The 69101-nt window shown below is 51.3% G+C and overlaps 3 protein-coding genes across 24 annotated transcripts; all 3 read left to right on the top strand.

Moving 5' to 3' along the window:
* The first annotated feature begins 10147 nt into the window (after positions 1–10147).
* Positions 10148–15419, top strand: REPIN1 (replication initiator 1). 12 transcript variants are annotated; one of them, XM_009204186.3, is made up of 4 exons: positions 10149–10314; positions 11044–11241; positions 12131–12275; positions 12622–15419. In XM_009204186.3, the coding sequence occupies exon 4, from the start codon at positions 12633–12635 to the stop codon at positions 14334–14336; it is 1704 nt and encodes a 567-aa protein (XP_009202450.1). In that variant the 5' UTR covers positions 10149–10314; positions 11044–11241; positions 12131–12275; positions 12622–12632; the 3' UTR covers positions 14337–15419. The 12 variants fall into 12 exon arrangements, with proteins under 12 accessions (XP_021792093.1, XP_009202451.1, XP_009202450.1 ...); XM_003896837.4 differs by having other exon boundaries at positions 12619–15419; XM_021936405.2 differs by having other exon boundaries at positions 10149–10387.
* Positions 15420–17086: 1667 nt separating this feature from the next.
* Positions 17087–39638, top strand: ZNF775 (zinc finger protein 775). Of its 8 annotated transcripts, none has more exons than XM_021936407.2 (4): positions 21072–21274; positions 29146–29225; positions 36887–37081; positions 37512–39638. In XM_021936407.2, the coding sequence occupies exon 4, from the start codon at positions 37526–37528 to the stop codon at positions 39092–39094; it is 1569 nt and encodes a 522-aa protein (XP_021792099.1). In that variant the 5' UTR covers positions 21072–21274; positions 29146–29225; positions 36887–37081; positions 37512–37525; the 3' UTR covers positions 39095–39638. The 8 variants fall into 8 exon arrangements, with proteins under 8 accessions (XP_021792098.1, XP_003896889.1, XP_021792099.1 ...); XM_017957330.3 differs by lacking the exon at positions 36887–37081 and adding an exon at positions 29743–29810; XM_003896840.4 differs by lacking the exons at positions 21072–21274; positions 36887–37081 and adding an exon at positions 20698–20802.
* Positions 39639–46097: 6459 nt separating this feature from the next.
* Positions 46098–53370, top strand: LOC101012338 (zinc finger and SCAN domain-containing protein 2-like). 4 transcript variants are annotated; one of them, XR_002521232.2, is made up of 3 exons: positions 46098–46910; positions 48526–49430; positions 51083–53370. XR_002521232.2 is itself a non-coding variant. In XM_021936410.2 (3 exons), exon 2 carries the CDS (start codon positions 48554–48556, stop codon positions 49163–49165), a length of 612 nt encoding a protein of 203 aa, XP_021792102.1. In that variant the 5' UTR covers positions 46098–46910; positions 48526–48553; the 3' UTR covers positions 49166–49208; positions 49584–49695. The 4 variants fall into 4 exon arrangements, 1 of the variants encoding a protein (XP_021792102.1); XM_021936410.2 differs by lacking the exon at positions 51083–53370 and adding an exon at positions 49584–49695 and having other exon boundaries at positions 48526–49208; XR_002521234.2 differs by having other exon boundaries at positions 46342–46448.
* The last annotated feature ends 15731 nt before the right edge of the window (positions 53371–69101 follow it).

The raw sequence follows: 69101 nt of genomic DNA, 5'->3' as shown, positions 1-69101 counted from the left end.
CCATTCCACCCTCCACTGTCCTCAACCTCAGATCTAAGACCTCCATTCCTTCATTTCCATTCCACCATTCCATGGTCGGGCCGGACTCAGTCTCATTTGTCCTGCTCAGATTCCATTCCAATAATTGGGATAGCCATTTGTGTTTCCTAGTACTTATTTATCCAAAGGAAAAATAAGCTCATATCTATGACAGAGGATAAGTTTGCAGATTTAGAGGCCAAAGTTAGGAGACTAACCTCTCCCTCCCATGGAGACTGGGAGATAGGGACACTGTCTTCCTTGATGTTTTGCATTCATACACACACACACACACACGTGTGTGTATATATTGAGACAGGGTCATATTCTGTTGTAGGCTGAGTGTAGTGACACAATTGTGGCTCTCTGTAACCTCAAACTCCTGGGCAAAGTGCTCCTCCACCTGAGTCTCCTGAGTAGCTGGGATTATGAGTGTGCACCACCATGCCCAGTTACTTTTCCATTATTTTTTGTAGAGAGCCCAGAGAAGTCTCACTGTATTGCTTAGACTGGTCTTGAACTCCTGGCTTTAAACAATCCTCCCCATCTCAGCCTCTCAAGTTCTGGGATTCCTGATGTAGCTCTCAGGTCCTTGAGAAAAACAGTTCTGAGTTGTAAAGCTGCCAAAAGTTTTCTTGCTTTCAAAAAATATTTATGTACATCTCTGCCCAGTGTGGTGGCTCACGCCTATAATCCCAGCACTGGGAGGTGAGGCAGGAGGATCACCCAGAAGCCAGGAGTTTGAGACCATCTAGGCAACATACTTGAGACCATGTCTCTATAAATTTTGTTTTTTAATTAGCCAGGTGTGGAGGTGCATGCTTGTAGTCCCAGCCACTTGGGAGGCTGAAGCAGGAGAACCACTTGAACCCAGGTCTGAGGCTGCAGTGAAGGCATCACTGTACTCCAGCATGGGTGACAGAGTAGACCTCTGCCTCTAAAACAATAAAAATATAAAATAAAATGAAGGATTTATACCAAGCTACATGGGCAGAAGAAGAAATTCACAACCACAAGCTTTCTAACATAAATGTGCTAAGAAAGAGGGTGTTGTGGGGAGCATCTCTGCCTTTTTCTGGGGAGAAGAAAACTTATTTTTTCTTTTTTGACTTGTGTTGCTTTTACAGTTCTCCTGGCTATCTGGTAATTACATGTGTCTTTGTGTTGGGCCCGGGGGTGCAGGGAAGACCGGCTGCAGCACAGGCCAACAAAGTGACAAGTGTAGAGATGCTGCACTGTGGGCTTGGGCAGGAGCTGAGGCCTCGAGCCCACGAATGCCAGGAAGCAGCTCTTCCAGCGGAGAAAGGCAAGGATCCTCCTGAGAGACTTTTGGAGGGAGTAGGGCCCTGCCAGCACCTTGACTTTTGGCCCAGTGAAACATTCTGGGCTTCTGACTTCCGATCCTGTAGAGAATAAATGCCAGTTCTTTCAGGCCGGGCTGGTGAGTGGTTGTTAGAGCAGTCTAGGGTCACCATCTAGGTGTGAAGCTATTTTAGAGCAATACGTAACTTGCACACAACCCACCACACACACACACACAACACACCACACACACAACCCACCACACACACCAACACCAAATACACACCACACACACACAAACACCACACAAAACCCACCACACACATACATAAACACATACAACCCACCACACACACACATGACACACACACACAGCCCACCACACACAAACACCACACACACAAAAATAAGTGACTCATCCGCAGTGAGCAGACTGGACAATGCCATTTGTCACACTTAGTTCATTCTAAATTCACTTGGTAATTGGGATAACCATTTGTGTTTTCTAATTGCCTTTATCCAAAGGAAAAATAAACTCATATCTATGACAGAGGATAAGTTTGCAATTTAGAGCCAAAGTTAGGAGACTAACCCTCTCCCTCCCATGGAGACTGGGAGATAGGGACACTGTCTTCCTTGATGTTTACATTTCATACACACACACACACACACACGTGTGTGTATATATTTTAGAGACAGGGTCATATTCTGTTGCTTAGGCTAGAGTGTAGTGACACAATTATGGCTCTCTGTAACCTCAAACTCCTGGGCTTAAGTGCTCCTCCCACCTGAGTCTCCTGAGTAGCTGGGATTATAGGTGTGCACCACCATGCCCAGTTACTTTTTTTTTCCATTATTTTTTGTAGAGACGAAGTCTCACTGTGTTGCCCAGACTGGTCTTGAACTCCTGGCTTTAAACAATCCTCCCATCTCAGCCTCTCAAAGTTCTGGGATTCCTGATGTAGCTCTCAGGTCCTTGAGAAAAACAGTTCTGAGTTGTAAAGCTGCCAAAAGTTTTTCTTAGCTTTCAAAAATATTTATGTACATCTCTGCCCAGTATGGTGGCTCACGCCTATAATCCCAGCACTTTGGGAGGTCAAGGCAGGAGGATCACCTGAAGCCAGGAGTTTGAGACCATCCTAGGCAACATAACGAGACCATGTCTCTATAAATTTTTGTTTTTTAATTAGCCAGGTGTGGAGGTGCATGCTTGTAGTCCCAGCCACTTGGGAGGCTGAAGCAGGAGAACCACTTGAACCCAGGAGTCTGAGGCTGCAGTGTGCATCACTGTACTCCAGCATGGGTGACAGAGTAAGACTCTGCCTCTAAAAAACAATAAAAATATAAAATAAAATGAAGGATTTACATATAGCTCACATGGGCAGAAGAAAATTCACAACCACAAGCTTTCTAACATAAATGTGCTAAGAAAAGAGGGTGTTGGTGAGGAGCATCTCTGCCTTTTTTCACCAGGGAGAAAGAAAACTTATTTTTCTTTTTGACTTGTGTTTGCTTTTACAGTTCTCCTGGCTATCTGGGTAATTACATGTGTCTTTGTGTTGGCGGGGGTGCAGGGGGAGATTCGGCTGCAGCACAGGCCAGCAAAGTGACAAGTGTAGGAAGATGCTGCACTGTGGGCTTGGGAGCCAGAATGAGGGGCCTCGAGCCCACGAATGCCAGGGAAGCAGCTCTTCCAGCCGGAAAAGGCAAGGAAGGATCCTCCCTGAGAGACTTTGGAGGGAGTAGGGCCCTGCCAGCACCTTGACTTTGGCCCAGTGAAACATTCTGGGCTTCTGACTTCCCGTCCTGTAAGAGAATAAATGCCAGTTCTTTCAGGCCGAGCTGGTGGTCGTTTGTTAGAGCAGTCCTAGGAATCTCATCTAGGTGTGAAGCTATTTTAGAGGGGTTTGTTGGGAAGCGTGTTTTGAGGCGAGGAGGTTTGAGCCAAAACCTGAATACAGTGAAGAATGGAAGGCCATGTGGACCTAGAGGAGGATTGTCTAGGCACATGCAGCAGCAATTCCAAAGGCCCTAAGGTGGAAATGAGTGGTGGCCGCTGGGGCAGTGTCTGGCAGGTGCATCGAGGTCTGCAGGAACCCTGCAGGCCATGGCAGCGGCTTGGATGTTAGTCCAAATGTTAGCAGGAGGCTTCGGAGTTCCCCAGCAAGGGAGTTGCCTGATCTGATTCATGTTTAAAGGGCCAAGCTGGTTAAGTGGAGACAGACTTTACGGGGCCAGAGCGGAGGCAGGAGGAGTGGCTGGCCACTACTGCAGAGTCCCGGTGAGGGAGACTATGGTGCAGGGGTGGGGGATAAGGGTGGGAAGCAGGCCTCACCATTATGGGGCATGCACATGTACCAGTTTCCTCTGCAGGAAATCTGAGCCATCTACCTGATACTCGTTTTACCAGCTGGATTCTTTTTCTTTTAGCAAGAGACGCTGGGAACTAGATATGCGGCAGGAAAGCATCTTGTGTGGTGGAATTTGGGGATTGACATTTGATCTCAGCCCAGGGCTTCTCTTACAGCGCGTGTCCCTGTCATGCATTATACATGTTTTCATGCACTTAAAGATATGTTTAGAACTGCAGAAGTAGAAGCACTTTGAACTTTTCCTGAATAATTGCCACATGACTTAGCAGGCCTCCTTCCACCTTAGATGGGAAACCTTGGAAAGTGCGGGGGCCTTCTTCAGTGTGTGCCACTGTAGGGGTTTTACCTCAACCCCCGTAGATTTGTGGTTGGAATGGACTCCTGTTACAAAAGACAGATTAACAAAAGAAAAACCAGTGGAAGTTTATTAACATGTATATTTCACATCTGCCTGGGAGACACGCAGGAATTGAGTAGTTCTCAAAGAGGTAGCTTTGAATTCCAGCTACTTGTATAGCATCTTCAACAAAGAAAAGCCAAGTTTTAAGGAAGTGATAGGACAAAGGAAAAGAACTTTGAGTGTCTAAGGGGGGACTTGTAGAAAAGTAAGTAACCGGCAGATAAATAGAGTTAGTAAAGCACCTTCATGTCGATTCCTCTGGCTCCAGCTCCAGGCCCATGAGAGTCTAAAGTTGTCTTCAGTGGTTAACTTGTTTTCCCTGGTAGAGAGAGGGAGCGGACACCTTTTATGCTTCTAAATCTATATCCTGCATTTAGGCAAGTGGAGGGCAGAGAGCTTTCTTCCATTTACTTTTTCACTGCCTTCAGCTCAACAACCTTTCATATTTCGGAGCCTCCCCAGCTGTTCTCTTGGTGCCCTCCAGCTGGGAAGGCTCAAAGGATGGGGAATGTGTACCTGTGACTGCTACCAGCGAATTGCCCCCCATCAGGGTCAGTGAGGGATGTGCTTTCTGCTGCCTCCCCAAACTGTAAACCCCTGGAAATTAGCTGCGTGACAGTCTTGCATATTTGCTATAGGGATGAGGCAGGAGGTAACGGTGATGATAGTTAAGGGCAGGTTCATTAAAGCGAAGTCTCCATCTCTCCTCACTTGATCCTCAGTCTCCTCCAGCTTTTCCACAGTCATCCATCCAGAAATTACTAACAAGTGCTTGGTTTTACTTTGTAGTAAGTACCAAACCAAGAGATAGTTCTGTAGTTAAATGAGCGTTAACAGTCTCCTCAACACCCTCTCACATTGTGGGAAAGCTGCATGGACCACCTCTGCCTGACTCATGATGAGGCCGGGCACCCGGCACAGTGGCAGATGGTGGGCACTGATTAAATATTTGTTGCATGTATGAGCAAGTCCTGTAGGGGGAACTGGAACTGTATGTCTGCAAGAAGTGGGTGCAGTTTTCCATCTTCCAGATACAGAGCTGCTTCTAAACAATACTTGGGTGTCTTCATAGAGGATTTCTGGAGACACTGTTCCTGTCACCCCCTGGCATGCCAGCCCACTTTGCATCTAATCCGATAATGGGAGCCAGGTGCTGTTGGAGGGGAAAATGGATCCTCCCAGGGGCCCTATCAATATTCGCTGTCCAGTGGGCCCTTCCTGTCCAGCCCTTTCTCTCGCTAGATTGTCAAAAGCTGAGACCGTCTCCACTGGGCTAGGCCACTGGGCCATTTGGCTGGTTGCTGGGCCATCCTCTAAGACATTTTGAAGGGTGAAGTCTCAGATACCAAGGCCTTAAGCTTCCAGCTGGCATAAAGGCTCAGGAATCCCTCCACAACTCCTTCGCCACTCATTTTCTTTCTGCAGAGCGAAAGCACAGTCATACTTAGTTTCCTCTGGCTATGCCTAAAGAGGAAGTTACAGCAGGTGGTTAACTCCTGACTGGGAGGAGAGACATTTCCTCTAGTGGAGGCTGGGCAGAGAGAAGAAGGTTAGGGCCTTGTTTAAATGAAGAACTTTTCTGTTATGAAAGACGGATTACAGACAAGAAGTGAGTCTATGAAGGAATTCTCCTTCGCAGGCTCTTGCAGGAAGGTAGCAATCAAGTTGAATTTTAGGAATAGAGAAGCATTAGATGTCCAAACTCACTCATTAACCCCGGGGGATCCGACACTTACTCTGTGCCCAGGCCAGCACACATGCAACTTTAGTGGTTAACACTGAGGACAGAGGGGCACTGCTTGAGTTCAAATCAGCCACTATCCAGCTGAGTAGCCTTCGGTAAGTTCCTGAACATTTCAGAGTCTCAGTTGTTACATTTGTAAAATAAGGACCAGAAGAGTATTGCATAGGGTTGTTGAGTGGATGAAATAAGACATGTATGTGAGGAGTTTATCACCATGCCTGACACAAAGTAAAGCCTCCCAAAATGTTAACTATTAAATTACTAAGTATTTAGGTAAAAACTGGAGCACCTTCTTATTGCACTGTTGGTAGAAAAATTCATTCTTCCATAACTACTAAACTTTGCCTATATTCTACAATATGCTATGATGATATTTTCAGAACCCCCAAACTATGTGATATGACAAAGATTTTTTTCATATTTGTGAATTTTATTTTGTAAAGTATAAAAGTCGGGCTGGGTGCAGTGGCTCACACCTGTAATTCCAGCACTTTGGGAGGCCGAGGTGGGCCGATTATCTGAGGTCAGGAGTTCAGGACTAGCCTGGCCAACATGGCGAAACCCCATCTCTACTAAAAATACAAAAATTAGCCAGGTCCGTGGTGGTGCGTGCCTGTAATCCCAGCTACTTGGGAGGCTGAGGCAGGAGAATCACTTGAACCTGGGAGGCGGAGGTTGCAGTGAGCTGATACTGCGCATTGCACTCTAGCCTGGGTGACAGAGCTAGACACTGTCTAAAAAAAAAAAAAGTTTAAAAGTTAAGTAGTTAATGTACAAATTAGTCAACTTAACTGGGATAGGTAAAATAAGACCTGAATGAATGGAGAGCCATGAATCTTAAAGACAATCAGGTTTTTAAAATATTGACAAGAAATTCTAAAGTTCATTTTGTTACAAAACTGAACTGAGGTCTACTTGCCCTGCGCATTAAGAGGAAACACCAACACTGAGGTTTTGCATCCGGAGAAAAGAGCACATTTATCCGCAGGGCACCAAGTGAGGAGAAGCGGGTCATACTTAAGATCCGACCTCTTCAATGACTTACAAGCAAGGTGTTTTTTTTTTCCCTAGTCGGAGTCTAGCTCTGCTGCCCAGACTTGAGTGCAGTGGCACTATCTTGGCTCACTGCAACCTCTGCCTCTTGGGTTCAAGTGATTCTCCTGCCTCAGCCTCCCGAGTAGCTGGGATTACAGGTTCCTGCCACCATGTCCAGCTAATTTTTGTATTTTTAGTAGAGGCGGGGTTTCAATGTGTTGGCCAGGCTGGTCTCAAACTCCTGACCTTGTGATCTGCCCACTTCAGCCTCCCAAAGTGCTGTGATTACAAGCATGAGCCACTGGGCACGGCCACAAGCAAGGGTTTTTAAAAGCAGGGGTAAATTTCAGGAAAGGAGAAGTTATGGGCAAAATTGTGAATCGATACATGGAGGTTATGCACTGGTTTGGCCTCAAAGGGCAGGATATCTTGAAGGAGGAGCCTTAAAGGTCATATGTGAATTCAAAGACTCTGATTTGGGATAAGTTAAGGAAGCCAAGCTTTGTCTAAAACCTTGGGGTCAGCAGAAAGGAATGTTTAGGTTTGGCCCAACTTCCATCAGGATCCTCAGGAAGAAATTTAGAACAAAGAACAGCAGAGTTCAGTCCTCAGCTCCCTCTTCTCTGAGGTCTACAGGCCAGAGCATCCATTTGGGAGAGGGGTCCAGGTTTCTGAAGAGCAACTCATGGACATATATTAAGATGTTTAGTTTCTATAGGGAACCAAGTATTTTGTGACTCTAACTTCCTTGTTTTAAGCTACAATTACCTTCTTGTTTACTAGGTTGCTAGCTGGGTGCCTGGAACTTCCCTTGAGGGAATTCAAGATTTTCCTTTATTTCCATGCTTGCCCCCTCCCCACTTCCTGCAGGCCTCTAAGAAGAGCGCCGGCTCCACCTCAGTTTCGAAGAATAAATGAAGTGATTCTAGCCAAGAAGTTATGAAGAATAAAAAAATCCAGAATCTGTGTGTAGGGGAAGTACTTGAACTACTAGCTACCAAAACTTATTTTCTGTGATACAGCTACAAACATTAAATGTAGTTTTAGGTTGGGGGTTGCCTCTCTAAACACAACTCTAAGTTTTGGCACATTAAAACAAAACTTGCTCGCTGGGCATGGTGGCTCACGCCTGTAATCCTAGCACTTTGGGAGGCCGAGGCGGGCAGATCCCGAGGTCAAGAGATCGAGACCATCCTGGCTAACACGGTGAAACCCCGTCTCTACTAAAAATAGAAAAAACTATTGGGGTATGGTGGCGCGTGCCTGTAGTCCCAGCTACTCAAGGGGCTGAGGCAGGAGAAGGGTGTGAACCTGGGAGGCAGAGGTTGCAGTGAGCCGAGATCGTGCCATTGAATTCCAGCCTGGGAGACAGAGCGAGACTCTGTCTCAAAAAATAAATAAATGAATAAATAAAAATAAAATAAAAATAAAACAAAACTTTCTCATGCTTGCTTCAGCAGCACATAGACTAAAACAAAACTTTCTCACATCAACAACTGAAAAGGTAGGCCGGATGCAGTGGTTCACATCTGTAATCACAACACTTTGGGAGGCTGGGGCTGGAGGATCACTTGAGTCCAGGAGTTTGAGACCAGCCTGGGCAACACAGTGAGACCCCATCTCTACAAAAGAAAAAATTAAAATAAAATAATTAGCTGGATGTGGTGATGTGACCGTGTAGTGCCGGTTACTCAGAGGCTGAGGTGGGAGGATTGCTTGAGCTCAGGAAGTCCAGGCTTCAGTGAGCCATGATCGTGCTACTGCACTTCAGCTTGGGTGACAGAGTGAGACCCTGTCTCAAAAAAGAAAAAAAAGTTAACAAGTTAAAGTACAAATGGAGGAAATACGTCTGCAACAAACATGACAAGTCTTTAATACCTGTACTTTATGAGTGCCCCCCAAACAATAAACCAACTTCCCAACTTTTAAAATGGGCAAATAGAAAAGTGGGCAAATGGACATAAACAAATTCACAAAAAAGAAAATAAAACTGACAAAAAATAACCATGTGAAAAAACAATCCAGCTAACTAGTACTCTAAGAAATGCAAGTACAAAAGATGAGAAATAACCAAACTAATTTTTTTTAAAAGTCTGTGATGTCAGGTATATGGAAAATGGGCATTTCTCAGGGAAAACTAATAAGCTTTCCTGTAAGATAATTTAGAAAACATTTAAAAATATACTCCTTTTATAAAGCCATAATCATGTTTAAAAGAATAATAAAATGGAAGAAAATTCACAAGATCGTGTTAAGTGAAGAAGGCAGAATACATCTTTGCAAGGCACTATCCCAATTATGCCAGACATGCCATGGACATACATAGAGAAAACACCGGAGACAACATACCAAAATATTAAATATACTTGACTCTAGGAGGTAAAACTGAGTGTTTTATGTTCCCCTATTTCCTATTTATGCAATAGATTTAAAAAGTGTTTCTACGACTAATTATACAATTCAAAAATTGCCTGTGTTGAAAAGCATGAAAGTACATGAAATTGTACTACCCTGGAAACCCCAGGAAGTGTTTAGTTTGGAAAGCCAGGGCCACCTGCTAGTGGGTGAGTCATGGGCACAGGCTCGCACCTGCCACCGCAGACGCCACACAGGCTGCTGCGCCTCTCCAAGCGAAATGCCCCACGTGTGCCAACGGCCACCTCGGCCGTCGTCCTGCGCCTGGCCCGCAGCCAGAGGAAGCCCAGCAACTTCTGCTCTTTCTTAATTTCTGGAAAACAGGGAAGAGAGGCCTTTTCAAAGTTCGCAGGATCGGGCCATTTTGTGCTCCACTTTGGAACAAATCGGAAGCTAGGGACTTCCAGATGCGCTACCGCCGTCCCGGGACCGCCGCTCCCGCAAGCGTCCGCACTGCGGCGGGAGTGCGCGGCCTGAGAAAGGCCCGGGGCAAGACGCTCCGGGGGCGGCCAGAGCCCTCTTTGAAGTCTCCCGACGGGTTCCGAGCCTCTCATAAGCCAGCCAAGACCGACCAGCCCCGGTGACCACAGGCCAGCCACGCGGTCGCCCGGGGACGCGCGTGCTCCGCAGGGACAAAGGGTCGGGAAACTTGAGCTCCGGCCAGTCCCGGAGAGACCCGGGCTGGTGGTCGCCATGGCAACGGAATCGGGCCCTCCGAGATCCGCCGCCCTGGTGCAGCAGCGGCGGGGGTGACCCGGCCCGCTCTAGGTGGGGGCCCGCGCCCGGGCCCCGGCCGTCCCTCCCCGCCCCCAGGCCGCGGCCGCGGGAGCCGGCGACTGACCCTCGGCAGCTCCTGTAGTCACGTGGCGCTGGGAACCCGGCGGGGGGAGGTTGGGGACGGGCCTGGCAGTTGTGAACTCGAACCTGCCGCTGTCGCCGCGGCGGGGCGGGGAGCTGGAGTGGGCCGCGGAGGCCGGCCTTCGGGCTCCATGGACCGGCGCTGCGCCCCTGCACAGCCCGCCGCAGAGGTACGACCCCGGCAGGGGCGCGGGGGGCACCGCGGGCCCGCGGGGGGCCGCTCCACCTGCGGGGCGCGTGACCGTGAGTGTGCGCGACCGTGTGTGAGTGCGCGGGGGGGACGCTGCTGGATCTGCGGGGGTGGGGGAGCGCACCTGCGCACAGGCTCCGCGAGCTGCGCCGTGCGTGGGACCCGAAATGGCTCACTCGCAAGAACGGGACCTGTGTGCCCGGGAGCGTGGACGGAGGACACGCATCAGTACAAAAGGGCGGTGTGGGAGTTCTGCCACCCGCGGGCAGCCACGATGCGGAAGGGGATTCTGACTGAGTCCTGGTCACAGCAGCTGGCCCTGCGCAGCCCCATGGGAAATAGGCCTGGAATTCCTGTCGGGAGGAGGTTGAGGGAAGGGGAGCCAGCAGGGATTCCAGAGTTCCTGCCATAGGCCGGCCTTTGGCCATCAGGGAAAGCCCAGACTCTGGCCACAGCATGGAGAATTCGTTCTGTGACCTTAGCAGGGAAGGAAGTGATCCCCAAAGACAGCAGTGTGCTTCCTTGTTGAAGGGGCACATTCATTTATTAATCCAATGTCCATTAAGGTCACTCTGCCAGGCAGGGTGTGGGGCTTATGGCTGGTGCTTGTGGCTCTGTGGGGGGAGGGGTTGTGGCTGGTGAGGACACAAAGCTGACTGCCCTAGAGGAGCTCAGAGCCTCACTCCTGTTTTCTCTCCCCTCCCCACAGGTAAGGCTGGCCTCTCTGCAGTCAGAGGTCTGAGCTCTGCCATGGGGGTAGGGGTGTCTTTATTGCTGCAGTTTTCTCTGACACCTGGGGGCTACCGGAGTGTGGGCCGAAGCAGGCGCTGCAGCCGCGGAAGTATTCCCAGGAACATTCCCAAGAGGAGCTGGAAAAAGCCTCATCCCCAGCTCTGCAGTCTCCAGGGTAGAGTCTGTCCTTTGCTGTGCTCCCAAACCACTCCACAACTGGGGTGCACAGGCGTCCCCGTCCCGGCGGAAGGAAATGGCCCTTTCTCATATCCTGGGGTCTTCGCTGTGCACAGTCTGACACTGGGAATGAGTGACCTTTGTGTTCCCTGAGAAGAGAGTGGGCTCTAGGGAATTTAGAAGGATGTGTCTGGAGCTTGTGAGCAGGCACAGAAGGGCCCTTAGGAACCTAACTGCTTCCTTCCTCCTTCTGCGGAGGAGGCTCCTGTGCAGGAGTCTGGGCTCCCCTCAGCTGTGGAAGAGCTGAACACGGGGCAGCCCCTGGCGAGGCTGGGGCAGGACCGGGCAGGGGACCGAGATTGCAATCTCATCTTCCCTCCCCTTCTCTTGCCCCAGTAATCTCCAGCACCCCGAGGGAGGGAGAGCCAGTGATCAGACCCTGAAGGCAGCAGGCTGTGGGTGTTCCTTGGATTCAGGGAGAGCATTCCTTCCTGCAATGTCCTAATTTGTGTGGGTGGAAGAGGGCAGGCGGGCAGAATGTGGGCACAGTCTGGGCAGGCAGTGGTCTGGCGTTAGACTGGTGGGAGTAGCACCCAGGGCTCCACTTCTGTTCCCCGAGAAGGGCTGTTCTCACTTGTCCTCCAGCCTCCTGCAGAGACTGCAGTTAGTAATGCTGAAAGTGCCTCCCCTGTGGGGCTAGGAATGAAAGGCTATAGAAACTTTTTTCTCTGAGATCTTTGCAAACCCAGGCATTTTAGAGGAAAGAGCACTGGCCTGGAAGTTTAAAGACCTGTTCCCTAGTCTTGGTTCTGCTGTTGGCTTACTGTGTCACCTTGGGCAGGTCTCCTTATCTTTGATGCCTCACAGTTGCTTCATCTGTCAAACAGGAAGCTCAGTGTCTGCTTGTCCAGCTTCACAGAGTTGCTGTGCAGCTCAGATGTGGCACAGAAAATAGCAGACACAGGGAGAGGGCAGCAGGAAAGCGCTTGGAAAAGCATAAGGCACTGTAGGGAGCAGTGGCCACGTTTTCTGGTGAGTCCTGTGGCAGGAATGTTTGTGCATTCAGCACTGGAGCATTTACTCCCTGTCTGACACTGGGGTAGCTGCCATGAGGGGGATTCTAGTATCAGAGTCCCTCCCTTCTGGAAGTTTCCAGGGCAATAAAGACATAAGACAAACATCCTTGAAATGTTATCTAAAAACCCAAGATTGAAATAATACGTATCACACAAGGAAACAGGAGAGTAGTCTAGCTCCGTGTCCAGGGCTCTAGGGGTTCATAGATGGCAGCTCCTGTCCGGGGCTGAGGTTGGGAGGGGAAAAACAGGGGCAGGGTAAGTTGGTCTCTGGAGTGACTGTGCTTTTCCACCCTCAGCAGAGGAAGAACCGATGCTGGAACGTCGTTGCAGGGGCCCCCTGGCCATGGGCCCGGCCCAGGCCCGACTCCTTTCTGGGCCCTCCCAGGAGTCACCCCAGACTCTGGAGAAGGAGCCCCGCAGGCTGAGGCAACAAGGCACGTCAGTGGCCCAGTCCGGTGCCCAAGCTCCAGGCAGGGCCCATCGCTGTGCCCACTGTCGAAGGCACTTCACTGGCTGGGTGGCTCTGTGGCTTCACGCCCGCCGCTGCCAGGCCCGGCTGCCCTTGCCCTGCCCTGAGTGTGGCCGTCGCTTTCGCCATGCCCCCTTCTTAGCACTGCACCGCCAGGTCCATGCTGCTGCCACCCCAGACCTGGGATTCGCCTGCCACCTCTGTGGGCAGAGCTTCCGAGGCTGGGTGGCCCTGGTTCTGCATCTGCGGGCCCATTCTGCTGCAAAGCGGCCCATCGCTTGTCCTAAATGCGAGAGACGCTTCTGGCGACGAAAGCAGCTTCGAGCTCATCTGCGGCGGTGCCACCCTCCCGCCCCGGAGGCCCGGCCCTTCATATGCGGCAACTGTGGCCGGAGCTTTGCCCAGTGGGACCAGCTAGTTGCCCACAAGCGGGTGCACGTAGCCGAGGCCCTGGAGGAGGCCGCAGCCAAGGCTCTGGGGCCCCGGCCCAGGGGCCGCCCCGCGGTGACCGCCCCCCGGCCCGGTGGGGATGCCGTCGACCGCCCCTTCCAGTGTGCCTGCTGTGGCAAGCGCTTCCGGCACAAGCCCAATTTGATCGCCCACCGCCGCGTGCACACGGGCGAGCGACCTCACCAGTGCCCCGAGTGCGGGAAGCGCTTCACCAATAAGCCCTACCTGACTTCCCACCGGCGCATCCACACTGGCGAGAAGCCCTACCCGTGCAAAGAGTGCGGCCGCCGCTTCCGGCACAAACCCAACCTGCTGTCTCACAGCAAGATTCACAAGCGATCCGAGGGGTCGGCCCAAGCCATCCCCGGCCCGGGGAGCCCCCAGCCGCCAGCCGGCCCCCAGGAGTCCGCGGCCGAGCCCACCCCGGCGGCACCGCTGAAACCGGCCCAGGAGCCGCCGCCGGGGACCCCGCCAGAGCCCCCGCAGGACCGGGCCGAAGCGCCCCCCTCCCTCTACTGCTGCGACGACTGCGGCAGGAGCTTCCGGCTGGAGCGCTTCCTGCGGGCCCACCAGCGGCAGCACACCGGGGAGCGGCCCTTCACCTGCGCCGAGTGCGGGAAGAACTTCGGCAAGAAGACGCACCTGGTGGCGCACTCGCGCGTGCACTCCGGAGAGCGGCCCTTCGCCTGCGAGGAGTGCGGCCGCCGCTTCTCCCAGGGTAGCCATCTGGCTGCGCACCGGCGCGACCACGCCCCCGACCGGCCCTTCGTATGTCCCGACTGCGGCAAGGCTTTCCGCCACAAGCCCTACCTGGCGGCGCACCGGCGCATCCACACCGGCGAGAAGCCCTACGTCTGCCCCGACTGCGGCAAAGCCTTCAGCCAGAAGTCCAACCTGGTGTCGCACCGGCGCATCCACACGGGCGAGCGGCCCTACGCCTGCCCCGACTGCGACCGCAGCTTCAGCCAGAAGTCCAACCTCATCACTCACCGCAAGAGCCACATCCGGGACGGCGCCTTCTGCTGTGCCATCTGTGGCCAGACCTTCGATGACGAGGAGAGACTCCTGGCCCACCAGAAGAAGCACGATGTCTGAGACGGTGGGCGGGGCGGTGTTGGCTGAGAGAGGGCTGGGGTCCTTTGTGGTGGGAGTCGCAGTGGCCTGGGGGTGCCTGTCTGGTGCTGGAGTAGGGGACAGTGGGAATCCCAGAGGGGACAAAAGACGCGGGGAGTGATCTGGGTGGGCCCTGTTAGCGAGAGAGGTCAACCCCGGTGGCTAGGGAACCCACTTCCAAGTGCAGGGACGCCGGCCTCCAGCTGGTGTGTGCTGAGGTTCCATCCTGACTGCCCTGTGCCCTGGAAAAGTAGCAATAGCATCTGCCCCTTAGAGCCCTCTGGCTAGAGGAGCCACCAGTGGAAAGGAAAACCTTCCATCCTCTGGTGTTAACGCCTTAATGTCCCTGTCTTTTACTGTAAGTTACTTCAGATCATTTTTGGAAGTAGGCGAGGTACAGTCCTGTAAATGAATGCTCTGGGCTAGATACAGCTTGGAGAACCTGCTGGCCTTGTTAGACAGCACTTGGGCCTTTGCCAGCAGCAAGAGGTGAAGCCGAGCCATTCTAACCTCTCCTTTCCCCTCCCACCTGCCCCCTGCATAGGCTCCCAGACTTGGAGAGACCCATCTGCTGTTAGCACTTCCATCCTCTTCCTTCCCAAAGAGCAGACCCCCAGGGCGCTTACTCCTTGGTCTGTCTCGCTTTATCTGTCGCCCCTCCCAGCACTGAGAGCCTCCCCTGGCTGTCAGCAGCACTGTGTCCAGGCTCTTGTCTGAACACCGCAGCCCCTCCTTTGCTCCTTCCAGAGCTCAGCATGTCATGGCAAGGACTGCCCCGTTGGTGATGGAGGGCCAGCTGAGGGGAAGTTACCGGTGAGTTTCCTTTTCACCATTTCTAGCATATGGACACCTGGCCTCTGCTTGAGCACTTAGGTGACAGGAACTTCCCCACCTCCTGAGGCCCTGGATGATTCTAATTGTTAGAAATCTTTCCTTATAATGAATGAATTCTGCTTTCCTATAATTTCTACCTATTGGGCCTTGTTCTGTTCTCTGGAACTAAACAGAACAACCATTTATCCCCCCTTTTCAAACTAGAGAATAAAGATTTGGTTTTAGAACTAGTGTCTGGGGAGTATTCCTTTTTCCTGGGGAGCTGCGACATGTCAGGAGGAGCAGCATGCTCTCCTCCCTAGAAGGCCAGGGTGGGTGGAGGAGTACTGTGGGTGGGGCTCTGGCCACAGGCCACATGCCCAGCTTGTTGAGCTCTGGCACCCGGCCTCAGTTCTTCCCTGAGCATACCCAGGCAGTTGGGCTAATTCTCTGGGTGGTGGGCCGAGGCTCCGGAGAACTGTGGTGGGTGGAATGCTCTCAGCTTGGTCCCAAGATTTATGTTCTTGGTCACTTGCCCTCCTAGGTGGGCCCAGTGACGCCGAATCTTTCTCACCACCTGGGCCTTTATGAAACTCCAGCGAGCGCTATGAGCTCTTTTGAGGGATGCTGGGTGTTAACAGACTTTGGTTATACCTGGACTCTGCCTCCAGTAGCCCTTCAGAGGCTGAACAGACGAAGGAGCCTCTGGAAGGGGAGGTGGTTCCCAGCAGCTAAGACAGCACTCGGCTTCCACACTCCACACACCCGGGGTTCAGCCTTCTTTGAGGTTGTTGTCAAACCCAACCTGGGTCCACTTGCCCAGTGTTTGCAAAGCCTAACACTGACAGATTTGCAGCCAGAGAAAGTAAGGCGTTTATTGTAGAGCACCAGGCGAGGAGAATGGACAGCTAAGGCTCAAACTCTCTGATGGCTTATAAGCAAGGGTTTTTAAGGCAGGAGTGGGGAGGTTTCAAAGTGAGTTAGAGGCTGAGGAATTTCTGGAACTTCCTTATCCATTTTCTGGTTCCAGTCTGTCTGAAGTCTATGTGCTGGGATTGTCACGTGGTGACATTGGTGGGGGTCCTGGCTCCTGAAAAACAACTCAAGGATATATGTCAAGATATTATCTTTAGGCTGGGCATGGTGGCTCATGCCTGTAATCCCAGCACTTTGGGAGGCTGAGGCGGGTGGATCACCTGAGGTCAGGAGTTCAAGACCAGCGTGGCCAATATGGTGAAACCCCGTCTCTACTAAAAGTACAAAATTAGCCGGGTGTGGTGACAGGCCCCTGTAGTCCCAGCTACTAGGGAGGCTGAGGCAGGAGAATTGCTTGAACCCGGGAGGCGGAGGTTGCCATGAGCCGAGATGGTGCCACTGCACTCTAGGCTGGGCAAGAGAGTAAGACCTTGTCTCAAAAAAAAAAAAAAAAAAAAAAAAAAAAACCACACACACACCAAAAAACAAACAAAACAAAACAAAAAGGTGTTATCTTTAGTTTCTTTGAGGAAGCTAACATTCTGTGACTATTACTTGAGTGACTATTGTTTAAGCTATTATTACTTTCTTGCTTAGCGGGTTATTTATTTACTTCCCCAATTCCTGGCTGCAGGGCTAGCTAGGTGCCTGGAATTTCCCTCAAATGGACTCACATTTTTCTTTATTCTCATGCTTTTCAAGTGATGGGCAGAACTCAGCAGGCTCCTAGGAGGGGTCTCTGAGGCTGGGCACGGTGGCTCACGCCTGTAATCCCAGCACTTTGGGAGGCCGAGGCAAGTGGATCACCCGAGGTCAGGAGTTTGAGACCAGCCTGACCAACATGGAGAAACCCTGTCTCTACTAAAAATACAAAATTAGCGGGGCGCGGTGGTGCATGCCTGTAGTCCCAGCTACTCGGGAGACTGAGGCAAGAGAATCACTTGAACCCCTGAGGCAGAGGTTGCAGTGAGCTGAGATTGCGCCATCGCACTCCAGCCTGGGCAACAACTCTGCCTCAAAAAAAGAAAGAAAAAAAGAGGGTCTCCGCTCCATCTCAAGGTCAGGTCAGACTTTTCAGGTGTCAGTTGCTAGGCAGGAAAGGGGGGCTGATTTGGTTCTGTCCTACAGTGCCTCCCTGGCCAGCCTATTGTAGGACTCCCGGTTTCTGTGAGCAGTCACCCTGTATGCATCCCTGAATTGGTGGTTTCATACAAATTTGAGTACCTGTTTTTACCAGGCATTAATAGGTTCTTTTCTTGCCTGTGTTAGTAATTTCTGCATATATCTTCAGCATTTAGCACAGAGCACATAAGAATAACCACAACTTGTTGATGTGAGTGGCACCTGGTGAAGTTTACCTAAATTATCTCATGAGTCCTTGTGTGGGAGGTAGTCTTCTTTTATATATGAAAACATTTGTCCACAGTCATATAACTGGTAATCACCAGAGGCAGATTCAAATTCAAGTCTGTCTGACTCCTGAAACCTGTGCTCTTGACAACTGCTGTGTACTTAGTGGATGAATGCTGTGTGCTGCTGTTTTTGGTTAAGATAAGTATTAAATGCCAACTGTGTGGGTGGGGCTTAAAGTGTGTAGGATGGAAAGAACAGCTTCAAAGCTCCATATTGGTTTATGGGGTCACTTAAAAACCTGTGTAATTGATGGCAAATTATCTGTCAAAGCCTGGGAACAGAGGGTGTGGTCTCAAGAAAGCCCCAGTCACATTTTTTCTCTTTGAGGGAACACAGGGTTTCCAGGGAAGGGGAGATGGCCAGGAAAGAGTAGGCCGATGTCTGGAAATGATGGGCAGGGAGCAGGGGCAGGTCCTTGGGTTGGCATCTAGGTTAGTATTGGAGGCATTAGGGACAAGGATGAGGGTGAGAAGGGATCTAACCAGGGGTCCTAACCTTTTGAAAAATCCCGTTTAAAGGAAATAGTCTAGGATATGGGGAAAGTGGGGTGTGGGTGTCCTCAGTGCTTCGCTGCCCACTGCTTGTTGTGGGGTTGGGAAAGAGGTCCACAGGACAGAAAGGTCACACAAGTGGCCTTGAGGGGACTGGTAAAGCAGGAACAGAGTCAAATTGTGCATGGTTCCTTCCTGAGTTCCTTGATGGGTGGCCCAGTGGTTCTCAAGCCCTTGCTCTGCCTGGTTTATCACCATAGCAGTCACTGGGGAGGACTGCCTGGGTTGTAGGGGTCTGCTGGCAGGAGCTGCCCTCCTCTTCTGAAGAATCCACAGTTTTTCTTTGTTTTCTTCTACAATTACAAAAGCATTAAATTATCTTTAAAAATAAATAATTCAGATCTATTTAATGTGAATGCTCTCCTTCATTCCCCTATTCCACTCCCCAAATCCTTTTTGTTTACACTGTGAAAAGTTTGAGGAATATTCTCCTAACATTTTTTCCCGTGAATTTGCAAACACACAAGCAGCCTCTTCCCTCAGCTTTTTTTTTTTTTTTCTTCTTAATGGAAATAGGATCCCAGAGGTTCTCCATTCTTTCCACCTCTGAAATACCCTTGGTCATGGGATGCCAGTCTGGAGGAAGTCTGCTCTGTAAGGAGGAAACAGGCCCAGAGGGTGAGGGTCCTGATTTCTGAAAAACAACTCAAGGACATATGTCAAGATGTCATCTTCAGTTTCTATGAGGAAGCTAACATTTTGTGACTCTTATTTGGGTACTATTGTTTAAACTATTACTACTTTCTTGCTTAGCAGGTCATTCATTCACTTCCCTAACTGCTGGTTGCAGGGCTAGCTAGGTGCCTGGAATCTCCCTTGAAGGGACTCAAATGTTTGTTTATTTTCGTGCATTGAATGGGGGGCTGGTGGCAGACCCCTAGGAGAGGTTCCTGCTCTGTCTCAACACTTGTAGCCAGTGGCAAATCTGGAACTAGAATACTGGTCTCAGAAACAGGAATGTATTCCACAAGCCTTTGTAGAACCTCTTCTAGGTACTCTTCCAGAAAATAAGCTAGGTGTGGTGGTGCATGCCAGTAGTCTCAGGTATAGTGGAGGTGGGAGGATCCCTTGAGGCCAGGAGTTTGAGGCTGAAGAGCATTATGATTGTGCCTGTGAATAGCCACTGTACTTTAGCCTGGGAAACATAGCAAGACCCCGTCTCTAAAAAAACAAACAGGAGAATGAGACTCTAAAGTGTTGATAGCTAGTGATGTGTGGCCTCTTTATAGGGTGTGTATGATTTTGTATTTTACAAATCCTTCTATAGATAATATAACCAAATTAACGGTAAAAACTCAGTAACGTGTGCAGGCAACTAGAAAATTATTAACCCTATTTTATAGATGAATAAGTCAAAGTCCAGAAACAGAAAAGTATCTTTTATAAAAAGTACACATGAAGTTAGTGACAAAATCGAATCTCAGTCCCCAGTTCCTGCTGTGCTACTGAGGCTAAACCGCAGCCGGGCCTGTGGCAAATGTTTAATCAGCTGTTGACTGAAGAAAATAAGGTCTGCCTGCCCAACAGCAACCGTTTGTAGAAAGTCTCAGAGGCCCAGCTTCTGTCTGTATCTACCTCAGGCCCCAGAGGCAGCTTCTAGCAGCTCTGGAGAGAATCCAGCCAGTAGGAGTTGATCCAGCTGCGCCCCCTTTGAGGGAGAAGTGTGAGGAATTTCCTTACAATGGGGTGGGGAGTTGAGAAGATACTCTTCGTTGAAGGTCTGGCAGTCTGGACCGGGTTGGCAGCTGGGCTGAAAGGATTCTGCTCATGGGAGCCCTACCTAGTAACCCGACCTAGTAACGTAACCTCAGAGCGGTTCCTCAGCTAGAAAACAAAGGGATTGGGCCGAGCGCGGGCCTGCAATCCCAGCACTTTGGGAGGCTGAGGCCGCAGGGTCACTTAAACCCAAGAGTTCGAGACCAGCCTGGGCAACATGGCGAGACCACCGTCTCTACAAAAAATTAAAAAAATTAGCAGGGCGGGAGGATCGGCTGAGCCACGGGTTCGAGGCTGCACTGAGCCATGATCGCGCCCCTGGGGACAGAGCGAGACCACATCCCCAAAACAGAAAACGAAAATATCGAGTATAATGATTTCTAAGGTCCCTCGTAGTGAACCCTAAAAGTTATCACACCCTACGGTGGGGCTGTCGCGGCTTGAGGGCAGCCACAGCCTCAGCCGGGGTTTCTCTCCGAGTCCTGATGGGTCCCCAGCAGGGAGAAACAGCGTCCGGTGCGCTGAGGCGCTCGGCGAACGTGCGCTGAGTTCAGGCGTTACAACGGGGTCGCAGTCTGAGTCCGGGCCTGGCAGGGGTGCCAGGACGCCGCCGGCCATCTGGAGCCCGAGCTCCCGAGATCTCCTCCCCGGGGCCCAGCGGCCCCGCGGCCGGCTGCTAGCGCGTTCACGGCGCCCGGGCCTTGCGCGCCCACTGGGGCCGAGGTCAGCCCTCCCCCCTCGGTTATTGGCTCCAGAGAACAAAGGGGCCGCCCCGCGGGCTGCTCCGATAGGGCCTGCCGGGTCATCTGAGCGGCGCAGCCAATGGAGTGGCTGGGCGGCCCCGGGGATGGCCAGGCCCGCCAGCCAATCAGACACCCGTACCCGCCCCGCCTGCCCCGGGAATGGCCAGGGCCGGGAGCCCGGTGCCCAAGTCGCCCTCGGGGTGGCAGTTCCCGTTAACCTTAGCCACAAAGTCAAAGGTATTTATTTCCCCGTCGCCTCCCTCCGAGTCCCTCTGCATTTCGGGCGGGGAGGGGCGGTGCGAGGGATGGACCAGCGCCCGGCCCCGCTCCTCCTGTGCTGCCTCCGCCCGGCTCGGGCTGGGGCGGAGTGATGGGGCAGGGACCTGGGGTGCCCCGAGCCCCGCGCGTCCCCCGAGCCCGCGCGTCCCCCGAGCCCCGGGTCTCAAGCGTTTCCCCTGCCCCCACACAGCCGAGGGGAAAGGGGCGCGGCCGAGGGTGGGGAGGGCCCCAGGCCAGGGCAGCGAGGTCGGGAGGGAGGCTAGTGAGCACGGAGGGAGGACGCGGTGGCGAGTAGAGGGGTCGCCCGCGGGCGGCCCCTCCTGGGCTGTCCCGTTGTTCCGAGTTCCCGGTTCCTGTCCGTCTCCCTGATAGATCAGCTTCTGGGGGCGGGAACCCCTGTGCTCGCTGCAGAGTGACAGACACATAGTAGGTGCTCAATAAATGTGTGATTAAACGAGCGGGGATAAGGATTGGGGGTGGAGATAAGTGAGAGGGAAGCCCCGCAGAAGTTGGAAGGGTGTGGTGTCGGGTGTGGCGGAGAACTCCTCTCCAGGAAGATGGGCACAGCAGCCGCGAATTCGGTGGGGTGGGTGCGGGCATCCCCTCTGTGAAGAACGTTGAGGATATCTATCTACATGTGGAAGGTGTGGAGATGGGGCCTCCTTCAGCCTTTTGAGCAAGATGATCTGAACTGGGGCTGGGTGTGGTCAGAGCCCCAGGGGCTGGAGGCCGACGACAGTCCAAGGCTTCACAGCCAACTGTTCCCATGTTCATCTGTAAAATGAAGAGATTAGATGGCGGTTGTCTCCTTTCAGGCTGAAGGTTTCATGCTTCCTTGCTTCAAATCTGTTTTGTACTGAAATTTCTTTAAGTGTTCCCTTGTGACAGTTTTTATTAATGGATTACTGTGTGTGGGGCCTGTACTGGGTGCAGGGGAGAGAGAAGGACCCTGTGTTAAGATGCATGTAGTCTTGTGCAGACTAACAAAATATTGATGACGATGATGATTCCATGTAAATGGTCCTGGGTGCACAAGTTAAACAGAGAAGGGGCTCCTGGCTGAGCCTGGTGTGTCCAAAAAGGCTTCCTGGTCAAAGCGATCCCTAATCTGGACTGGGAAGGGGAGAATTGAGCAAGGGCCTTCCAACGTTGGTCACAGGGTGCGAGGACATGGTGAGTTCAAGAGCCACGAGAGCATGGGGCATGTCGGGGTGCAATGGGGAAAGATGAGCAGAGTTGAATTCTCAGTTCCCCCTTATCTGAGGTGTGTGTGCCAGCAAGTCCATTTGGTGGGGGTCTGGGTTTCTGAAAAACAACTCAAGGACATACTCTAAGATGTTACCTTTAGTTTGTATAGGCAACCACACGTCTGGTGTGGTCGAACTTCCTTGCTGTTGTTTTAGCTACAATTACCTTATCAGGTTGCACATTTACTTCTCAGGACCAGCTAGGTGCCTGGAATTTCCCTGGAAAGAACTCAAGATTTTCCTTTATTTTCATGATTGGAGGGTGCAGCAGGTGCCTGAAGGGGTCCCTGCTCCATCTCACTTTCGTTTTCCAAGGTCCTTTGGATGCAGCAAGGGATGGAAACGTGTTTATTAATTAAAATGTGACACCTGTTCAGAGACTGTTAGCAGCTGGGTTTGTCCTCGACCTTCAGCTCAGATCCAGGCCCTGACAGGTTCCTGAGTATTAGATTTGGGGAGGAGGAATGTTAAGTGCAGCTCTGAAGGGAGGTGGCTGAGGAGGAGGGGGCAGGGCTGTGGGGCAGGGGAGGTGTGGGTGGGACAGTTCCAGCAAGGGTGTTTACCTCTGGCCGGTGAAGGAAGTCTTGGAAGGAGGTACCTCAGGATCATGGCTGGGGTTGAATTGGGGACCTCTGGGAGGTGGGCAGGCAGAGTGGATAAGGCAAGTGACCTGGCTGCATGCAGATCAGGTCTCCTGGGAATGTTGACAGGAGCAAACTAAAGCCATGAAACCTGGCTGGCTGTTCATACCCTGAGGTACAGTTCTTATAACCCTGAATGGGGAGCGGGTGATGGCAACAGCAATGACCTAAATCGAATTTGTCTTGCACCTTGGGAATGTCTCTGAGAGTCCTCTCACACTGTTCGCATCCCGCCATCCCTCCCCCGACCGCCCCTGCCCCACTCAATATAACAATTCTATACCACGAGCAAGTGTTATTTCCATTTTTAGGTGGGGAAACTGAGGCCCAGAGAAGGAAAGTGGTTTGCCTGGGATCACGTGGCTAACCAGAAGCAAACCCAATCTCAGTCCCTGTCTGGAGCTTTTCAACGGCCTTTTCCACTATGGCCTGCTCTTTGGGTGGGATGGCGGCCTGCCCTTTCCCCTGGCTTCCCTCCTCTGTTCCCTCCCCAGATTGAGGACTGGGGTGTTTGAGAGACTGAGGTCTGGAGATGGTGGAGTAGAAAGAGGGGAAGGGTCAGGGTTGGGAGAGTGGTCACAGTGGGGGTGGCCTTGTGCTGAGTGGGATCCGGGAAGTTGGACAGGAGCAGGGTGGGTCATGGTGGGTGGGACAGGGGAGTTGTGGTGGGAGGCTGATGCTGGATGTGGGGATGGAGGCCTCCAGGTGGGGGAGGGGATGCCCACCTGGTTTGGGCTGGGACCTCTGGGAGGGGCATGCAGAACTGCCCTGGTAAGTGGAGGGCTTTACAGACAGTGCCACAACCACAGCCGTGGCAAACCCTCTTCCTCCTGCGGGGTGGAGTGTGGAGGCTCCTGTGTGGCGCTGGGGGCCTCTGAGATTCCCAAGTGGCTGGAAGGAGTAATGGCTTAGGAAGAGTGAGCAGCAGCGGGGACAGTGGCAGAGAGGCTTGTACAGACACTGCCCGGTGCATCCAGCTCAGGCTTGCTGCCCTGTGGTACTCCTCCCAAACTCAGAGAGCAGGTATTTCCATTCACCCATGCCATCAGGAACCTGAGCTCAAAGCCCTACAATGACTGGCCAGGGACTAGCAGCGGCTCAGTGATGGGTGGGCTGGGACTTGGGACTCCTGACTAAGACATGGGGTCCTGAGGGGAGAAACCAGGAAGGGTGGCCTTGAGAAGGCCATCCCTGCCAGCCTCAGGCAGTGGGCTTTGAGGGGGAGACTAGGGCTGAGGAGCCAGCCAGGTGGCGGCTCAGGCCACCCAAAGCTGACTGAAGGGGAGAGGACCCGTTGCATCCCCTTGGGCCAGAGCCCACAGGCCAGGCCCTGGAGGATCTCAGGCTGCACCAGGCTTGCTGGACACAGGCTCATTGTCTCTAGGGCTTTCTGTCTTGCGGTAACGCCTCTCCAGCCAGCTGCAGCTCCTGCTGACCTATCCCACCCGGCACAGGTCATCCAATGGTGACTCGCGGCCTAGCCTCCTGGCTCGATGAGGGTATGTTGCTTCTGTTTCTACCTCTCTGAGTTCTTTCCCTTGGAGCAAGTGGGCGTGATAGGATGGCCATGGGTGTACAAGGATACTTGTGTCGTGGGTGACTTTGCATTTCTGTGTTTGTAGGTGTGCTGTGCAATGATTTGTGCTGACCTGGTTCACAGTGGCATATTTGTATGTCTGTGGATCTGTAGGTGTGTCTGTGAGTTTAAAAAAATATCTCACATTCTCTATTTGCATAGACAGTTTTGCAGGTGTTCTCATGTAGTTTTGTGTCTTTGAACTTTTGTTTACTTAGCTGTATTTAGATATGATTGTATCTGGGTATGTTTGTGTGTGGTTTACATCAGTTTCTCATGTCCCTATGGTCATATATTTAAATTAAAACCATCTGCTGTTAACTGAAATCAGGCAGAGAATACCATTGCCTGGTCCTGAGGGATTTCTTGATAGTGACAGAAGACTGGAGCCTGAGGAGCCACCTCTTGAGTCCTCCATTGTTTCATTCACTCATTCTTACATTCATTGAATACACATTACACACCTTCTACATGTGAGGGATGTGCAGGCATGGGAGCAAGCCCCCGTTCCCTGGGGCTGACTTGAGTGAGGGGGTCTCACAGGGAGAGAGAACTAGGTGAGGACATAGCAGGAATGGGCTGGGGGAGAGGGCAGGGAGGCTCTGGGGACCAGGTGGAGTTGGGAAGGACGAGGCCGTAGAAGGGGGCAGCATGGGCAGGGAGGCATTGGCTGGGCATGGGCTGGGACTGGGGAGGCCAGTTTCTGTGGAGGTCTCCTACAGAAGACCAGCTGAACAGTGCCCAGCAAGTGAGGACCTGCTGGGACCTCAGGGCTGAGAAGGGCCTGATACTAGGCCTTTGGCTGGGGTTTGGGGAGCTGCCCCCACCCACCAAAGCCTTAGCGCCTGGTGGTGGATCCTGCTCCCGCTCCACTGGCAGCAGATGATACCTGCGGCATGGTCTGCTTCTGACTGCCTGACCTGGGGCGCTGAGGCTGTGAGAGCTGTGCTGGGCTGGTGGGAGGTTCCAGGGGCAGCGATGGGGACGACCTTGCCTCTTTCTGGCCTGTGGCCTTTCTCCTCCCCCAGCTGCTGTCTGGCCTCCCCGCCCCCAAGTCTCTGCCACAACCAAAGCTCCTTTGTTGCCTCCCCCTGCCCCGGGCCTCTCCACCTGCTGCTAGCTCAATCCCCTCTTTGTGTGGTTGGTCCTCAGTTGTCATGGCAGCTGGGCCCAGGCTGAGGCCTGCCCACTGTCGGGCTCTTACTGAACTGCAGCCTGACCCGGTGCGGGGAGGGCCGGGCCAGAGTCAGGTGTGGGAAGGGGGCCCCTGTGTGTCCTGCTCCCCTCAGAGCCCGAGGGGCAGCAGAGAAGACAGGTGGTCCGGTAGGGGTCCAGGGTCCCTTGTGCGATAGACGAAGCGGCCTTCCAAGACTCGGTGTGGGCACTGGTGGCAGATGGCGCGTCTGGCCCTTGACGCCTGTCTTCCAGCCAGGGGGCTTTGCTGGGCAGCCTGCTCACCTGGCTCCTGGGTGTCTCCAGGTGGCCGAGGACGTGTCAGGATGGTGGGTTAGGAGGGGCCCGCCATGCGCAGAGCAGAGCGAAAGGCAGAATAGGAGAGAAGCTTAGGGTGGAGACATGTGGTGTCTGGCCAGCCTAGAATGTGTCGCATGGAGGGCTTTCCTGGATTTTGTCTGTAGGACACCTGCTGTGCTGTTTCCCAGACATAGCCCACCTGAGCACACAGGTAGAGGCGGGTCCCCAAAGACTTGGCCTCCCCTCATTCCTGTCTTCTGTTTCCCCCTTGAATTTCTCACTTCTTCCTCTTGGGTCCTCTTCCTTCTGTCTCCACTTCTGTTCTTATGTAAGCCACAAGCTGCTTCCCCTCAAGCCCTGGTATGGCCCGAGGCAGAGGCACTGAGGCTTGAGGCAGCTGCTCTGGGAGGTCCTGGACAGTGGAAGGCCTGCTACTACCCGGAGTGGCTGTTAGGTCCTAATACCTCTTGGGAGGCAGGGTGGGTGAAGGAGGACTGTCTTTGATTTGCCTTGGAGGTCTCACTCTGTGTAGACCCAGGCCCATCCTTCTGTCCTCCTGAATTTCTGGCCTGGGCTCTGCCCTCCTCAGTCTGAGTTCCCCTTACCAAGGTGGCTTCTCTGTCCACTAGCCCCTTTGCGCCTCTTTAGGTGGATGCTAAGTCCAGTTGGTGAGAGGTTTCCCAAGATGTGGCATGCAGAAGCTCACAGAGTGGCCCTGAGGGAGGAGGGTGGCATGGGAGGGAGGAGCCCCCAGCACCCATCAGAGCCCCACCAGGGGCCCCTCCAGCCCCCTTCCCCACTGCTCACCTTTTCCCTGCACCACAAGCAGGTTTGAGTGTCGGTAAGAAACCATAGTAGGCATGCTTACAGACCCCTGTAGGGGAAATAGAAGTGAAAACAAAATCGCTTGCAAACCCAGAAAAGCTCTTTGCAAAAGTAGAAGAGAAAAACAGTTTTTAAAAGATTGAATGTGCATGAAACCAGAATGTGGTGCGCACCACAGACAATCCCCTGAGTGACTGCAAAGATGGGAGCTCTCAGCCTGCATATAGCCAGCGCGTGCAGCCCGTTACAGACATGTTCCGAGGGTAAACAGCCACCAGCCCTCCAGCAAGAGGACTGGACATTACCATTTGTCACACGCAGGTCATCCTAAATTCACGTGGTAATTGGAGTGACCATCTGTGTTAGCTAATTGCCTTTACCCACAGCAAAAATAAAGTTCTCATATTTTTATGACAGGAGATAGGTTTGTGATTTGGAGCCAGGCGCCTGCTGAAGTTAGGCTCCTACCCTCCCATGGAGACTGGGAGGCAGGGGTAGTGTCTTCCTTGATCTTTAAATTTCAAAGAAGTGGCCCCCAGGACCTTGGGAAAGACAGTCCTGGGTTGTAATGTTGGCAGAAGGCTTATTTAGCTTTTTTTTTGAGACAGTCTCACTCTGTCACAATCTCGGCTCACTGCAACCTCTGCCTCCTGAGTTCAAACAATTTTCCTGACTCAGCTTCCCGAGTAGCTGGGATTACAGGCGTGTGCCACTATGCCCAGCTAAGTTTTATATTTTTAATAGAGACAGGGTTTCCCCACGTTGGCCAGGCTTGTCTCAAACTCCTGACCTCAGGTGATCTACCCACCTCAGCCTCCCAAAGTGCTGGGTTTACAGGCATGAACCACCGCGCCCAGCCTTATTTAACTTTTAAAAAGATTTATTTCTACTTGAGGAGCATTTACTGCAAAAATAAAAAATAAAAAAAAAATCACATACATCTCAAAAAGACAGAGATAGAGCTTATTAATTAGAAGTTTCTAAACTGCTCTTGAAAAAGGGGGTGTCTCTTCCTCTCTTTGTACGAGGGAAAATGACTTTCTGCATTTTCTAGATTCATATTCACCCTTCCCCCCATGTCTCTTGTCAGGGTCCAGATCGCCAGTCTGGGTGTGTGCTCCCCAGTGTCTGGGCTCTGAAGGGGACCTGGGAGAGGTAGGCTGGGTCTCTGCGAGGCTCTTGGGGCCTGGGTGGGTGTTTCTGTGAGGGTGGCCGAACCAGGGTGCCTGGGAGGAAGGGCTGACTGAAATCTGGAAGAGCCCCTCCCTTGAGGCAGCAGGAAGGATGAGCTGCGCATCTCCGTGGGGCAGCCACGTCTTTGCTCTGCTAGGGGGTACAGGCGCACGGGACCACATCCCTGTCCTTAGGAGAGGCGCGCCCCCAGCGAGGAGGAGATGAGTCTTCAGGCTGCACAGCTCCTGGCCAGGTGGAGCAGCACATTCCTGCCACCTGCGTTTGTTACAGGCCCTCTGTGTGCCCTCTGCTCTGGGCCCTGAGAATCCGGTGGCAAGCATGAAGAGCTCCTGGCCTTGGTGTGGTGGGGAACAGACAAGTTAAGATCACTTCAGGTGGCAAAAATGTTAGAGAGCAAACGGGAAGTGGAGTTAGGCTGGTGACTGTATATAGAAGCGCCAGGGGCCGGCACGGTGGCTTACGCCTGTAATCCCAGCACTTTGGTAGGCCGAGGTGGGTGGATCACAAGGTCAGGAGTTCGAGACCGGCCTGGCCAATATGGTGAAACCCCATCTCTACTAAAAATACAAAAAATTAGCTGGGTGTGGTGGCGGGCGCCTGTCGTCCCAGCTACTTGGGAGGCTGAGGCAGGAGAATGGTGTGAACCTGGGAGGCGGAGCTTGCAGTGAGCCGAGATCTTGCCACTACACTGCAGCCTGGGAGACAGAGCAAGACTCCATCTCAAAAAAAACAAAACAAAAAAAAGATGAATCCTAGATCAGCGAACTGGGCATGGGCTTTGCAATGCCCAGTTGACCGTGTGTGTTCTTGTATGGAGACGGCTGGCCCCGAAGCTCCCCAGAGGGTTTGTGCTAGAACATGGATGAGGACTTTGAAAGAGGGGGCTGGTGACTGAGGAAACATGTAGGGCCGTTCTGCCTTCCAGGTGCATTCTTCGTAGTCAGTTGCAGACATATCTCTAACCTTACTCCAGGCTCCTGCTTCTCAAGTATGGCGTCCATCACACGCTGCCCTGCGGATGTTGAGGGTGTGGGCTCTGGTGTGGGTGTTAGAAGACCTGGGATTTTGTCCAGCTCTGCTGTTCATCACCTCCATGACTCTGGGCACATCAGGGGTCCTTCATGGTCTCAGTTTCCTCTTTCGTAAAATGGGAATTAGGGCTCTTTTACTTTCTCAGCAGGTATGCGTACAATGAAAGAGCCCCTGCCCACGTTGAATGTGGCTATGGATAGAAAAGCTCTTTGGAAAAGAGAGTGCTTTATGGGATGGGAGGGGGGCTGGGGACCCTGAGTTCTGTCCTTGTCCCACAGGCCCATTCTCTTTCTTCTGCTTCTCTTTCTGACAGATGACAGGAAAGGGACACAGCCGGTGTTGATGCTGGGAGGCCTCCAGGGATGGAGGGTGGCCTGGCTGGTGACCGCACAGGTAAGAGAGAAGAGAGAGGAGGCAGGGGAGCCAGGGTCTCCTCCGCTGAGGTCGCGTGCCCTTATCTTTTCTGAAGCCAGGCGCAAGCCAACGCCCTCAGCCAGTAGCTAGTACATCCCATTGATGCAGAATTTGAGGGTGGGGACCAGGGCTTGGACAGCCATGTCAAAGAATGGAACAATGACAGAGGCTATGGGAGCTCAAAAAATGACAAAGCCTGGTCCATTAACTTGCCTGGCAAGGGGACACATGTGCACCCATGCCTTGTAGAAATTGAGGTGTTATTTACATGCTAGAACAGGGAGTTTGTGGGGTTATACTAATTAGGCATGGAAAGCTGGCACTCTAGGTAGGACAGTTGGAACAAAGCTGTGGCTCATGAGTCAGGACAGTGTCTTCAGTTCAGTCCATTTATGCTTCCTGGAGGTCACTCAGAGTTCAGGGTCCTTATTGGCTAAGCCGCTTAGAGCTGGTTGTGATGAAATACATGCTGCCAGTGGAAAATTTCCCCACACAGTCACGTGCTTTTGACTGGAGCCCCTGCCCAGCATCCCTGTGCCTGAGGTGGAGCAGCCCCTGGCGTCTGTGAGTAGCACTTGCAGCCCTTTCTGGCATGCCCTGTCGCATGTGGTGTGTGGCCTGGCTGCAGAAGGGCTCTAGGCCCCTCGGCAGGGTTGAGTCGAGAGCACCCTTGGGAGCCCTGCCCTTCGGCACAGTGTGACTCTGGTTTCTTTACCTCCCTCTACTCCCAGGGGAATTGCCCCATAGACCTCAGGGCCCCTGCCTCATTGCCCTTATGGGAAGAACCGCCTCCCCTCCCAGGAATATCATGTCAGGAGACCCAAGACTGAGACAAAAATCAGGCAGTGGGGTAAAGGAGAAACGTGGCCGCAAGTGCAAAGCGTGGCAGTGTGGTGTGTGGACACAGACCCTCAGGGAGCCTAGCCATGTACCTGCGTGCCTGTCTGAGGAGCCAGGTGCGTGACAGGAGCACCCTAGCTGCATGTGTGTTTTGGAAATTCCAGTGGAACTTAGAGCGCAGCGTGTTATAGAAGGCTCTTTCCCTACACAGACTCATACATGGGATCCTGAGTCACTGTGAGGTTGCTCTGGTTGATGTGAGCTGTGGAGTCAGCCAGGGCCCTCTCTCCTCTCTATGGCAGCTTCTGGGGAACCCTGTGGTTTTAGGGAAGAGTTTGGAAAACACTAACCTAGACTGCTGGAGACACAGAGGCGTGTGGGGACTGGCCTCTGGCCAGACTGAGGGAACCACTCATTTGGAGGACCCTGTTTTTCAGACAATTGACAGCTTACCCCTTTTAAGCAACTTTTAATTTTTATTTGTGTGTGTGTGTGTTTTATTGTGGCAAAATATGCATGATATTCACCATTGTAACCATTTTTAAGTGTACGGTTCAGTGGCATCAGTACATTCAGTGTTTAGCCTTCACCGCCATCTATTTCCAGAACATTTTCATTACCTGGGAAATTGTACTCATTAAGCAATAATCCGTGCTTTGCACCTTTTAATTTTATCGGAACCATTAAAACCTAAAACATGATTCTTTTCATGATGACTGAGGAGCGGTGCCATTATTTCAGGACTCTCCACAGGCAGGCCAGTGGCCTGCGCTCTTCATATGGATACCTGAACCCTTGGGAGTGTGCCTGGGGCTGCTGGAGCCCCAGCACACTCCACCTCAGCTCCAGGGCCTCCAGGGATGCTGCTGGGCTTAGCACCTCACCCAACCCAGTCATTTATGTCTGCCAGGGGTCCTTTGGCAGGTGGATGTGACGGCACTGTCCTGGCATCCTGGGGCTTTCTGGCGCGCAGTCATCTTTCTGGCTGGAGAGGGCTGAGGGGGAACCAGCCATCAGCCACATGATGGACACAGCACAACCACCGGTCTCAGATTGTTGTAACTCATCCTGGATCATCCCTGTGTGCATTTGTAGAGACATGGTTTAATTTTTTATGAATTCAATCAGATGATTCATATGGTTTTTCAACTTGTTTTTTGCTTTCTCTTAAAATGTTTTGAGAATCTTTTCATATTGGCATACATAGTTCTTTTCCATTCTTTTTAGTCGATGCATAGTATTCCATATTATGAAGGGAACTATTTTTTAGGATAATTAAGTTATTTTTCATTGTTTGCTAATTACAAAGAACACTTCAGTGAATATTCCTGGACATTCCTCTTTACACTGGTATGTCAGTATTTCTTAGGTGAACACGTGGGATGGAATTGCTGGCTGGAAAGGGCCAGAAGGCTCTCCACACTTCTAATTTTAATAAACACTGTCAGATTGTCCTCCACAAATTCTGCCCCAGTTTATGCTCTCAGATTACCTATGTGTATACTAGTTCTTCTGTGTAGTGTCCACGCATATTGTAGAGGTATTATTGATTTTTTAAATTTTTGTTGGTATGAGGGGTTGAAAGATGCTACACTTTTAGTTTGCATTTTGTTGATGACTAGTGGGGTTGAACTTCTTTTTTTTTTTTTTTTTTGAGACGGAGTGTCGCTCTGTCGCCCAGGCTGGATTGCAGTGGCCGGATCTCAGCTCACTGCAAGCTCCGCCTCCCTGGGTTCACGCCATTCTCCTGCCTCAGCCTCCTGAGTAGCTGGGACTACAGGCGCCCGCCACTTTGCCTGGCTAGTTTTTTTTTGTATTTTTTTTAGTAGAGACTGGGTTTCACCGGGTTAGCCAGGATGGTCTCGATCTCCTGACCTCGTGATCCACCCGTCTCGGCCTCCCAAAGTGCTGGGATTACAGGCTTGAGCCACCGCGCCCGGCCCAGAACTTTTTATCATGTATAGGAGTCTGTTTTATAGTCTGGATACTAAGCATTTGTTCTATATCTGCACATGGACTTGCACTGTCTAGCACATGGCCTAGCCATATAGAACTCTTCTAGTTTAAGTTTAGGTTTAAATCAACTTAAGTATGGCCAGGCGCGGTGGCTCACGCCTGAAATCCCAGCACTTTGGGAGGCCGAGTTGGGTGGATCACCTGAGGTCAGCAGTTTGAGACCACCCTGGCCAACATGGTGAAACCCCATCTCTACTAAAAATACAAAAATTAGCTAGGCATGGTGGCGGGCGCATGTAATCCCAGCTACTTGGGAGGCTGAGGCAGGAGAATCGCTTGAACCTCAGAAGTAGAGGCTGCAGTGAGCCAAGATCGCGCCATTGCACTCTAGCCTGGGTGACTAAGGGAAACTCTGTCTCAAAAATAAATAAATAAATATTAATTAATTAACTTAAATACAATTAAAAATGTCATTTCTTAATTGTACTAGTCACATTTCAAGTGCTCAGTAAACATATGTGGCTTAAGAGCTCAGATGTAAACTGTTTCCACTATTGTAGAAGGTTCTATGGGAAAATGCTGCTCTAAATTCCCATTTCTTTTTTCTTCTTCTTTTTTTTGAGATAGAGTTTTTGCTTTTGTTGCCCAGGCTGGAGTGCGGTGGTGCGATATCATCTCACTGCAACCTCTGCCTCCCTGGTTCAAGTGATTTTCCTGCCTAAGCCTCCTGAGTAGCTGGGATTGCAGGCACGCACCACCACACCCAGCTAATTTTTTTGGATTTTTAGTAGAGGCGGGGTTTCACCATGTTGGCCAGGCTGGTCTTGAACTCCTGACCTCAGGTGATTCTCCCACCTCAGCCTCCCAAATTGTTGGGATTAATGGCGTGAACCACTGCATCTGGCCAAAATTCCCATTTCTGTCGGACTTATGTTTATGGTATCTTTTGTCATACAGATGTTTTAAATTTAGTTTTTATCTTTTGTATCCTGTTTAAGAAGGCTTTTAATTATCTCTGGATTCTAAGCAAATTCTCCCAATTCTTCTAATACTTCCATTTTCTTTTTTAAGCTGGCACTTAAGTCCATCTGGAACTGATTTTTATAAACAATCTGCACTGCAAATCTAACTTAAATATTTTCCTCAAAGAGAGGGTTGGTTCTAAGTCAATGAATAGCCTTTTTCCATTGACTTGGAATGTCTCTTGTATCATGTATCAAATGGTTCTGTTCCATTGGCCTATTTATCTATGATGTGTACTGTACATTATTGTAATGATTATATTTAGCATTTTTACTTCTATTTTTTGTGGATGAGAATCTGACTTGCAGCCTTAAGTCACCAAGCCCACCATGGAACAGTCATGCCAGTAACAATAACAACGGTGTCAGTCAAGAGTTGGGTTTTATTTTCTTTTTTTCCAAAATGGATCTCTCTCTCTCTGTCGCTCCCTCGCTCGCTCACTCTCTCTCTCTCGCAGTACAGTGGCACGATCAGGGCTCACTGCAGCCTCAGCCTCCTGGACTCAAGCAGTCCTCCCACCTCAGCCTCCAGAGTAGCTGGGACTACAGGTGTGCACCACCACACCCAGCTAATTTAATAAATTTTTTATATAGACAGGTGTTACTATGTTGCCTAGGCTGGTCTTCAACTCCTGCACTTTGGCAATCCTCTTGCCTTAGCCTCCCAAAGTGCTGGGGTTACAGGCAAGAGCCACTGTGTCTAACCTAGACTTTATATTTTAGAGCAGTTTTAGCTTTACAGAAAAATTGTGAAGAAAGTAGAGTTCTCCTATACCTTAGCTCCAGTTTCTCCTATTATTAACATTTTGCATTCGTGTGGTACATTTATTATAAGTGATGAACCAATATAGATACATTTTTATTACCTGAAGTCTATAATTGACAGTAGGGTTCTCTCGATCTTGTACCTTACATGGGTTTTGACAAAGGCATAATGTCCTGTATCACTATTAGAGCATCATACAGAATATTTCACTGCCCCCCAAGTCCCCTGTGCTCTACCTGTTCATCTCTCCCTGCCCTCCAACCCCGGGCTACCACTGGTTTTTCAATTCTCTCTGTAGTTTTGCCCTTTCCAGAATGTCATATATTTGGAGTCATACAGTGTGTAGCCTTTTACGTTGGTGTCTTTCACCTAGAAGTTTGCATGTAGGGTACCTCCATGGCTTTTTTGACTTCATAGCTTATTTCTTTTTATTGTTGACGAATATTCCATCATGTGGAGTTATCCATTCACCCATTGAAGGACATTGTGGTTACTGCCAAGTTCTGGCAGTTAGGAATAAAGCTATAAAAATCCATGTGTAGTTTTTTGTATGGACAGAGGTTTTCAGCTCTTTTGGGTAAATACCTAGGAAAGCGACTGCTGGATTGGATGGTAAGCCTGTATTTAGCTTTGTAAGAAACTGCTGAACTGCCTTCCAGAGTGGTGGCAGCACTTCGCATTTCCACCAGGAAGGAACGAGCTCCTGTTGCTGCTCAGCCTCACTGTATGCACATGCCAGTGATCTGGATTCTAGCCACTCTCATTTATTTTATTTGATTTTTATTTTTTTTGAGACAGAGTTTTGCTCTTGTTGCCCAGGCTGTAGAGCAATGGTGTGATCTCAGCTTGCTGCCGGGTTCAAGTGATTCTCCTGCCTCAGCCTTCTGAGTAGCTGGGATTACAGGTGCCTGCCACCACCCCTGGCTAATTTTTTGTATTTTTAGTAGAGATGGGGTTTTACCATGTTGGCCAGGCTGGTCTTGAATTCCTGACCTCAGGTGATCCACCCACCTCGGCCTCCCAAAGTGCTGGGATTACACACATGAGCCACCATGCCCAGCCATTCATTCTATTCTATTCAATTCTAGCCATTCATATGTGTAGGGTGGTAGCATTTTTGCTTTTAATGTCATATAAGCCAAAGTCGTCTTTGTTCATTTTTAGGATTTTCTGGGCAATTTGTATAGATGATAAATGTTACAATTTACTGAAATCGGATTACACGGAATTTAAACATTATTTCAGAGTGAAGAACATCTTAGCTCCTCATCTAAGAATATGATATATTGCTCCTTTCATTTAGTTTTCTTCATCTCTTTAGTAAAGTTTGAAAGTTTTCTTTATATAAGTTTTGCATGTTTATTAGATATATTCCTAGTTGCTTGTGTTGCCATTTTTTAAAAAGTGATTTTTGTATGGTTTTGTACCAGGCAATCTTGCTGAACTCTTATTTCTATTTCTCAGTGGATTCCCTTGCACATTCCAGGTTGTTAATAATCATAAGCAAATGGCAGTTTCCTCTCCTTTCCAGTGTTGATGCATTTCTCTTTGTTTTCCCCTCTGCCTTGGCTAGTTCCTCAAGGACAGCCAACTGATTTCAGGGATGGTGAGCATTGCATTTTGTTGCTAACTGTAATGGGCTTCTAATCTTTTGCCTTTGGTTATAATGTTTGCTGTAATTTCTAGAGTACATTCTTTGATTCTTTGTCAACTTAGTTTCCTCTATTCTTAGTTTGCTAGGAGCTTTCTTCTCTCTCTCTCTCTCTCTCTCTGTCTGTCTGTCTCTCTCTCCCTCCCTCCCTCTGTCTCCTCCCCTCCTCCCTCCCTCTCATCTTCCTCCTCCTCTACCTTCTCCCTCCTCCAAACCTTCCCTCCAGAAATAATGTTCAATTTTATCGTATGACTTTTTCACATCTATTGGGAGTTTTTTCACTTTTAATAAGGTAACGTTATAAATTATATTGGGCCATGTTTGCTTTCCTGGGGAAAATCTCAGCAGGGTTAGGGTATGTTATTATTTTAATACCACTGAACTTGCTTTGCTAATGTTTGTGTCTCTGTTCAAAGAATGATAAACCTTTTGCCCACCTCCATTCTTGTCTTGGGTTGATACTGGAGTTATGCTAACCTTGTAGATTTCTCTTTCCCTTTGCTCCCATTCATTGTAGTAGTTTATATAAGGTGTACATGGTCCTTCCCTTGAGGCTTTAGCAGCACCTGTTTATACAGTTACAGAGCCTGTTACCCATTTTTGAGGTAGACTGAGATGTGCTTCTCAGGCTCTTTTAGTCGTTTATGTCATCAGATTTTCCACCTACTCTTGGGTCAGTTTTAATTTACGTTTTCTTGCAAAATCTTCTATTTTATATAGATTTTCAAATTTATTTATATAAAGTCCATATATAGTATTTGGGGATTTTCAGAATCCTTTTTGCAGCTACATGTCCCTTATCTGTAATCTGTTTTTATCTTTATTAATGCTGTTCTTCTACCTCCTTTGGGGTTATTTTGTTGTCTTTGTAACATTGACATCTGTTTAAAGATTTTTCTCTTTTCTTTGTTCACAGCTGTTTTATTCCACCTACTTTTTATTACATGTAAACCTTTTTGGAAAGGTGCGTAGATCACAAGGTCTATAAATTCTTATACAGCACACATTCCCCTGTAACTAGCACCCACATCAATGGAGAACATTGCCAGAACCTCAGAGCCCATGCTGCCTTCCACCCACAGTGCCCTCTGTAATAGGGCATTATCCTGACTTCTAACTCTTGGTTTCATTTTGCCGGCTTCTCCTCTTCACATAAATGGAATCACACAGTAAGCATTCTTTAGTGTCTGTGGCAAACGGTTTCCTTATGGCTTCTTATTCTGAGCTAGGAAAACAAACTGCCTCTGTAGACTTGTGTATGGCCCAAGATGTGGGCTGGGAGCAGTGGGTGTGGGACCCTCGAGAGCAAAGTGGATTAGGTTTAGCACAAAGGCAAGGCGACACCTCTTTTGGATGCTGAGGTCTTTCTTTCTGGCCTACTTTCTTGTTCTTGGTTTTGTTGAAGGAAGATGAATTGCCAGACAGCCAAGGTCCCAGCAGGTGAAGTGTTCCCCCACCATGGCTTCTGCCTTGGAGCAGGGGCCCCGCTGGTATAGACGGTGATGCAGTGACCCAGGGTTTGGTCTCCCTGACCACTGAGGACTGGGCATGCCTTTGCTTAGAAAGCTTCCAGCACATGGATCCTCTTAGAAAAATAATGGTATGTTTTGCAGCTTGGCCACTTTCTCCTTGCCCCTTGGGTCAGCAGATTTTACTGGATTGGTTTCTTTAACCTTCTCTGCATCTCCTGGGCCTCAGGGTGGAGAAGGTAGAGCAGCCGGCGTCTCAGGGATCCTGTGACCTGGGCACCCGAGTAATTCATTTATGATTCCTTTCTTGTATTGTTCTCCTTTACTCCTTTCTATATCTTAACCTGCCCTTGTCCTTTCTGCCTTCCTTACTCTTTTTTCTTCTCTTGCCCCTGTTTTCTTCTGTTCGTTTTAAAATCTTTCCCTTCTGCCTTTTCTCGTGCTCTCTTTTCAGCCCTTCTCTGCCTTCCCACACCCCTTCCCTCTCGCTCCTTCTCTCCATCCCACCTAGCGGAGCAGCAGTGACCTTTCTCCCTCCTCTCTCCTGCTTGCCTCTGGCAGGAGCTGGGTTGGTGATGAAGGTCAAGCAGGAGAAGCCGGAGCGGCTGCTGCAGATTCTGGCACCGCAGGTCATGCTTGCGGAGAAGGACAAGGAGAACATCTTCCAGCAGCACCCGGGCCTCCCGCCACGCCAGACCATGGGGCGGCCTCGAGCCCTGGGGGGACAGGAGGAGTCTGGGAGTCCAAGGTGGGCCCCTCCCACTGAGCATGATGCGGGGCTGGCAGGCCGGGCTCCCGGGTCAGCCTCCGGTCCCCTGAGCCCCTCGCTTTCCGCCGGCGAGGGTCACTTTGTGTGCCTGGACTGCGGGAAGAGGTTCAGCTGGTGGTCGTCCCTGAAAATCCACCAGCGCACCCACACCGGGGAGAAGCCGTACCTCTGCGGCAAGTGTGGCAAGAGCTTCAGCCAGAAGCCGAACCTGGCGCGCCACCAGCGGCACCACACTGGTGAGCGACCCTTCTGCTGCCCCGAGTGCGCGCGGCGCTTCAGCCAGAAGCAGCACCTGCTGAAGCACCAGAAGACCCACTCCCGGCCCGCCACCCACTCGTGCCCCGAGTGCGAGCGTTGCTTCCGTCACCAGGTGGGCCTCCGCATCCACCAGCGCGCGCACGCCCGGGACCGCCAGGGCTCCCGCGCCGGCCTGCACGAGCTGCTTCGGGACGCGGCGGCGCGCAGGGCCTGTCGCCTGCGGCCGGGGCCGCCGCGGGGGCGCCCCGAGTGGGCCTGGCTGGGGCTCTGCCAGGGCTGGTGGGGCCAGCCTGGGGCCCGGACCGCGGTCTCCGGCTCCTCGGGGCCGGGCGAGCCGCGCCAGTTCATCTGCAACGAGTGTGGCAAGAGCTTCACCTGGTGGTCGTCGCTGAACATCCACCAGCGCATCCACACTGGCGAGCGGCCCTATGCGTGCCCCGAGTGCGGCCGCCGCTTCAGCCAGAAGCCCAACCTGACAAGGCACCTGCGCAACCACACGGGCGAGCGCCCGCACCCCTGCCCGCACTGCGGCCGCGGCTTCCGCCAGAAGCAGCACCTGCTCAAGCACCTGCGCACGCACCTGCCCGGCGCCCAGGCCGCGCCCTGCCCCAGCTGCGGTAAAAGCTGCCGCAGCCGCGCCGCACTGCGCGCCCACCAGCGCGCCCACGCTGCCGCTGAGCCCGCCGTTCCGGCCGGGGAACCGGGCGACCAGCTGCAGGCCGAGGCCATCCCAGGCTTGGCCGCGCGGCCGCGGAGCTCCCAACGGTCCCCGGGGGCCCGGGACGCGCTGTGGGGCCGGGGACGCGCGGGCCTCACCGGGCCTGGCGAGCCGCGCCAGTTCATCTGCAACGAGTGCGGCAAGAGCTTCTCGTGGTGGTCGGCGCTCACCATCCACCAGCGCATCCACACTGGCGAGCGGCCCTACCCGTGCCCCGAGTGCGGCCGCCGCTTCAGCCAGAAGCCCAATCTGACGCGGCACCGGCGCAACCACACAGGCGAGCGGCCCTACCTGTGTCCCGCCTGCGGCCGCGGCTTCAGCCAGAAGCAGCATCTGCTCAAGCACCAGCGTGTACATCGCGCGGCCCCTGCGTGCAGCCCCAAGGAGGAAGCGCGCTAGTGGACGGGACCTCAGCGGACCCGTGGTGGTGCGGGGGATGTTTGTGGGGTGTGTGTGGGGAGTGGGTGTGGCCAGGATTGCTGGCTCTTAGAACTCCCCATAGCAGGATCGGTAGATTCCTCAAGGCGCTGAAGGGCTGAGAATAGTTCTAGAAGGGCCCAAGAGGGTGCTGGGAAAGGTCCCAGCGTGGGTTGAGGGAGGAGGAGGAGGGAAGATCCGAGTTCCTCACTGCGGGCCCGGATGTGACCACCCTCTTCAGAGGTTGGACCCCAGGCTTCAAGCAGCGAGTGAGGGGCCTGTTGGGGACGCTGGGAAAGTCTCCTGGTGTGAAGTGGCTGAGGTCTGGACTAGTTCAGCTGCAGCACCAGCTGGTCCTGCCCACGCTTCAGGATGGCCAGGGGCTGCCCCTGTAGGAGAGTTGCCAAGACTCGGTGATACCAAGGATGGAAGCCAGAAGCTGTGGCGAGGGAGAGCCAAGCATATTCCCAGCACTAGGGCCAGAGCTGGCACGTCGTAGGAATCCAATAAATATTTTTGGAAGGAGTGAGTGGTTTTATGTCCTTCTCCATCCCTGCCTGCCCCCTGCCCAAGGTGTGTGTGTGGTTGGGCCCCACTCTAGAACTGGTATGCGTGTGATGGTCAGGCAGGCACGAGCCGGGTGGGCTCCGCTGAGGCTTGGCTACCTGAGGAGGTAGCTGTGCAGGAGAGAGCCAGACACGCTGCTCCCACTCCTGTCTGGGGCATATCTGAAGTGGGCTGGCTGACTTGACTGGCTTGGATCCTTATCAGTCTGGTGTTGCAGAAGAGAAAATGGATGGAATATTCCACATGGTCTCACTTGCCTTTCTGAACCACCCTGGCTGAAGCTGAAGCCCGGGTTTGTGTGTGCTCAGAGATCCATTTGCCCAAGGCTAGGAGCACAGCACTCCCCATGCCCAGCTCTTGCCAGGGGTGTTTTCCTTCTTCCCCTCTCCAAGTCAGTTTAGTGTCTCTTCCCACAAACCCTCCTCGGCCTCCTGCCCCAAGAGGTCACCCCTTACACACTTCCAAAGCAGGGTTGTCTGAGCCCCTGGTGCTGACAGAAGAGCCCAGGGCTCCAGCCCAGGCTGTGGCCGCAGATGGTATCTTCCCAGAGGAGAGGAGGGAATTGGAGAGGGTGGTGATGGGTGTTGGGGTGCCAGGGTTGGGTAGCTGGGAGGTAGGAGGAAGAAACCACCCCACCATGGCTCTGGAGAAGGAAGAAGTACACCTGCCCACTTCTCACAGCCCAGGTCCTTCTCTGTATGCAGGGAAGTGTTATCTTCTGGGAGCTGCCACCGTTCAGCCTGGCTTCTGGTCACTGTTCTTTAATCCTCTATATCTGGAAAAAACTCCAGTTGTAGATCTACGGAAGGACATATGAAGGTGATGGGTGGACCAGGAGGGCTGCCCTGACTGTTACGGCTTACCAGGGTAACAGTGCCGATGATGGTTAGCACTCGGCCAGGGCTGCTGCATCCCCGAGCAGTTCTTTGATCACAAACCATGCAGTGTGAAATCACACGGGGTGTTGTACGCCAGGGTTGCTACCACCTGCTTGAGCATTCAGCACTTAGGACCACGGGAAACCAAACCAGAAGGGTTTTCCTGGGCACCCTCCACCTGACACCAGCCCTAGGGGCTCCCCTGACTCTCATGTCCTGCCTCTCTCCTGGAACTCCCCTTCCACCATGCACTGCACCAGGGAGTGCTTGACTGCCTTGCAGCTCCTCAAACCCTGCTTTAACCAGGGGGGAGGTTCAGGAGTCATTTGCTTTTTTCTCTCTGCCACTTGCCAAATTCTGAAATCACGTTGAGCAAGCCCACCCACTTCAGGCCTCACTGAGTCCTGTCTTTCATTCCTGGGTTAGAGAAACACTGCCTGCAAGGACAGATCTGTGGAAACACTGGGTCCCTGTGAATCAGGTGCCCGAGGGCACATGTGAGCAGATGCTGACAAGATCAGTCCTGCAGGAGCATCTTTACAACAGAACGTGTTATTTTCCATAAGTGGCTTGTTTAATGATCAAAAAAGTCAAATAGCTTTGCTGGTAGGACTTGGGGTTAAAAAAATGAGGCCTAATTGCAGCTTTTTTCTCCAGCACCAATTCATGAGAATGCCTGCTCGCTGATCCCAGGTGACTGAACCTCCCACAAATGGGTGCTTTGGGTCACAAAGGGGACAGGGTCAAATCCCTCAGGCAAAGAATGACTGAGGTGTATGACTCACTGACCAGGCCGGGACTTCACAGCGTTCATTCATTAAACAAGCCTGCTGTGTGCCAGCTATCATTCTGGGATGCTGCCCATGACACAGCCCCTACCCTTGAAGAGCTCAAGGACCTTCGTGGAAAATCATTTTGATACGCACAGGACTTGGGACCTTTATGTTCAACTCTTTTTTTTTTTTTTTTAATGTTCAACTCTTTAAAAAATGGTTCCCAGCCCCAGCTCTCTTAGCAAGGCTTTCTAATCCATTATCTCATTTAATCGTACCATGAGTCAGGCAGGGCAGTAATACATGGGAAAGGAGGGTGGGGGTGGGGATAGTGTGACCTGTCCACCAGGTCCTGTTGCAAATTGACAGAGATCCCAGGCCTCCTGTTAGCCCAAGCTGCTTCTGCTGTCACACTGCAGCCTTCTGCAAGGATGGGGTGGTACTGTCCTCCTCAGTTTTCGTTCTCTTTCATTTTAAAATGATAAACCTGGGTCACAGGATATTTAGGAGGAGGCATTGTCATTAAGTCCAAGACAAGACGGTCAGGTTTGTTATCCTAGTGGGTTACAATCCAAAATACTCTGGAGCATGCTGAGATTAAGGTGGTTGCCAAGGGAACAGAAAACAGCCATGAGTAAACAAATCAAGACTTAAAAGGATTTAGATCAGGTCTATGGCCAGGTAAGTGCAGAGCTTTGTATCCTGTCCAAGGCCAGGTAAGTGCAGGTCTGCAGTGGGGATCTGTGGCCACGTGGTCACAGATGTGGAAACATCCTGCAAACGCAGCCACGCTGCTTCGTACAGGCAGTGCAGTGGCTGGCATGGGGAGCCAGGTGAGCTTCGTGATGTTGGGGCTTCTGGAACTGCCTACGTCATCCTTGTATTTCTTTGTTAGGAGCAAGTCTGGAGCTAAGAAAAATGGTGTAAGTTCTCAGAAAATGGTTGTTTTTTGGCAAGGGACACGTGCTTCAAGTCGTCCGGTAAGGCGGTCAGCCTCATTGAGAGGGTTTGGTGTCCCACTGCCCAGCCCCAGGGGAGGTGCCTGACAGAGGGTAGACTGCAGTGACCAGAGGCGGCCGCTCAGCCATGCAATAGCACAGGCCCCTCAGGGACTTGACAGACGGAAACTGGTGGGAGTGGGGGATGCTCCTGAAACCTTTTGTTATTATTTTTAAGTGGTTTGAATTTGGTAAAGAAACATCTTTGGCCTTTAGGCAGGAGGAGGAATATTGGGGCCAAAAATAGCGTGTTCTCACTATCACTGTTCTTCCTGGATTGTGGCAGGGGCAGTGACAGAGGGACTCCCTTAAGTTATCCCTTAGGCTAAAAAGAGAACAGCCTCTCGGGTTGACTGGGTTTGGAGGAGGTGTCCTAAACAGGCTGTTCAACAGAGAACTTTTCGTGATGATGACAGCGCTCTATTTCTGTGCTGTCCAGACCATAGCCACTAGCCACAAATGGCTATTGAGAATTTAAATGTGGCTGGTGCGGCTGAGAAACTGAACTTTATTCAATTTTAATTAATTTAAATAGCCCCAGGTAGCTACTGGGCAGCATAGCCCCAGGGATGATAGGATGACACTCCTATTGATAAGAAACTAGAAACATTGTTTCTTTTCCCTTCACCTTCTCCCCTCAGCTCACCACCTAGGTGAGAGCCAGATAGTTCTGGGGTTCAATTCTGGCTTTGTCATTTAAACCATAGGTCCTTGGGCAAGTAACTTATGTAAAGCATGGGGTATAGTGCCTGGCACACAGCAATCACTCAATAAATGGTAGCTATTGTTGTTTTAATAAACTAGAGTGGTTACTTGCAGAGCAATTGTGCCCATGGAAAGGGAAAAAAGGGTTTTCCCTTGTTTAGCTTAACCCACACAAAGAATTAACCATCCCCAGTGTGAAGCAGGCCTGCTGCAAGTTTAAGGGTTTGAATTGATGTCATAGGTCACATACTGGGTTTTAATTCCAAGGAAAGAGAACTTTGGAGCAGATGAGGCCTCACGCTGAGCCTCACATCTTCATCCAGGTCTCTGCAGAGCCACTCAGCCCTCACAGTTGTGGCTGGGGCGGCAGCTTTGCCTGTACCTCCTCATTCCTCGCATTGCATCAGCACTCCTTCTCCTCCAAACCCTTAGGGCCATCTTTTCTCTCTGCGCAGCCTTAGCTATCAGTAGCTTGCAGAGGAGCATATGTTCATTAAACAGACATTGACTGAGGACCTATTATACGCTGGATGTGTGGGACACAGAGACGCTAAAATAGTCCCTGCCCTTTGAAGTTCATAACCTGGTGGGGAAAACAAAAGTGTGCTAAATTCCAAATCTGGGATCAGCATAAGGTGCTTTAGAGAGATCAGACTGATGTCCAGTCCTGGGGAGATGGGAGAGGCTTTTCAAGGGGGAGATGGTTGCCCTACTGAGTGAGGAAGCCCTGGGGACGCAGCCCCACAGGAGGAGCTGGAGGATGAGGGGAGCAGGGTCTGGAGCTGCCCTGAGGAGGCCCATGGGGTGATCTGTTTGTCCACCTGTTGTGCCCCAGAGTGACTACAGTGCAGAGTCTGGGACAGGGTTCACCTGAACTACACGTCTACCCATGCTCTACAGGAGCCATGAGCTACGCGTCTACCCACACGGGAGCCGGGTCTGCTGTTCTCCAGGACGCCTTGGTTGTGGGTGTTCCAGGTCTTTGTTAAGGTCCAGAGTCCAGCTGCCACGTGGACCTGTCAGGATAGTGGTGATCCCTGTGCCAGCCACTGCGCTGCCTGTATGAGGAAGCATGAAGCAAGGCTGTGTTTGCAGGGTATTTCCATATTGGCACTCCATCGTGCTCACCGCAGCCCCTAAGAATGGGGTGATGGGGAACCTTGGGGGAGACAGGAGGGGGGTGTGTGTGCACGAAACTACAGAAGTGAAGTGCCTAAGCTCAAACTACAGTGGCAGAGCAGAGAATGGAGGCCTCTGGGAGCCCTTTGGGCCTTAGCTTCCCTGTTGAGACACGGCAGGTTTGAGGTGGTATTGCCTGTGTCTGTGTCCACCCCCATCCCCTAGCTGTGTTCTTTTCCTTTCTATTTTGGTTCAGCTTACCTAGAAAATGCTGCTAAAAATATGGGAGACATCCTCAGGCATATTATTGATTTTGCTTTTGAAAAACATGGTCTTCACCAAGTGTCCCCATTTCTCTTATGGTCTGCAGAGGAGATGAACACTGGGAGCTCTGGCAGGTGACAGCAGGGGCTGGAGAGCAGGGCAGTGTTGATGTGCTTTGAGTGGAGGCACAGGTGGGGTTGGTCATGAGCACCTGGGGTGCTGGTGTCAATGTGTGGGAACTCAACATCTGCCTTATGGACTCGTTTGTCTTTCCAGTATTCCCTTCCTGTTGTCTCTGTTTAAAATACCAATTTCCTTGGGACGAGGAACTCCAAAAGTCCCACATCCAGCAGTGAGGTGTCTCCAGGAGCAGTGAAGGGATGGGGTGGGGGTTGGGGTAGGAGCGGGTTCTCCAGAGGCCACAAGCAGATGAGTGGGGCCGGGTGGGGCCGGGTGGGGCAGACTGGTTCTCCGAGTGAGCTGTGAAAGCAGGCAGGCCTGGCCTCCCCGCCTGGTGTTGGGGGAAGGGGCTGATTTTACAGCCTAGGGGCTCCCACCTGGAATTCTCCAGTTCCTAGGCTCCAGAAGGCACAGTGGGCACCTACAGAGCTGCAGAGGGGACCCTCATGATATCGGGAGGCCCGCGTCTCTCAACGCCCTCCATCAGGGACAGCGCCACTCCAACTGCCACATCCACTGTCTGCTGCAAGGATCCCTGCCTGGAACTTGGAGAGTCACGTTTCTCCACCTGGCAGCTACAAAAAGGCCACAGAGAAAAAAGCCAATTTAATGTTCTTCTACCACTTGTGACTTTTAAAATCACTTTTTCTCTCAGGCCTCTGTTTCTTTGTCTGTCAAATGTACACCGTCAGGCACGTTCTCACTGGGGCCCAGGTTTTTACTTCCCTGTTGTCACACCCTATTTATGTCTGAGTGTCTCAGTCCCAGGGAGGTGCAGTGGAACTCAAGCTGGGTCACGGTGCCGTGTCCCCATCTGGGCTCTGCTACTTAGAGCTGTGGGTGTTGGAGGAAGCCACTCTGTGTTTCAATTTTATTTTCCTATCTATAAAATGGGATAATGTTAATACCCACACAAGCTATACCCACACAAGCTAGGGTGCACATGGTTATTGGAAGGTTTCCACGAGATCATACATGGAAAAGGGCTTTGTAAAAGGCAAGTTATGTCCAACTAAGGGACATTATCATTAAATGGCAGCTGGAAGCTGTAATTTGGTTCTGCCCTCTCACGCCCGCTGCTACTTCAGACATTCTAAGTTGCTCTTCTATGGGATATCTCTGGCTTGACTGCGGGTTCCGTTCTGAGGAGGTGTGGCCAGTAGGGACCAGATGTCTTCTTCCTTTCCCTCTGGTCACTCTTAGTGATATAACCCAGGCCATACAGTCAGACAGACTTCAGCAAAACTGTCAGCGAGGGCAGCTCCCCCATTCGGCCCCTTTGACTGTTGTCTCCAGTCCTGAAACCCTCGCCCCGGGCCGCTCCGCCGCCGGGCTCCGGCGCTCAGTCCATATTACTCGCGGAAAGGCCGGCGTCTCCGTCCGACCCTCTCTCCTGGTCGCTGGGGGCGGTTTGTGGGCCTGGCCTTGGGATTAGGAAAATAGGGATGGTGCCTATTTAGGGATGAGGCCGAATGCGGGCCTCAGGGAATCCCGAAAGGGGGAATGTCTGGATCGGCGGATCGGACGTTCAGGCCCAGGAACCGGCCCCCGCATGGTCGCCGCTCGGGCGCGGGCGCAGCGCTAGCAGCCCCGTTTTCCGCCAGCCGGGCTGCCGGAGAGTTAGACCTCCCAGCCTCACGGGGCTGCTGTGCGGCTGCAGCGACGCCGGCGACTGCGGCGCTGCAGCGGAGACGGAGGGCTCGGGAGGCGGCGCCATGTGAGTCCGCGCGGGGCCGCGCTGGGGCCGCGCTGGGGCCGCGGCGAGAGGTTACCGTATTTACCGAGGCCAGAGCCGGACCCTCGAGGGCGGGTCACTGCGGGCGCGCTACCGTATTTGCTGGGTCCCGCGCAGGTCCTTTCCGGGAGTGGGAGCGCCGCGACTTAATTACGTATTTATCCAGGGTTGCGTGGTTCCGCGGGGGGCGCTGCGGCCACTGGGGGTGGGCTGCATTCATTCCCTCCGGGAGCTGGGGCTTGCAGTCGGGCGGGGTGGGTTGCGGCAGCAGGGTGGAGGCCTACGTATTTTCGTGGGGGTGGGGTTGCGACGCAGAGTTTACCATATTTCTCCAGGGTTGCTCAGGCCGCAGAAGTTGGCAAGGTTGTGTCTGAGGTCGGGTGGGGTGGGGTCAGCTCTCCCGATTAATGCAGCTATTTGATAAAAGCAACGTCGCGGGAGGCTTGCTGTCTTTATGGGGGCGGGGAGAAGGGGCACGGGAGTCGCTGCGGGAGAGTTACCGTATTTGCGTTGAGCAGCACAGACTGTAGAGAAAAGAGCTGCGGCCGGAGACCGGAGGAGCAGGGGCTCAGCTGGGCTGTGAGTGTGGCATGGGATGAAAGAACTTGGGGGAGAGACGGGGGGCCTCTCGACGTGCAGGCGGGGCCTCAGTCAGGGGTATAACTGGGGAGAGTGAGGAGGCTGCCCAGTCACAGGGCCAGGCTGAGATTGGCCAAGGGGACTTTGATGATTTGTCTTTGCAAATGTCAGTGCAGTTGCCTGTGGAAAAGACTTGTGGGTGGGGTCTCTTGCAAGTAGGACTTGTCTCCTTCCCCAGGGTGTCAGTTCCACCCTGGCCTCGAGGGTAGGGAAGACAGAGGAGGTGGCTCTGAGACCTCACTCTGCAGATAGGTTGGCTGAGGCTGGAAGTGAAGAGAGGCCTTCGGGGAGGTTCAGTGGAACACTCAGTCGGCTTCCCTGATGGGGTCGTGGGAGTATGGATGAGCGTAGACAGTACCTCTACAGGAGAAGTGGCCCTTTGGAATGCATGGCTCTGTGACAGCTGGGATGGTGGCAGTGGGGTGTGTGTGTGTGTGTGTGTGTGTGTGTGTTTTGAGGAGTGTTTAGTTGTTGAGCAGCTAGTACATTGAAAAGAGCTTTCAACAGTGAGGCAGGAGACTTAAGGCCTAGTCCAGGCTCCCCTTGCTCTGTGACCTTGGCAAGTATGTTGACCTCACTGAGCCTCAGTTTCCCCAACTTTAAAGTGGGGCTCAATAACCCTGCTCCGCCCCTTTCTCAGAGCTGTTGTGAGGACAATCGGAAACAATTTAAGAGGAATACAGTACCCTGGGAAGAGGATCCTTTGGAGAACCAGCATGAAGGGAGCTGGGTTTGGGGGTGTTGGCTGGGCACTGAGTGTGCTGCTCAGCCCTGGGCCAGGCTTTGCTGTGAGGATACCAAGAGGAATCACGCTGAGACCAGTCCCCCTGGGAGCCCACACCCTGGTTCAGTGACTTGGAAACCTTTTGAACACATGCCTCATTTTGATAAACAAAGAGCTGCTGCCTTTAATGTTAACTGAGGTCACTTTCAAGTTTACAGGGTTGTGTTTTTGTTTCCTGTTTTAAGCTTCGCAAAAATATCTCTAAATCACTGATAATCCCACCCTTTTCTCCAAGTTTGGGGTGCACTTCCCTACCTCCCTCTGTCCTTGAGATCTGGTTGGAGGGATAAGACATATCTAGACGAAGGTAACTGAAAATCCTAGCTGAAACTGAAACTGAAACTCCTAACTGAAACTCATCACCATCTGTCCAGTGTCTTGTGTGGCTGGCTGACATGGTGCTAGGTGCTGGGGCTGAAAGAAGGCAGCTCTGTCCTTAAGGTGCTGGGAGTCGGGGGACAGAGGTGGCATGACTGACCCTTGTGCAGTGTGATGAGTGAGGGCCACATGGTTGTGTCACACGGTGTAAGCCTGGGGTGGAAAGGTCGGGGAAGGCTTCTAGGAGAAGGTGCCCTTGGGAAGGGCCTGAAAGGAGTGTAGGCCGTACTTAAAAGGCAGTGGAGGAAGAACACCAATTCCCAGCAGGGGAACTTGAGCTTAAACAAAACGGGGCGAAAGGTGGAGGTTGTGGGAGGTGAGGCTGGGGGTTGGCTAACTCTCGGGTCCCCCGACCCCTCTCTCTGCCCCCCCCCCCCGCTTCTGTCTCCCTAGGGACTGGTGATTGCAGCTGGAAGTGCCCATGACCGAGCTGGCGTCCTCCGGGGGCGGGTCCCCTGCGGGGGACGGGGAGGAGGGTCTGGGGGACGAGCGAGGCCTGGTCATCCACCACCCTGCGGAGGAGCAGCCGTACCGCTGCCTGCTGTGCGGCCAGACCTTCTCGCAGCAGCCCAGCCTGGTGCGGCACCAGAAGGCACACGCCGGGTCGGGCCGCGGGGCTGCCTTCGTGTGCCCCGAGTGCGGCAAGGCCTTCAGCGTCAAGCACAACCTCGAGGTGCACCAGCGCACGCACACCGGGGAGCGGCCCTTTCCCTGCCCCGAGTGCGGCCGCTGCTTCAGTCTCAAGCAGAACCTGCTCACGCACCAGCGTATCCACAGCGGCGAGAAGCCGCACCAGTGCGCGCAGTGCGGCCGCTGCTTCCGCGAGTCGCGCTTCCTGCTCAACCACCAGCGCACCCACGCGCGCATGCCCGCGCCCCACCCGCGCCGCCCCGGCGTTTTCGGGGAGCGGCGGCCCTACTTCTGCCCCCGCTGCGGCAAGAGCTTCGCACGCGAGGGCTCGCTCAAGACCCATCAGCGCAGCCACGGCCACGGGCCCGAGGGCCAGGCGGCCCACTTAGGACGCGTGCTATGATGCGCCCAGGGCCTGCTGCCGACTGCTGCTTCCTGCCCCGCACGTGCGTCCCCGACCCCTGGAGATGGCCCTGGGCCGCAGCTCCCTCTCTGGATGGGATCCCGGGAGAGGGGCAGCGTTGGCTTGGGCTCTTGAAGGTGTGGGCCGCCGCCAGGCTCCGGCCGCCCCCTTGTGTTCCTCCCTCGGGACCGTCTGGCTGGCTGCGCACAGCTGCTTCGGTCTCCTGCCATGGTTCTCCTTTTCTGGCCCATCCGGCCTAGAGCGGGTGAGACCTGCGGGGCTGGCCAGAGCCCCTCTCAGGGCTGGGGGTGGTGGGGGTGGGGTGGGTGGTGTTAATTCTTGATGGCAGGTGGGGCGGTCTGGGTCCTGGGCTGTAGGTTTCTCTGTGACAAGCTGCTTACCGGATCTTCATCCCCAGAATGTCAGAGTTGAAAGAGACTTGGAGAGGGCCACTTTCCACAATCCCCACGCCCAACCTCAGCCCCCAGGCCTCCTGGCTCCTGTACACACTCTCTGCTGTCCTTGAGATGTCATTTCACTTCATGTTTCAGTTTGCTCATCTGTAAGTTGGGGATATAGATGAGGGGCTCTTCCTCGCTGGGATATATTGCAGCTACTGGATGAGAGAGGGTGAGGTCACTGGTGCACAGAGCCTTAGTTGATTCTGCCACACCGTGTGCCACTGACTGTGCCACGCTGGGCTCTCCCAGAGACACACATGAGGACCGCAGGTCCTGTCACGGGGTGCTTACACTCGGTGTGTGATGTGGGGCCAACCTACAAAGTGCTCTGGGGTGAGACCGAGAAGGGTGACTGGCTTCTCTTTGTCACCCAGGGGAGTTTGATGGCTTTGAACCAGGTCATGGGGACAAATGCTCTTCTAGGAAGAGCAAGTATGTAGAAGGGTGTTTTCAAGGCGGTGTCAGTCAAGGTGACTGACTCCAGGTGTCCCAAGGGGAGGTTTGCCCTACAGAGGACTTCGTGGTCAGGGGGCGGGGACCCTGAGATTTTTAAAGAGATGAGTGCTATGATCTCAGACTTAGGCCTTAGGAGGAGAATCAGCGGCACTGTGAGGGCAGACTGATGTGGGAAGATCTGGAGCCTCGAGGGGCTTGGGTCATCTGGGCAAGAGAACATGAGGCCCCCAGCTAAGAGGCCTGGCCAAGTTCTGGCAATGAGAAAGAGGGCAGCCAGGACCTGTGATTCCAAGCTGGCGCTCTGAGGCACAGGCCTCTTCAGCCTTTTGGCAGATGAGGAAACAGGTTTGCCAAGCTTGCCTACACCACAGTTGGTACTTGGTGGTACAGTGGGTGGAAAGCAGGGCTTTGTTTTGGTTTCTGAATCCCAGAACCTTTTAGCTCCACTGCTAAAAAGTGGACGATGGAGCAGGGAGGATTTGGGGCCACGTGATAGGAGCTGGGGCAGGGGTGTCAGGGGTGGTATGGGTTTTTGAAGGGGACATGGCATCCTTGGGAGTGGTTTGGGAGGAAGGGAGCTGGGTCTTCAAGCGGACCTGCATGTTCAGTCCTGTGCTGGGTGCTGGAGACTCGTCCCTCCCCACTGCCCCCCTCTGCCTGTCCTCGGTGCTGTGTGGCTATGGCTCCTCAGAGACTGTTTGTCCTCTCCCTTCTACTCCCAGGTGCTGTAGACTAGCATTGGTGGCAAAGATGAAATTAAACAGGGACTTGGGACACCTGGAGTCAGTCACCAAAATGCCCTGAACCCAAGGTGTCTCATCTGTAAATGGGATTAGTAATCCTTGCAGCGCTGGGTAGGGGACAAAGAGCATTCATTCAAGCCCTAGGACAGATTCAGGGTAGGCCAGCTGATCGCTCCCTCCTAGCCCCAGAGGGGTGGCTGGGCAGGGCCATGTCATGGCACCACACCTGATCCTGATCTCTTTGTTTTTGTGGACAGATGCGGAGTGGGCAGGATCCTATGACCCGGTAGGTGCAGGACCCATCTGGACATGGAGACCAGGAATGGGGTGCCGTGGGGGCCTGGCTGGCACTGCACCTGGGCATGAGGGCACATCCAGTAAGAAGACCTGCCTCAAGAGGTGCACTGCGGTGACCAGTGGAGGTGACTGGTTGGAGACTGGAATTGGTGGCAGATTCCAAGCTCTGGTGGACAGATTCCCCAGGCCTGGTGGGAATCGCAGCTGGGGCAGACCTCATCCTGGCTGCCTGGCCACAGGCCCCCACTGTCTGCCACTGGTGGTAGGATGTTGCTTGTGTGGAGAGCTGGCTTCTCTGCCCCCACCTGGTCCACCACTTGGCTAGAGTTCAGAGACAGGAAGTGACTGGTCTAAGCTAACACAGCAAGTTGGTGGCCGACCTGGTTCTAGAGGCAAAACCTTCTGCCAGATGTGAATGAAACCTGCAGGCTTCATTTTCCTTTCTGAGCAGTGCTTCTTAGCACTTCGGAGACACGAAGCCCTCGGAAAATCTGATGAAGGTTACGGACCTTCCCTAGGAAAACAGGTAACTGACATAGACTCAAAAACCCCAGGCAATTTCAGGAGCCACTGGACTCCCTGAATGAAACCCATCCCTGGACTCCTCAGCCCTGAGGACTTCACCTGCTGCCCTTTCCTTACCTGTCACACATTGAGCCCCGAGTCAAGGCCACTGTACAAGTAGTGCCCCTCCCTCCCCCTGGCCAAGCCTCCTTTCCTTGTTCAGGAATAAAGAATTCCGAGGAGGAGACCTTTTTAGTCAGTCCCTTCTCCCAGACCTAAAGAATGATGCATCAGGTTTCTGGAACCTCATTTCCCTTCCCCAGACATTGGCAGAGGTCCCTTGGGCTAGATTTTCTCTTCTGGTTTTGTGTTTCTTGTTTTGCCTGACTGGCCGCTGGCTTCCACAAAGGAGCCCTTTGCTCCTGGCCTGGGCTCTGATTTCACTGTGTGGTCTCAGGGGAAGCTGGACTGCTGTGGACGCTGGTGGGAGTTTGAGTTTGGTCTGAGTCTGCCCCAGGGAGAAAGAATCCTGCTTCCACCAACCAAGCCCAGTCAGCGGTGCCTCCCAGCTGGCCAAGTGTTCAACCCAGTGGGCTAGGGAGGAAGAGGATGAGGGCCTCGCTCCTGGTGCCTGTGGCTCTGGGCAGGGGGAGAGGTCGGTGGAGGAGCTTTCTGTGTGTTCTCTGAGTGTGCAGCAGTGCAGTTGAAGGGAACAGGGCCCAGGCTGGCAGCAGGGAGAGGACTCCTCCCATCTTCACACCTGAACCAGTCAGCCTGGAAGCCGCAAGTTCTCACTTGCTTCCCCAGAATGAACATCAGAAAAGGCAAAACTGACCAGGGCTGGGATGGGTTTGGGTCAGGGTGGTTGGAGGGCAGCCTGTGGATTCCTGCACTGGAGTCTTGCTGTCTTCGATGCCGTTTGGATCATACATTCTTACATCCTACTGTATGCCTCACCCTGGAATAGCGGAAGGCTCAGGGGGAGATCCGAGAATGAGAAGGTGCTCCCAGCCCCAGGAGCTTCCAATCTGGCTCTGATCCTTCGCTGACCTAGAGGAAACCTCCACACACACTCCTTCTCTGCTAATGGTGCAGTTTGTGTCCCCCTCTGCCCATCACTGTGCTGTGCTCATTCCTGCCTCTGTGCCTTCCCCTGTATTGCTCGGACATGTCCCCTTTCCTCTTCTCTACCCAGCTAAGCCCTTCTGATCCACGGGGCCCGGCTTCCCAAACAACCCAGCCCACATTCATCCTTCCCTCTCCGAACAGGCCCTGTGTGAGCCCCCGCCCCCAAACTGCGTGCTGTCCCACAGATGCTCCAGTCTCCTGTGTGTTTTGAGTCCCCAACTAGACAGTGAGCTCCCTGAGGGCAAGGAACTGTCATTTCCTCTTGAGCCCTACCAGGGTCTAGCACCGAACTGGGCTTCTAACTCTCAGGAAACACTTGTCGACTGCCTCAAGCGCCGGAGCTTGTCGGTGGCCGGTAATGGGCAGTGCACGTGGGGAGAGGGTATGTGAGTTAACTCGAGGGTGCCTTTTATTGGGCTGTGGGCTGGCTCCCCTGGGCCAAAAGTGGATGTCGGAGGCCTCAGGCTCTTATCTCCTTGGGGCAGTGGGAGCATCAGGGACCCCTCCCCTCGGCTCTGCAGGACTGCACAGAAGTGGTCGTCCAGCCTGGCTATTTCTACAGGTCGCTGACGCCTGCGGGAGCTGACTGAGTGAAATAAATGTTCTCTCGACATCAGCTAGTGTAAGGAGTGGTCATTTGGGGCTTAGTGGGGAGCAGGGTGGTGGCCTCTGTCTCTGCCTCCATCATCTCTTGAGGAATTGTGTTTCAAGGTTGCCTGGTAACCAAAGACCCTAGAAGACACACATGAAAGCCTCAGTGATGAGCTGCTGTAGGCTTCCGGCACCTGCACAGTGACTTCTCTTTGCATCTGACTAACACATATAGGGGCTGCAGCCCTTGCTGCCTGCTCAGCCCACGGTGAGGCCAGACTTGCCGAGAAGCATCTGACAGTTCCCTCAGTGCCTGAGCAGTGGACCGCTAAGAGTACTTGAGTCAGGAGACCAGGCCTCTGTGCTGGTCCATCTCCAACGGGAGGTCTCAGCCAAACACACACCCCTCCTGATGTTAGTCCCCCTCCTGCTTCTCTTCCTTATGGAGTTGTGAGGAGCGAACAAGTAGATGTGTAAAGGATGCAAGTGCACAGCGCAGCACAGAGACTCTACTGTCCCTCCTTGGCCCCCCCACCCCCAAGTAGGACCTGGCTGCAGACCACCTCTCGCAGAGCGCTCTGGACAGCTGACCCTCTGTCCTGCCTGCTGCCAGGTGGCCATGAGACCTGGGTAAGTAACTTCCCTCCTGTCAATGGAACGCCTGGCTGGAGTGCGGTGGGCTCCCTTCGGCACCATGACCCTGTGCTGCGCCCTCTGACTCTGACTTCTTCCATGGCCTCTGTCAGCCAGGAGGGTCCTGCGAGTAAGGAACTTAGGGACTGTGCCTTTGAAACATGGGTGGGTGATGTTGGGAGTGAATCAGGCAGGGCTCTGTGTTCAACTCAGATTTCAAAAAAGGAAATGATGAGCTCGTCTAAATGAAAAGTACAGTGACTCGATGGTCACACGGACCCAGCCAGGAAGAAGCAGCCGGCAGCTCAGCCTTCTGCCTGGCAGCTTCAGTCCTTCTCTAATGGATCTGAGACAGCGGAGGGCCTACTCTTGCTGGCCTGAATCGGGTTAGTGCCCATTACTAGACCCGTCTCGGTGACCAGGGGAGTGCAGGGTTCTGAAAGGCCTTGTCACACGCACACCCATGGCCGAGGGGGCTCAGCTGCACCTAGAGTCCACGTGCTGAGAGTGGGAAGGTTTTGTTCAGCAGAGGAAAACCAGAGACGAGAAGACAGGTCGATGGACTCCAGGCAGCAGACCCACACTCTTGCTACGGGGACGGGGTGGAGGTGGTGCAGGGAGAGGCCAGGCCAGCAGCGTTGGTGTCACCTGGGAGTTATTAACGACAATTGCAATTCCCACCCCAGACTCTAATCAGAAACTGCATGTGCGCAAGATCCCAGGCGGTCAGCATCTGCCGTCAGACCCAGCGCCACTTTGCCATTGCCCTTCAAGGAGGGCCTTTGATTCAGACATTCCATTGGCCCTGCTGCTTGCCGGGAGGACAATGACGGGGGTTTCCTTTTAGGCAAGCTCCTGGGGTGTAGAGACAAGGTCCCGGGGCCCAGATACCAGCCACCGCCACCCCCACCCTCCAGGACTGGCGCACCCATCAGCAGGGCCCATCCTGACCTGGCCTGCCCAGCCTGGCTGTATAGAAATTTCCTGGGGTATAGACGCAGTCCAGGAGGGAAACACCAAGAGAAGGGCCAGTCCTGGGCACAGAAGCAGGCGGCTTGCACAGCATGGCTCTTCCACCCGCTGTCTGGGAACCCTCTCCCGTTTCCATCTCCACCCTCCTTAAGGCCTCCTTAACTTTTTTTTTTTGTTTGTTTGAGGTGGAGTCTCACTTTGTCACCCAGGCTGGAGTGCAGTGGCACTATCTCGGTTCACTGCAACCTCTGCCTCCCGGGTTCAAGTGATTCTCCTACCTCAGCCTCCCGAGTAGCTGGGATTATAGGTACATGCTACCACACCTGGCTAATTTTTGTACTTTCAGTAGAGATGGAATTTTGCCATGTTGGTCAGGCTGGTCTTGAACTCCTGACCTCAGGCGATTCACCTACCTCGGCCTCCCAAAGTGCTGGGATTACAGGCGTGAGCCACTGTGCCCAACCCTCTTTAACATCTGAGCCTCACCTTTCTCATCATGCCCATGGTGGAGACACCTGCTGTGATGCTCTCAGAGCCCCAGCCCAGCCACCTTCCAGTGGTTGTGAGTGTGGGCTGCTGATGGCCTACAGCTGCCCAGCCTGGGGGCTGCCCCTGGCAAATGACTGCCCACACAAAGGGATCAGACTGAATCTCCTCTCCCGGGGGAACATTGTTGGCTTCTGTCTCTGCCCTGTGCTGCTTCCTGCCACTCTCCCTCTCTAGAGCCCTTCCCTGGCAATTCTTACCCTCCCTGCCTGAACAAGAATCCTGTCTCAGGCTCTACATCTAGGATCCCCACTCTAAGGCAAGGTCTTTGAAGAACACAAGCTGAAAGCATCTTGCACACAGTAGATCATGACCCGCCCCTTTCTTTGGCAGTTCTTTATGACACTGGTTACCTCTGGGCCTTCAGTGAGCTGCCGCTGGATGAACGGACTGGAGGTGACCATCTCCTTGGTGAGAGGCCAGGTCAGAGGACCTAAATGCTGGTGGCCCTCACCAGCTGCACTGAAGCCCCTCTCCACTGGAAACATGGGACAAGAGTCAAATTCACAGGTCAAGGGTTGGGGTCTAGTCTGATCACATGTCTTTGGCCAAGGTCCTTACCATCTCGAGGCTCAGTTTCTGATACATGAAATGAATGGGGTGCACTGGCCAACCTCAGGTTCTTCTCTGATGCTTCCCCGACTGCTTGTGTGGGCCTCTTTTGGGTGGTGACCCCCTAGCTTGGCTGAGTGGCCAGGCCTCACAGGGTAGGCTGGAGAGGTCCCTGGGACACTGCTCCTGCTCCTCCGGGCTTGCCACCATTCCTGTGACTCAGGCTTTGCTCTGTGCTAGGCTACCACCATCTCTGCTCTGTACAGATGCTTGGTGAACTGAAACTGGATTTTTTTTTTTTCTTCAAGCAGGAGAACTGCAGTTGCTAGCGGTTTCTAGCAGCAGACACAGAAAGTCCCCTTGGAGCGGAACTTCTTTGTTTCTGGAAGGTCATCAGGCCTTTGCAGTTAAACCAATGCTAAACAAATACGCACTGCTACTCTTGCACTGGCCTTGGACTTGGAAAGCATCTCAAACACAGACACTTCAGGCCGGTGTGTTCGCTCTCCTGTTTCATAACAATCACTGTCAAAAGGCTGTCGTAAGGCAGAGCATCAGGGACAGGGGCCTCTGGGGTGTGGGAAGGACCTGAAAATCTCTCTGTGGGGAGGGGCTGAGCTGATCCTTCCCCTGGCACATGGAAACCTGCTGGGGGATGGCAGGGTCCCCTCCCCTGAGATTGGGTTTAAAGCATGTGGGTTCAAGAGAACCTGAGTTTATAGGAGTAGTGAAAACTCTGTCCATGTGTGGGATGGAGCGTCTTCTGGAGAGGGTGACATGATGGCGCACAGGCATCCTGAGAGGTGGGAGAGGCGCTGGCTGATGGACGGAGGTGACAGCTTCCGCTGCATGTGAGCGCTCCCGGAAATTACGGAGCAGGAGGAAGTGTGTGGGGATCCTGGAGGGAGAATGGACTATATATAGTCCCAGGGGCTGGGGAGGGTTCTGTCTTTATGAGATCGTGAAAACCGTATTTCAGGCTGGCAACGCCGGATACACTGGCTGCTGCTTTTCCCACCTCTGGCCTGGTGCTCGCCGATGGGGTCTGCTGCGCATGGCCAATGCCTGTTCTTCTCCTTTCTGCCACTGCTCTTGGCTTTAACAGGGTTCAGGACTTGCCACCCCAAAATATAGCACCTTGGCATCAAGAAAACAGCAGAATCAGGAAGGCGACATTCCCCTTCCCCTCGCCTGTCTCCCCCGAAGCAGACCATAGAAGAATTCTCGGATCTTTCTCTAAAGCAGGTCATAAGACCCTCATTCCAGAAGCATCCTCCCTATCCCTGGAGAAAAGGAGTGTCCTACAGAGACCCCAGGAAGAATCTGAATAAACAGGCCTTGCTAAGTCCCCCAGTTTATTAGCATAAGTCACACCCTCTTATCCTCCAATCACATGTCTGCACGACTATGCATGCAGACAGTTTCCCCTGTTTCTTTGGGTCTTTATTTCTGAAGGTTCCTGTGTCACATGAAATTTATAGTAAATACATTTGTATGCTGTTCTCTTGTTGACCTGGCTTTTGTTATGGGGGTCTCAGCCACTAACTTTTTTTTTTTTTAAAGACAGAGTCTCGCTCTGTTACCCAGGCTGGAGTGCAGTGGTGTGATTTCGGCTCACTGCAACCTCTACCTCCTAGGTTCAAGTGATTCTCCTGCTCAGCCTCCTGAGTAGGTGGGATTACACAGACACCTGCCACCACACCCGGCTAATTTTTGTATTCTTAGTAGAGGTGGGGTTTCACCATGTTGGCCAGGCTGGTCTTGAACTCCTGACCTCAAGTGATCCACTGCCTCAGCCTCCCACAGTGCTGGGATTACAGGTGTAGAACGCCACACCCAGCAGCCATGAACCTTTCCATAGGAATTACCTTCTTCTTCCTCTAGCTTCCTCAGCACTCTGCTCTCTGCAGGCGCCTCTCCTTATGCCGCATGCGGACCCCTAGGGAGGTTGTACTGTGGCTGCTCAGTCTTGTTTAAGGAATCTCTTAGGCAGAATCCTTTCTCCTGGCTCTGCTTGTGTCATCTGTGAACCTCGAGGTGGCTTCCCTAGGCTGGGGCACATGCCCTGGTCCCACAGCTATGGCCCGAGTGACAGAGGTCCCAAGCATCAATCCCAGGGACTTATTCACAAGGGCATGGTGAGTGTTATTCTCAGAGGGGATGTCTACGGACAGGCCCGGGGCACTCTCTGGCTTGCCTCGCTACTACACTATGGTTTCTCTCTGCTCAGAGCCCATACTTTGCTGTGCAAACTTGTCATTTGGTAAATTATCCTGCATGCCCTGTGTTCCCTTTTTTCCCATTTTCTTGAGATTAGTTTCTCATGTGTTTTTGGCTTGATCTCCAGTCAATGACAAATCATATTTGTGCATCATTTTCTGGTTCACTTTCGCATGTGTAACTTGAGGGTGTGAACGTGATCTTGCAGGCCTGAGGCCCCCAGTGTCTGACACGGTGAGCTCCCGATGAAGAGACGGCTGGCCTGGTTGCATGAAGGTTGTCTTGAATGGGATTCTTGTTCTGGGCATAGAGTTAGAGTCTTGGACAACCAAAATATCACTTCTGGAGCTCCTGAGGCTCCATATTGCCTCCCCCTGGTGGGAAGGTATTTATAAATACCTTCGTCCCTGGAGAGTATTATAAAATGGGTCTGTTTTCTTGGCCGTTGTTGCAGCATATTCAGGACATTTTACAATAAGAGAAAATCAAGAAACAGGGCCAGTTAATATGGCGGTCCTATTTTAGGCAATAAGGCAAGTCCCAACAGATACTACACATCACTGGTAGGTCACATTCTGTGAATGCAATGCAATAGAAGTCATTAACAAAAGACAGCAAATAAAAGCGTCTATACATTCAGGGTTTTTTTCTTTCTTTTTCTTTTTTTTTGAGATAGGGTCACACTCTGCCACCCAGGCTGGAGCGGTGTAGTGGTGTCATCATGACTCACTGCAGCCTCAAACTCCTGGGCTCAAGGGATCCTCCTACCTCAGTCTCCCAAGTAGCTAAGACTACAGGCATGTGCCACCTGGCCCGGCTAATTAAAACTTTTTTTTCCTGTAGAGATAGGTTCTCACTTTGTTGCCCATGCTGGTATATTCAGGGATTTTGAAAACATATTTATTAATAATTCAAATCAAAGAAAAAATTGCGATGGAAATAATGAAATATTTATGAATTAATGACTACTGTGAAATGCTACATTTCAAAACTTGTGGATACAACTAAAATCAATTAGAGGAAACGTTTAGCTTTAAATGTATTCATCAGAAAAGAAGATGTTTTGAAAATCAAAAAGTCAAGAGTTCAATTTAAGGCCAGGCATGGTGGAATGGCTCACATCTGTAATCCCAGCACTTTGGGAGGCCAAGGCAGGAGGATTGCTTGAATCCAGGAGTTTGAGACCAGCCTGAGCAACGTAGCAAGATCCTATCTCTAAAATTTTTTTTTTTTTTTTTTTGAGACGGAGTCTTGCTCTGTTGCCCAGGCTGGAGTGCAGTGGCGCAGTCTTGGCTCACTGCAAGCTCTGCCTCCTGGGTTCACGCCATTCTCCTGCCTCAGCTTCCTGAGTAGCTGGGACTACAGGCATCCGCCACCGCACCTGGCTAATTTTTTGTATTTTTAGTAGAGACGGGGTTTTACCGTGGTCTCGATCTCCTGACCTTGTGATCCGCCCCCTCGGCCTCCCAAAGTGCTGGGATTACAGGCGTGAGACACCATGCCCGGCCAAAAAAATTTTTTTAAAATTAGCTGGGCATGGTGGCATGCACCTGTAGTCCTAGCTACTCGGAAGATCCCTTGAGCCCAGGAGTTCGAGGCTATGTTTGCACCATTGCACTCTGGCCTGGATGACAGTGTGAGATGCTGTCTCTTTAAAAAAAAAAAATTCAACTTAAGAAGTTAGAAAAATAACAGAATATATAACCAAAGAAGGAAAAAAGATAAGGATAAAAATTAATGGACTACAAAACAAAAATAATATTAAAGAGACTCAGTAAAACCAAAACTGGTTCTCCGAAAAGACAAATAAAACAGACAAACCTCTGCAAAAATAAACAATGCTAGGAATGAAAAGAAGATGATAACCATGGATACAATAGAGACTTTGAAAAATCATGATAAAATACTATGAACAATTTATGACTATTTTACATTTATATGAAATGGATTATTTTCTGGAAAAATATAAATTACTAAAGAAACTTAAACCAATCTGAATATACCTGTAAGCATTAGAGTACTTGAATCAGTGGTCAAAAATATAACCTTCATTCCCTCAAGTGAATTAAGATAGGAGGCCCAGAGAGTTCTACTGGGAAGGTCTGTCCACCTTTAATGAAAAGATAAGCTTTCATGTACAAACGGTTCCAGTGAGCAGGGGGAAAACACATCCAAACTCATTTAATGAGGTAGATTAGTAAAATGTTGAAGATGAAACCAGAACAGAACAGCACCACGTGGGGAAATTTTCAGCCAGTCTCACTTAGGAACAGAATTGCACAAATTCAAAATAAAATATTAGCAGATTAAACCTAGAAATGTATTTAAAAGTATAGCATGGCTGGGCATGGTGGCTCACGCCTGTAATCCCACACTTTGGGAGGTTGAAGAGGGTGGATCCCTTGAGGTCAGGGGTTGGAGACCAGCCTGGCCAACATGGCAAAACCCTGTCTCTACTAAAAATACAAAAATTAGCTGGGCATAGTGGTGCATGCTTGTAGTCCTAGCTACTCGGGAGGCTGAGGCAGGAGAATCGCTTGAACCTGGGAGGCAGAGGTTGCAGTGAGCCAAGATCGCGCCACTGCACTCCAGCCTGGGCAACAGAGCAACAACCTGTCTCAAAAAAAAAAAAAAAAAAAAAAAGTATAACGTGACCAGGAAGGAAGGTGTTACCGCACAAACAACATCAGACAATCTATTAAAGAAATGTACCACTTCAGCAGATTAGTGGAGGAGACAACATGATTATCTCAAGAGATTAAAAAAAAGCATTTGCTATAAGGAAGGAGACCACTACTACTCCTGCTGCCCTCCTCCCCCCACCTTGCCTAGTTCACAAGACAGGAGTAAAGAGAGAAAGAAACACAAGTAAGATAAATAGCCAGACAACCTTGGCACCATCACCCGGCCCTAGAAGTTAAACAAAGTAATAATAATAACATCAACCCCTGGCCTAAACTACCTGTGTTATCTGTAAATTCCAGACACTGTATGAAAAAAAGCATTGTAAAACTTTCTGTTCTGTTAGCTGATGCATGTAGCCCCCAGTCACGTTTCCCACGCTTGCTCGATTTATCACAACCCTTTCACGTGGACCCCTTAAAGTTGTAAGCCTTTAAAAAGGCCAAGTATTTCTTTCTTGGGGAGCTGGGCTCTTAAGACACGAGTCTGCCGACGCTCCCGGCCGAATAAAAACCTCTTCCTTCTTTAATCCGGTGTCTGAGGAGTTTTGTCCGTGGCTCGTTCTGCTACAGCTATAATTCGATTAAATTTAGTTAAAAAACAGAACCCAAAACAAAGAAAACAAAACAAAAAGCAAACCACCCTGGTTTCCATGATTACCTCTGTTCTCTGCTCCTGTCCATTTCTTTCTTTCCTTGTCATACTGTATCTTTCCTGCTCTTCTTTTTCCTTTAGAAACTCACACGCTGTCATGGGTAGTGCCTTTGCCTTGTTCCTTCTGCATGGAATATTCTGGAATATTCTGTTCTCAGAGCTTCCCAGGGCTCCCTCTTGTCACTTAGGTATCAACACAGCTGTCATCTTCTGGGGCCTTAGTCAGACCCATCTCTAAATAACCAACCCTCTATTGCACGTTGCCCAGTTTTATTTCTCCCTGAACATTGATGACGAACGTTGCCTTGTTCATTTACATGTTTGCTTATTCAGGATCTCCCACTTCAAACGCGAGTGTCCAGGACAGTGGGACCTTGTCTCTCCACTGCCCAGAACAAAACCGGGCACATTTCAGGTGCCAAAAGAAAAGTTTGCTCCATTAACTGGTTCTGTTTCCTTGGCCATTATGGGGCCTTCTCAGGAACTTTTATAATGTGAGCAAATGAAACCGATGAATTTTTCAAATGTACTGAAATATTTGGGACTACATTTAACAGCAAAGTTGATAAGCTGCACTTTGTAGACACGAGTTTCAGATTCATTGATTTTGATTTTGCAGTTTCCTTTTGGTATTTTTGGATGAAAACAACCTTTAACCTTTTTATAATTTTACCAAACTCGTACACTAGGCCCTTTGCTTGTCATCTCTAATGGAAAATGGACCTGTTTGGGGCAATTATGCCATGTTTGTCTCTCCCTCTTTGTTTGTGCTTCCAATGATGGAATTTATTTCATTTTAAAAGTGCGGATTGTGTGAGATTCTTCATTTGTTAGACCGCGCGGGTAGATGGAGAGGACCTAACGGCTTCCTGTTACCAGAGGTGCGCGGCTGTACCACTTTCACAGGTGCCGGGAGGAGAGCGGCGCCCTCTAGTGCACATTTTGAGATCTGACGTTGAGATACCCGCAGCCAGGGCAGTTTCTCCAGTGCCCTCAGGGGCTGCATTGATGTTAGAATGCAAGTCAGGGGGGCCGGGCGCGGTGGCTCAAGCCTGTAATCCCAGCACTTTGGGAGGCCGAGATGGGCGGATCACGAGGTCAGGAGATCGAGACCATCCTGGCTAACACGGTGAAACCCCGTCTCTACTAAGAAATACAAAAAATAGCCGGGTGAGTTGGCGGGCGCCTGTAGTCCCAGCTACTCGGGAGGCTGAGGCCGGAGAATGGCGTGAACCCGGGAGGCGGAGCTTGCAGTGAGCTGAGATCCGGCCACTGCACTCCAGCCTGGGCTACAGAGCGACACTCCGTCTCAAAAAAAAAAAAAAAAAAAAGAATGCAAGTCAGGGACCACGTAGGCGTCCAGTTAATATTTGTCGAATGAATTAATATCTAGAACCATGAGCTTTTCGGACTGCCCTAAAGAAGTGAGTCCGAAAAGCAGAGTCATAAAAATAAATGGTCCTGTTAGAGATGAAAGGAAGGTTGACAGCTGAGGTAGAGGAGACAAGAAGGTGGAAGGAATGCAGTTAGAAATGGCGTTTCTCGGGCCGGGAGCGGTGGCTCACGCCTGTAATCCCAGAATTTTGGGAGGCCGAAGCAGGTGCATTACCTGAAATCGGGAGTTCGAGACCAGCCTGACCAAAATGGAGAAACCCCGTCTCTACTAAAATACCAAAAATGAGCCAGGCGTGGTGGCGGGCGCCTGTAATCCCAGCTACCCAGCTACTCAGGAGGCTGAGGCAGGAGAATTGCTTGAACCCAGGAGGTGGAGGTTTTAGTAAACCAAAATCGCGCCACTCCACTCCAGCCTGCGCAACACTGCAAGACTCCTTCTCAAAAAAAAGAAAAAAAAAAAAAAAATAGGCCGGGCGCGGTGGCTCAAGCCTGTAATCCCAGCACTTTGGGAGGCCGAGACGGGCGGATCACGAGGTCAGGAGATCGAGATCGAGACCATCCTGGCTAACACTGCGAAACCTCGTCTCTACTAAAAAATACAAAAAACTAGCCGGGGGAGATGGCGGGCGCCTGTAGTCCCAGCTACTCGGGAGGCTGAGGCAGGAGAATGGCGTGAACCCGGGAGGCGGAGCTTGCAGTGAGCTGAGATCCGGCCACTGCACTCCAGCCTGGGCGACAGAGCGAGACTCCGTCTCAAAATTAAAAAAAAAAACAAAAAACAAAAAACAAAAAACATAAAAAGAAATGTGTTTCTTTCCTGGTTTAAAGACGAAATAAGAAGAAAACGTAGGGTAACTTTCTAACGAGAATTAGCCCAAACGCCAGCAGTGGAAACTTGCTCACTAAGACCTACAATACCAAACAGGGTATGCATCGATCAGGTGAGGCACCAACTCCCAGTGGACTGCAGGAGGAGAGAGGCCCCGTGGAGAGGCAGCGGGAAGCCGAAGACGCCAGCTGAAAAGCCCTGGTTGCTTTCATCTGTAAGTACATGTTTCAAATGTATATGTTTACTGGGGAAATTTGAAAGCCAATGGGATGCTTGATATTACAGAATTGTTAATTTTTTTTTTTTTTTTTTTGAGACAGGGACTCACTCTGTCACCCAGGCTGGAGTGCAATGGCGTGATCTCTGCTCACTGCAACCTCCACCTCCCGAGTTCAAGCGATTCTCCTGCCTCAGCCTCCCGAGTAGTTGCTGTTACAGGTGCCCACCACCATGCTCGGCTAATTTTTGTATTTTTAGTGGAGACGGGGTTTCACCATGTTGGCCAGGCTGTTCTTGAACTCCTGAGGTCAGGTGATCCGCCCACCTCGGCCTCCCAAAGTGCTGGGATTACAGGTGTGAGCCACTGCGCCTGGCCGGGATTATTAATTTTTCTTAGTTATAATTATGCTGTACTTATGTAAATACGAGGACCCTTATCCTTCAGAGATATGTACTAAATGAAATGCTCTCTGGGATTTGCTTCAGAATCATCTGGGGTGTGGGTGAGGGTGGGGTAGAGGTGAAACAGCACTGACTCTGTGTTGATAATTTCAAAGGGGGTGATAGGGAACGTTCATTACACTTTGCTCTACGATCATCATATGCTAGAACTTTCCCATGACAAGTTAATATATGTTTGTATATGATCTTTTTGTTCCTTTTGAAAATTTCTCTCCTAATACTCCTAAGAAAGCAAATGTGTTGTGGGGAGGAGAGGAAATGTTTTTGGTTGAAATGAAGTTTTGGTTTTGGGCTATTTCCTTTGGCCCAAGAGATCATGATGGCTGAGAAGGGGGAGGGGCTAAGAGCACAGCTTGCTTAATTTATATATGGGGTGATTTCAAAATAGTCCCCTCAATACTGAGAAAGGCATTAGCTGGGTGTGGTGGTGCGTGCTTGTAGTCTCAGCTACTTGGGATGCTGAGATGAGAGGATTGCTTGAGTTCAGAAGTTCGAGGCTGCAGTGAGCTATGATCACTTCACTGCACTCCAGCTTGGGCAACAGAGTGAGACCCTGTCTCTTTTCAAAAAAGAAAGATTGGGAAAGGCAAACTAATGAGATAATTGATCCAAATAACTTTTTGTGGTTGAATTGATGGGAGGATGAATCCACTTTTCTTTTATTCTTCTTTTTTCTTTTCTTCTTCACTGCCCCAGTCAGGGGACAACCTACTTTTCTATATTCACTAGAAAACATGAAAGGTTTTCCAAATAATACTGAATAAATAGAATTGCATCAAACACCTCTTTGCTGTCCATTGGATAGTTGAGTATGAACCAACTGTTGTTAAAAAATAGACTTTATTTTTTAGAGCAGTTTTAGATTCACAGCAAACTTGAGCAGAAAGTACAGCAATTTCTCATATACTCTGTGTCCCCACAAGCATCGCTTCCCCCACTATCAGAGTGGTACACTTCATACAATCGATGAATCTGCATTGATACATCATTATCACCCTAAGTTCATAGTTTCCATTAGGGCTCACTCTCGGTGTTGTATATTCTATGGGCTTGGACAAATGTATAATGACACGTATCCACTGTACAGTCTTTCCACTGCCCTAAAACTCCTCCATGCTTCACCTATTTATCCCTCCCTCTACCAAAACCCCTGGGAACCACTGATGTTTTTACTGTCTCCATGGTTTTGCCTTTTCCAGAATGTTCCAGAGTTGGAGTCATATGGTATGTAGCCTATTTGGACTGGCTCCTTTCACTTCATAATATGCATTTAAAATTCCCCCATGTCTTTTCACAGTTTGACATGTGCCAGCGTTTGACTCTCCAGAATGACAGTTCTAAATGGGTATGCTTTGATGGTCTTTGCTGTTGTTTTGAACTAAATGCTTTTAAAAGGAAAAATAATATAAATATTTTTTGAACATTCCAGCTCTTTAAAATGACAGTTATCTTCACCTGATCTCTCAGTTGCTTGGATACTAAATTGGGGGTGCAGGTGGGGAATGCCCAGCTCATGCCAGCGTTTCAGATGCTGATGCCCATCTGTAACAGAATCCTTTGAATTAAGGCTAAGTGACTGCTCTGCTGAATTTTTGAAAGTAATTTCTGTGTTTGCCTGAATTTGGAAAAATTCTGAGGGACACTAGAAATGGCTAGAGGTTGTATGAAGACATGCAGCATTAACTTCAACTTCCAGTGGAGACTGGTCATGGTTTCCAGGCAGGCGTGGAATCCTCTGGGTCTTCTTTCTGGAAAAGTGTGGGTGAGGGGCAGATAAGACAAGATTGACCATGCCTTGACAATTTAGAAGCTGGATGAGAGGTAACTGGGGGTTCCTTATGCCTCTCTTTCTTTCTTTTCTCTCTCTCTTTCTTTCTTCCTTTCTCCCTCCCCCCCCCCCCCCCCCTCCCCCCCTCCTTCCTCCTTCCTTTTCCAGACAGAGTCTCACTGGATCACCCAGGCTGGATCTCACCTCACGGCAAGCTCCACCTCCCAGGTTCACACCATTCTCCTACCTCAGCCTCCCGAGTAGCTGGAACTACAGGCTCCCGCCACTATGCCCCGCTAATTTTTTATTCTTCTATTTTTAGTAGAGACGGAGTTTCACCATGTTAGCCAGGATGGTCTCGATCTTCTGACCTCGTGATCCGCCCACCTCAGCCTCCCAAAGTGCTGGGATTACAGGTGTGAACCACCGCGCCCGGGCTCTTTCTTTCTTTTTAGAGACTGTGGTAAAATACACGTAACATAACATTTACCATCTGCTATGATTTGAATGCTTGTGTGCCTTCCAAAATTCATGTTGAAACTTAATCCTCAATGCAACAGTATTAAGAGGTGGGGACTTTAGGAGGTGATTAAGTCCTGAGGGCAAAGCCCTCATGAATGGGATTAGCAACCTTACGAAAGGGCTGGAGGGAACTAGCTAGGCTTCTTTTTGCCCTTCCATGTGAGGACGCAACAAGAAGGCGCCATCTTGGAAGCAGAGGGCAGCCCTCGCCAGACACTGAATCTGGTGGTGCCTTGATCTTGGAATTCTCAGCCTTCAGAATTGGGAGAAAATACATTTCTGTTCTTTATAAATTACCCAGTCTCAGGTATTTTGTTACACAGCACAAGCAGACTCAGACATCATCGTAACCATGTTTGAGGGGACGGTTCTGTAGTGTTAAATATATTCATATTGTGGCGCAACCAATCTCCAGGACATTTTCATTTTGCAAAACTGAAATTCCACACCCATTGAACAACAATTCCCCATTTCCCCTCCCCACAGGTCCTGGAAACTATCATTCTACTTTCTGTTTCTATGAATTTGACTACTCTAGATACCTCATATAAGTACAATCAATCAAGTGGTATTTTTTGTCTTGTGACTGGCTTATTTCACTTAGCATGATGTCCTCAAGGTTCATCCATGTTGTAGCATGTTGAGACTGGATTTCCTTCCCTTTAAGGTCTGCACAATATTGCACAATATTGCATCGCATGTATATACCATATTCTGTTTATCCATTCATCTGTCAATGGACATTTGGGTTGCCTTTACATTTTGGCTATTGTGAGTAATGACGGTGTGGATATGAATGTACAAATGTCTCTCGATATCCTTCTTTGAGTTCTTTTAGATGTATACCCATCATTACACTCCTCAATCTCCAGATGAATTACAATTAGTTTTGTGATTTGTTTCCTGCCATTGTGGTAGCCTACATGGTCAGTGCTCTGGAAGAGTCAAACCAGAGGGTTAAAATTCCTTGAATTTAACATAGTCATACACGTTAAAAACTTGTGTGTGTGTGTGTGTGTGTGTGTGTGTTTAGGGGTAAGGTTTCTCTTGTTGCCCCAGGCTGCATGCAGTGATGGAAATCTCGCTCGCGGCGTCACTAGTCCGGTGATCCATCCCACCTCCCAGCCTCCTGAATAGCTGAGATGACAGTGTGCCACCACGTCCTTCCCTTCCCTTCCTTCCTCCTTCCTTCCTTCCCTTCCTTCCTTCCTTCCTTCCTTCCTTCCTTCCCTTCCTTCCTTCCTTCCTTCCTTCCTTCCTTTCTTTCTTTCCTTTCTTTCTTTCTTTCTTTCTTTCTTTCTTTCTTTCTTTCCTTTCTTTCTTTCTTTCTTTCTTTCTTTCTTCTTTCTCTCTTCTTTCTCTCTCTCTTCTTTTCTTCCTTTCTTTCCTTCTTTCCTTTCTTTCTTTCCTTCTTTCTTTCTTTCTCTTTCTTTCTTTCTTCTCTTTCTCTTTTCTTTCTTTTTCTTTCCTTTTTATTGCAGATGGGGTTTCAACATGTTGCCAGGCTAGTCCAGCTCTGGATAAGTAGTCTCCTGCTAAATTGTCCCAAAAATTTGGTTTTAGTTAGTGTGTCTTCAGTTGTTAGTTGTATAGCATTTAAGTTTGAGGTATTTGAAAATGGATGAAATAGAAAATCAAGCAGTATTTCTCTCAAATGCAATGAGCCAATATTTTTTCCACATTCTCCAGCATATAGATGCAGAGATGAGGCTAAATAACATGGAGAGCCTTTCCCATCTGGTAGATCTTTATCTATCTATCTATCGATCGATCTATCTATCTATCTATCTATCTATCTATCTATCTATCTATAGAATGCTTGCGTGCCCTCCAAAATTCATGTTGAAACTGAATCCCCAGTGCAACAGTATTAAGAGGTGGGGACTTTAGGAGGTGATTAAGTCCTGAGGGCAAAGCCCTCATGAATGGGATTAGCAACCTTACGAAAGGACTGGAGGGAACTAGCTAGGCTTCTTTTTGCTCTTCCATGTGAGGACGCAACAAGAAGGCGCCATCTTGGAAGCAGAGGGCAGCCCTCACCAGAGACTGAATCTGTTGGCGCCTTGATCTTGGACTTCCCAGCCTTCAGAATTAGGAGAAAATACATTTCTGTTCTTTATAAATTACCCAGTCTCAGGCATATGTACACACACACACACACACACACACACACACACACACATATATATATATATATATAGAGAGAGAGAGAGAGAGAGAGAGATGGAGTCTGGCTCTGTCACCCAGGCTGGAATGTGGAATGCAGTGGCATGATCTCTACTCACTGCAGCCTTCACCTCCC

This window comes from Papio anubis, chromosome 4, assembly GCF_008728515.1.
Source record: "Papio anubis isolate 15944 chromosome 4, Panubis1.0, whole genome shotgun sequence".
NCBI lineage: Eukaryota > Metazoa > Chordata > Mammalia > Primates > Cercopithecidae > Papio > Papio anubis.
Note: the sequence above shows the minus strand (reverse complement) of the source record. Positions and strands in the feature narration are given on the sequence as shown.

Excerpts from the sequence above, each read along its gene's own strand:
- REPIN1 (XM_021936400.2), top strand. The coding sequence starts at position 10,276 with ATGGACCGGCGCTGCGCCCCTGCACAGCCCGCCGCAGAGGTACGACCC. Across the intron at positions 10,388-11,043 it reads CACCTGCGGGGCGCGTGACC|GTAAGGCTGGCCTCTCTGCA; the intron begins GTGAGTGTGCGC and ends CCCTCCCCACAG. Across the intron at positions 11,242-12,618 it reads CCAGCTCTGCAGTCTCCAGG|CAGAGGAAGAACCGATGCTG; the intron begins GTAGAGTCTGTC and ends TTCCACCCTCAG.
- ZNF775 (XM_021936406.2), top strand. The coding sequence starts at position 20,670 with ATGGCCAGGCCCGCCAGCCAATCAGACACCCGTACCCGCCCCGCCTGC. Across the intron at positions 20,803-37,511 it reads CCTTAGCCACAAAGTCAAAG|GAGCTGGGTTGGTGATGAAG; the intron begins GTATTTATTTCC and ends TGCCTCTGGCAG.
- LOC101012338 (XM_021936410.2), top strand. The coding sequence starts at position 48,554 with ATGACCGAGCTGGCGTCCTCCGGGGGCGGGTCCCCTGCGGGGGACGGG.